Source organism: Elephas maximus, chromosome 9, assembly GCF_024166365.1.
Source record: "Elephas maximus indicus isolate mEleMax1 chromosome 9, mEleMax1 primary haplotype, whole genome shotgun sequence".
Lineage (NCBI taxonomy): Eukaryota > Metazoa > Chordata > Mammalia > Proboscidea > Elephantidae > Elephas > Elephas maximus.
The window spans coordinates 2,493,156-2,554,241 of record NC_064827.1 but is presented as its reverse complement, the minus strand read 5'-3'; the positions used below and the strand labels follow the sequence as shown (position 1 = coordinate 2,554,241).

At 54.4% G+C, this 61,086-nt stretch overlaps 1 protein-coding gene across 1 annotated transcript; it reads left to right on the top strand.

Annotated features, from left to right (window-relative positions):
- Positions 1 to 7,295: 7,295 nt before the first annotated feature.
- NACC2 (NACC family member 2) lies at positions 7,296 to 47,573 on the top strand. Its single transcript, XM_049895479.1, has 5 exons — positions 7,296 to 8,178; positions 37,969 to 38,133; positions 40,788 to 40,893; positions 41,426 to 41,523; positions 42,965 to 47,573. The coding sequence occupies exons 1-5, from the start codon at positions 7,296 to 7,298 to the stop codon at positions 43,477 to 43,479; spliced, it is 1,767 nt and encodes a 588-aa protein (XP_049751436.1). The 3' UTR covers positions 43,480 to 47,573.
- The last annotated feature ends 13,513 nt before the right edge of the window (positions 47,574 to 61,086 follow it).

Below are 61,086 nucleotides of genomic sequence, written 5' to 3'. Positions count from 1 at the left end.
TGACTGCACCCCGTGTGGCCCCTGAAGCTCGGAGCTCAGGTCCTCAGTGCTACAGGGACGCCATGCGCAGTCCCCTGCAAAGCTGAGGTGGCAGTCTCATTCCTGCAGCGGAGGTCCTGGGGGACCCCAGGCCAGTGCAGGCCTCAGTGGACCCCTCTGGGGGACAGTCCTTGCCTCTCTCTCCTGTCACTTGATGACCTAAAGACCACCCAACACAGTGGGTGTCAGCCGTGGGTGCCTGGCCCAGGAGTGAGCAGCCTGGTTTTGAGTCCCGGGGCCTTGGGGGCTGGAGATGCACCCTCTCTGGACCTTAATCTGTCATCTGCCCCTCCCTGGAGGGAGTGGGGTACCACGGTGGCTGTGGCCCTGACTTGGGACAAAGGGAATGGATTGTTGGGAGTGTCTAGGGGGGCTGCAGGAGGGGCTTCTGACAGCCGAGACCCTTCCCTGCAGCCCCATCCCCAGGAGGCTGGGGGGATACCCAGGGGGCAGCTTTGCTTCATGGTGAATTCAAAGTTTGCTGCTAGCCAGGGTGTGGGCAGGTCCAAGCACTGCCACCGTGGAAGAGGTCAACCAACCTCTGGGCCACGCTGCCCACTCTGAGGGGAAGTCTTGCAGCTGAAGCTGAAGCCGAAGCCATTAAGTGAGGATGTAAGCAGACGCCCCGCTCCTGGAAACCCGTAGCCAGTGCTGTAATTGAAAAGTACAGGCGACTGCCTAGCAGGCTGCTGGCCAGAGCCGCGCCCGCCTGCTTGTAACAGCCTCCCTGTATCGGAACAGGCGGCATCCCTGCACCCTGCAGCTCATGTGTGTGCTGCTGACTCACGGGTACCGTGCCCGTCGTGTGCTGCCCGTCCACTGTCAGGGTGAGGGGCCACCCGGAGCACCTCCCTTGACCTTCCTGGAGGCTGCCTGCTCTGTGCTGTGGCTGGGCGCGGCTGGGCAGCCCACGGGATGGCCCTGCAGTGGGGGCAGGGGCGCAGGGTGGGAGCGAGGGGTTCTCCTCTGCTCTTCTGGAAGGTTTCCTGAGCGCCTGCCTCCCCAGCCTCTGCCGTGTGTGTTTAATCACTATGCGTTTGCTGAGGTCCAGAACGTCTTATTAGATTGGTGAAATTAAATCCTGCAAAATAATTTAATTTAATTTAATTTCTCTGGCCTCCCGTTCCTTGCTGGTGGCGATACCGCAGAAATTAAGCACTGCATTCCTCTGGATGGCCACGCCCCCTGCAGGAAGCCTGGGGAAGGGGTAGTACAAGGAACTGGGAGGTATGTAATTAAGGAAAACTGGCATCTCTATCTGCCCTGGCTGCATATCTGGGGCGTCCTGGCAAGGACCCCTGAGCACCGGGGTCACACCTTTTGGACCTCCTGGCCCGTCCCTGTCCTCTGGACCCTGGGGCCCCCTTGGCCTCTCATGCTTGGTGCCTAGGAGCCCCTGGAGGTGAGAAAGGCCTGACCCTGGTCTGGCTCCAGCCTCTGTTTGGGCCCTGGGATGAACTTGTGCCCAGCCTTCTCCAAACTTGCATCTTGTTGGCTTCAGCACGCCTGCAGCTGTTGGGGGCCCCCCACCCTGTCCCCACTTCGTTAGGGGTGCTGTCGTTCTTGTCCAGCCCTGGGGCCCATAGGCACTGGGGCTTGATTCCAATGCCAGCCCTGCTCAGCCACTCTGTTACCCCAGGACAGATTGGGATGGGACCCCAGCTTTCCAGAGAGGGGGTCTGGAAAGAAGAGACGGCTTCACCGCCATTTTCTTGCCTGGGGTGGGGAGGTCTTGGGACCTGCGGGCCCAAAGGAGCCGGCTTCTCCTGTTTGTGTCTGTGGGGGTGGGTGGCATGTAAAGACTGGCCTCGACGTCACCAGAGGGTTGTCAGCAGGGGTTTCCCAAGTGGATTCCATCCTGAAGGGTGTTGGGAGGGCGAGGGTTCCACAATGCAGTGGCTTTGAGAAAGGCCAGGGTAAACAAAGTTATACCATATACCAGTTGCCGGTGAGTCAATTCCGACTTGTGGCGACCCCACGTGTGCAGAGTAGAACCATTCCATAGGGTCTTCAAGGCTGTGACCTTTCCAAAGCGGATTGCCAGGCCTATCTTCTGAGGCATCACTGGAGGCTTTGAACCGCTGACCTTTCAGCTGGTAGTTGAGTGCTTAACTGTTCTTACCACTTAGGTACTCCAGAACAAATTTGGAGGTTTCAGGTTTACTGCCTGACTGGAGGGAAACGGGATAGGGGTTTCGTTGCAGGGGAAGTAAGAGGCTAGGTCAGTCAGCCTTATGTTATAGCTGGAGAAACTGAGGCACGGATGGGGCAGGCGATCACAGAGCCACTGTATAGGGAGAAAGGAGGAGGCCCTGGCGTCCAGGGGTTGGGCTTGATCCCGCTGTCCCTGCGCCCTCGGCCCCACTGCCCTTGCTTCTCCGGCCCTTGCTCCCCAGCCTTGATGTGGCCTGCTTTCACAGGCGGGGCGCGGAAGACAAGCCCACATTTCTTTCTTTCTGCTAAAGGTCAGCTTTGTTTTTGTCCCTGTCAAGGCTTCTAAGAAAGCAACTTAAAACCAACTCCCGGCTTGCTCCCGCGGGTGTGGGCCGCCTTGCCCTCCCAAGGGGCCTGAGGACAGGCAGCAAGAGTAGCGGTTGTCCGTGTTTCCTGGAGACCCCAGTGGACTCGTCACCTTCCAGGGGAATAATGGCCCCTTCTGGGCCAGCTGGTCTGGCCCCTACCCTGGACACAAGCCTTGAGATGAGCACTGAGGGCTTTGCAGCTGGACCAGCTCAGGGCCGCCTCTCTGCCCAGGCCCCAGTGCAGCGACCACCAGGAGTGGAAGGGCCTGTGCCTGTGCCAGGCTGGGTGCAGGGCTTCCACGTGTCCCGCCAAGGGTGTGGGGGGCCTTCGAGGGATGCTGTGGTCCCCTCTTACAGACTAGGATCCAGTGTCACTTGCCCGAGGTCACAGGACGAGGACGGGAAGTGACTGGTCCCTGGCCTGCTGGGTGGCGCCGGGGGAGCCCCAGGCTAGAGCCTCCAGTGGACCCATGAACAACATTGTCCTCTGCTGAGACCTCACGTGGGTGGCTGAGGCCTGAGGGACCCTGCTGGCCTCTGCCCGCCTGGCCAGGCTGGGTCGGGGTGTTCCCCCGTTGAGGGCGTCTGCCCCACCCCCATTGCTGGTGCGAGAGCTCCCATTTGGACACCTGACTCTGGACTCTGTATCCCGCACCCACCACCAGGGGACTACTGTCTTCCGGCTGCTACGCCCAGCTCTGCCTGCGCCCCAACTATCCTGACTGCCATGCTGTGGCTGGGTGGGCCCGTGGACATTGTGGTGTGCCCCCACTCATGCTCCAGCCCCTTTGTTCTGGGGGCACTGGGGATCTGCTGGGACACCACGGTCTCCTACGGGGTCTGATGAGACTTCTGGCAGGGTCTCCGAGGGCTGGGTGAGGCTGTGCAGGGAGAGGGCTTGCAGGCACTGCATCAGCCTGCTACTGGGCCAGGGTGGCCGATGCGTGGTACATGCAGCAGGGACGGTGACATGGCTCCATGGCCCAGTGACACCAGGACTTCCTCAGGGAGGTGGTCCCTGTAGGAGTGGAGTAGATAAGACATCCCGTGCAGGCAGCCTGGCCTGAGGGTGCTACTGGGGAGGGGCAGACCTGGGGTGGGAGTGGGGCTGGGGTGTTGGGGCTCTCCGCTGACCTTGAGTGAGAGTGCCAGGCCCTTCCCAAGCTGCCCCTTCTTCCAGGCCCTTCCCAAGCTGCCACTTGTTCCAGGAAACCCTCTGGGCTGGGCTCTGTCAGCCAGGGCAACGCCCCTCCCCACTGCCTGTCTCATCCCCCAGCACTGGGCGGTGGTGCTGCGGCCACGGCTCACCCGCTCAAGTGGGGACCCGGAGGCCCGGGCCAGGTCTCGTGGCCAAGCCAGGTTTGAACCCTGGCCAGCAGGAAGGTAACCGCTGTGTGTACTGGGATCCCAGCATCTTTCTTCCCAGCCAGGGCGTGGGGGAGTCCCAAGTCTCCCTGCCTCAAGGGACTCCCCTCCCAGGGGCCCCAGCTCTTGGAGACAGGTTTTGTGGCCCTTCCGTCACCCAGCTCTCCTTTGGGCTCCAGGTTGGAGGCTCAGTGCCGCCACCTCCAGAGGTGCTGTGCCTGCCGCTCACCTGGCCAGTGGGTCGCCATACCTGGTCTCCTCCTGCGCTCCATGCAGTGGCTTTTTATCTGGGGTAGTGGAGCCCGCAGTGTGAATAGGAGACACCAGATGGCTCTTTCTTTCCTCTCTAGTTGCTGGGAGGGACGCTAGGAGTTTAGGGGGTTGCAGCCTCAGCTCCCTTCCCCCAGGCTTGTTGTCCCCAGGGGTTAATGCACAGGAGTTGGGGGCTACCTCCCTTCCTACGCATGTGGTGCTACACCTGCTTATCCAGGAGCTTCAGGAGGTGGTGACGGGGAAACCGAGGCAGGGCAGTCCAGCAGTTTTCCCCAGGGCCCTGGGCGTGTCCGCGGGAGGTGGTGGTTGAGCCCAGCCACGTGCTGCTCAGCCCGGTGGGTACGCACACACCACCGGTTCCCAGCAGGAGATCCGTAAGTGTCAGATGCTGCGGAACTTCACGGCCAGCAGGCGGGCGGTGGATTTCATTACTTAGCAAATGGCTCTGCCCGGAGACGGAATAGCCACAACTGAGAGTGGGGGGCTGTGGCGGTGGGTGGGGGGCACCTTTGCCTGGGCCGCTGCCAGGGTGGGGTGTTCAGGGCCTGGTCCTTTGGGCTCCCCATCATTTGGCTGCTCTTTTTCTAAGGAGTTGGGCTGGGGCGGTGAGGGACAGCATAAGAAGTGAGGGCGGCTGCCATGGGAGAGGGGACAGGGAGGGGCGTTGAGGCAGGACCAGCTAGGCCGCTGCTCTGGGACTAGTGTCCGGGGCAGGACATGTGGTTGTGGGTCCCCACGGGGAAGGGGAGACAGTTGGTGCTGAGGGGCCACTCCCCTTCCCTACCTCCTCTGTGTCTCTCTCTCCTCACAAACGCCTTATTCTTGTTCCTTCTTCTCTCCTTTTTCCCTCCCCCTCACCTTTTCCCCCTCCCTCCCGTCCCCCTCTTCTCCCCCCCCGCCTCTTCTCCTCCTCTCCACCCCCCTCTCCCCCGTCCCCCTCTCCGTCCCCCCTCCTCTGTCCCCTCTCCCTCTGTCCCCCCCTTTCCCCTCTCCCTCTGTCCTCCTTCCCCTGTCCCCTCTCCCTCATCCCCCTGTCCCTCCATCCCAGGCTGTGCCCCCCAGCTTCTCCCCATCTGACCCCCGCCTGGTCCCCGCAGGCTGCCAGCCCCAGAGGAGTTGCATGGGGCTGCCCGCCCTGTAGACTGTTTGGAATTGTTTAAATGCTTTGACACTCGCTGTGCTGGGTGGCAGGGGAGGCCGCTCTGGAGTAATTCATATGCAAAGCTGCACTATAAATCTCCAGGCTGGCTGGGCTGCCGGGCCCACGAAGCATTTCCCCGAGTACAGTACAGTATTTCTGCCATCTTTGTTTGCATTGCAGTGAGTCATCAAAAGTCTGTCTTGTACCAACACCCGAGCTGCGCGGGCCTCTGGCACCGCCACTCTGCTGTTTTGAAAGCCGGGCTGGGAGCTGGCATTTGCTCCGGCGCCCGAATCAAAGGCAGCTATTCATCCGCGAGCGCAGCCTGGATGTTCGTCCGCATCCGGCCTCTTCATTTGGATGCTGTGCGCTGCCCGGGCGAGCCGGGCTGGTGCAGCTGAGCGGCGCCCGCGCGGGACTGGCCTTCCTCCGCCCTCCCGCCCCGCGAGCCCTCTCGTTTGCTGCAGTCGGAGCAGCCCGTGGTGGCCGGCGGGCGGGCGGGCGGGCGGGCGGGCGGGCGGGTGGCCACGGTGCGGGACGGAGCGACCCCGCAGGCTGGCGGGCAGTGTCGTGCAGGCAGCAGTGGCCAAAGGTAGGTCCCTCGCCAGCTGCAGGCACCCACTGGGCCGGCAACTTCTCCGCAGGGCCCCAGTGGGCCCTCCCCGGGTGTGCGCCCACCTGCCCACCCCCTGTCCCGCACCAAGGACCCTGCCCTCTGTGCCTCCCCACCCGCTACTGCCCTCGGCCACTTGCTCCGCAGGACAGAGCGGCCCTTTGTGAGGGCCACCGGCTGGCCTGCCCAGAGTTGGGCAGGCGCCCTCTCCAGCCCGTCCCCTCCCCTCCCCCGCCCCTTCCTAGACTGGGATCAGATCAACAGCACCGGACCCCGGAGGACCAGGCAGGCCAGCCCACCCCCTCTGCACTGCCCTGTGTCCCCCCCCCCCCCGTGACCCCTTCAGTCACCTGGGCTTGCAGCGAGCCTGCCAGGATTGGATTGGCCGTTGTCGGGGGGCGGGGGGGTGGGGACGAGCGGGAGCAGCGAGCGTGCTTCTGCGACAGGCTTCCAACTCCTTGCTGTGGCTCAGGGACCTGGCTGAATCCGAGCTGCTGGGCCCCCAAGACGGTCCAGGCGCGGCTCAGAGCCCCCCTCAGGCTCCGGGACTTCTTGCGGGGTGGGGGACAGGGGTGGCAGAGCCCTTGGGGAGCCTGGTTGGGGTTTCCTGCTTCAGCCTACTTCCCTGGGTGCCCCCGTCCCACCCTACCTTCTCCTCAGCGGGGACGCAGCTGTCAGCTGGTGTCCCCGCGGGGCAGAATCCTGCCCCCCACCTCTGCCTAGAGAGAAAAAGGAAAAACAAACCGGAAACCCAACTCCATGGCTGCGCCCTGCCCACCAGCCCGCTGAGGGCAGCAGCAGTATGGGGTCCTTTGCAAGCCATAACTTTTTCCTGGGGAGCAGAGTGGCTCCCTGCTGCCCCTCCCCCGTCCATGTCCTCGTGCGGGTCACAGCTCTATCATTGGTCTTCTGTGCTGCAAGCAGGGCTTGTAGCCCCCCATAGACTCGGGGAAGGGCTTTTGCAGCATCCCAGGGGCAGGGGGAGTTTGGGGAGCCTCTGGGCGGCAGGCTGGGAGTGAGGCTCTTGTCTTCTGGTGTCTTCTGATGCAGATCTGCTTTGCTCTGTCTTGTCTCAGCCTCAAGACCTGGAGCGGGGGAGCCTTCTCTGGGGGCGGGTCCGGCCAGGGAGGGGCCAGGGGAACAGGCAGTAAAAGCGGGAAAGGGGCACTTGGGGGACAGAGCTTTTGAGGTTGGCACTTGAGGGTGGGCCAGTGGGGGGCACTTCCAGGAGCACCCAGCGGGACTCTGACCTTGTGTCCTACGCCTTCTCCGCAGATGAGCCCCGTCGGGCTGCTCCCGCGCTGAGAGTCTGAGGCGCGCCTGCCAGCGCCCGCCGCCCGCCATGTCCCAGATGCTGCATATCGAGATCCCCAACTTTGGGAACACTGTGCTGGGCTGCCTGAACGAGCAGCGCCTCCTGGGCCTCTACTGCGATGTGTCCATCGTGGTCAAGGGCCAGGCCTTCAAGGCCCACCGAGCCGTGCTGGCCGCCAGCAGCCTCTACTTCCGCGACCTGTTCAGTGGCAACAGCAAGAGCGCCTTCGAGCTGCCAGGCACAGTGCCACCAGCCTGTTTCCAGCAGATCCTGTCTTTCTGCTACACGGGCAAGCTGACCATGGCAGCCAGCGAGCAGCTCGTGGTCATGTACACGGCCGGCTTCCTGCAGATCCAGCACATTGTGGAGCGTGGCACTGACCTCATGTTCAAGGTCAGCTCACCCCACTGCGACTCACAGACCGCCATGATTGAGGACGCCAGCTCTGCACCCCAGAGCCCCTGCAACCAGCTGCAGCCTGCCGCTGCCACGCCCTATGTCGTGTCCCCCTCGGTGCCCATCCCGCTGCTGACCCGCGTGAAGCACGAAGCCATGGAGCTGCCGCCAGCTGCTGGCCCTAGCCTAGCCCACAAGCGCCCGCTGGAGACGGGGCCCCGGGACAGCGTGGCGGTGGCAGCAGGCGCCACGGTGGCAGCTGGTGCAGCCCCCCTCAAATTGCCCCGTGTTTCCTACTATGGGGTGCCCAGCCTGGCCACCCTCATCCCCAGCATCCAGCCGGTGCCCTACACCCAGGGCGAGAGGACCAGTCCGGGGGCCAGCAGCCTGCCTACCACTGACAGCCCCACCTCCTACCACAACGAGGAGGACGAGGAGGAGGATGAGGCCTACGACACAATGGTGGAGGAGCAGTACGGCCAGATGTACATCAAGTCAACTGGCAGCTATGCAGGTAAGGGCGGGCCACCCTGGGCCCAGCCATCCGGAGGTGGACACCAGGCCAGTGTGGGCTTTGGGGCACATAGCCCTGATGTCCAGCTCAGGGGCCAAGATAGCTGGGGAGGTTGCAGGGCTGGCGGAGGGTGCAGGGGAGAGCCTGCAACCCAGGCTCAAGGAAGTAGCAGGAGCCAAGACCTGGGGGCAAGCAGGGCCTAGAACGCCGAGTCGAGGTGTTCAGGCTCAGTCCTGGATGAGGTGAGGGGTGTGGGAAAGTGTAGAGGGGGCATCAAAACCCACTAGAAGGTGCTGAGAAGCACATGGGACACTGTCCTTGTTTCCACAGGACAGATGAAGAGACAGAGGGTCTCAGTGGTCCAGGGACCTGCCCGAGGGCTCTTAGGGCCCTGTGTGGCTCCAGGGGAGTCACTTGCCTGCTCTAGGCCTCAATCTCCCTGTCACCCAGCACCCTGTGCACCACCACAGCTCCTGGCTTCTTAGCCTCATCGCTCCTCTACTGGTGCCGGTTTGGCTTTCTGACTTGATGGCTGAGGTGCCATCTCAGGGAAGCCACAGTATCCCCTAGACCTGTCCCATTCACTGCCACATCCCTGGGCCCAGCACAGGGGACAGACTCAGAAAGTGCCCGTTGAGCTCAATGAAGCCCCCAGGAACATCTGCCCCGAGTTGTTCTTCATTTGGGGGATTCCCTCATTTGGGACCTATAAGTTCAGGATACCTTACTTGGGTCTCTCATCATTACAGACTGAGTTCATCCTGTAGTCAGCTCAGGATTTGTTGGCTAGAAGGTCCTGCAGTGGGGGCCTAGGCCTGGGTCCCCCCACAGTCCCTGTGAGCATGTGGGCCACAGCCCTCCCTTAGTTTGTATGTGGGGCCCACACTGCTGCCCAGGGATTGGTGTTTCCATGAGACAAGGGCAGAGAGTGGGGTGGGAGCAATGCCCAGAGCTGGGGGCTCTGCTCACCTGCGTCCCACATGCCCTGGGACTTGATGGGGCGGAAGCCTTGGTCTGGCATCCTCCTCCCCCCTGGTCTCCTCCATCTCTGGCAGGGGCAGCTGCCTCAGGACAGGGGAGCAGACTGATCGCTGGGGCTGGGCCCCACCTGACCCATCCTCCTGGCTCTGGGCGAGCACAGCTGCCCTCCAGTGCCCTGGCTCAATGGTTCTTTGCCTCTGGAGCTCAGAAACTTAGTTAACTGGTGGTGGTGGGGTGCTGGTGCTGGTGTGCCAGAGTCAATTCTGACTCAAAGCGACCCTATAGGACCCATAGGGTCTCGGAGGCTGTGATCTTGTAAGGAAGCTGATTGCTGTTGTCCCGTATGCATGAATTCCAGAGTGCTAGTGGCAGACGCCTCAGTCTGGGCTGGACTTCTTTGGGGGGTGGGAGGTGAGAAGGCTTGGTTTTCCTGACACCAAGAAAGCTGCAGCGATGCCGGGCCTCCCCAGCAGGCCCACAGGGCTCAGGCCGTGCCGCTGAGAGCTGCAGACGGCCCACCCCCGGCCTTGGAATTTGCTGGCGTGCAGTTTCCTCTGCCCCCTGCTGACCGCTGCCCCAGGGGGCCAGTGGGCCAGCCCAGGCCACAGGGGGCTAGTGGAGCTCCTCAGCCTCATACCAAGGGAGCCCCGGGACGGGGGCTCCTCTGGGTTCTAATCCCAGGGCAGAGCTGATGGGCCACTGGGCAGTCCCTGACGGTTCCACCCCACCCCAGTGCCAGGCTGAGCAGATGCCCAGGGCCTAGGGGTGAATGGGGAGCCAGGACTGGACCTCAAGTCCTCCCTGTGGAGCTGCCCTCTTGTTGGAGTGCTGATCACAGGCAGCATGTGGGCGGGCACCTGCCGCAGCGCTGGCTGAGCCAGGAGCGCTGTGTGTACCTGGACACCTGCCTCACCTGCCGCAATGATTGCTCTGAGCACTGACTGAGACAGTGGCCAGGAGGGGGCTTTGCAGAGCACAGGTTGCAGCGCAGGTGGGTCCAGGGGTGTGCTGCCCTGAGCCCCACCTCACGAAGGTCATTCTCAACAGCATTCCCCCGCTCATACCCAGACAAGGCACAGCCTCTTAGGAGGGGCATGGGGGAGCCGTGAGACCACCGGAGTCTTCTGCCTTGCCCGTTCTGGCCCAGGCCCTTCCCAGGGGTAAGAGGCCGTGGGTCTGGGGGTCATCAAGGAGGCGTGTGGTACATGGGCACTCTGCATTCAGTGGCCTGGTCTGCGGGTGAGCTCGGGGTGGCCTGTTGTCTTTCTTGCCAAGGTTCTTGTGTTTGGCTCCTAACTGGGGCAGAGAAGGGGGTGCTACTTCTTGGTTCAAATCTGGGTTACCAGCAGTGACGTCGCTGCCATCGCTGGTGCTGGGGAGAGGTTTGGGGGAGGGAGGCCGGCCACAGGGCGAGGAGGCAGGGGAGGGTGCATCACCCAATGCTGCCCCCACCCCCCAGTTCCTGAGGCCCCTTCTGCAGCCTAGCCTGGCCTAGCCTCTCTTTGGGGAACATGCTCACGCTCACCAGCCTGCCGGCTCCCCTCCGTGGCCCAGGGGCCTGTGTAAGCATTGGGCAGGGCAGCTCTGTGAACTGGTAGAATCCAGGTGTTCTAAGGTGCCCTGTGTGATGCTGAGCCATGTGGTAGCTTTGGCTGAGTCCTGTCTTTCTGCCTCAGTTTCCCTACCTTTCAAGTAAGAGGTTGGCCTGGGTGATCCCCAAGTGTCTTATTATCGGGGCTCACCGTGTGCAGAAAAGTTAACACAGTGGCAGTGATTGCACCCCACCCCCATCAAGAGCCGTGAGGGGCCTGTCCTGTGTGGTCAGCACTGGTTTTGTGACATAGAGGAATTGTTGGGTTGAGGCTTTTGACCACCACCCCACCCCGATCCTGGCCCTGGCCCACCCCCTCCCAGCACCATGGCTGTGGTTGCAGGCCGTTTTCTCCTGTTTATTTCTGTAGGCGCCCCTCACTCATTCTGTCCCAGCCCCCTATCATCGCCCCACCAGGAGATACCACCTTGCGATTTATTCAGCCCCCCATCGAAGGATGTTCTGGTTGTTTCCAGTTTGTTGTGTTATGGAATGATGCCATCGAGAAGGCAATGAATGAGGATGGTACGCCTGTGGGCCCGAGTCCAGAGCCTTCCCCACCCTGTGTCCTCCATGGGGCTTCTCCTGGGGTCCCAGGCAGGGTGTGGTGCCGCTGAGCTGGCACTGGGCTGTGGGCCCTCTGCTGCCACTGGCATCTGCCTCTCACCCACTTAGGCCTGACCCATCATCACTTCCTGTGGCCAGTGAGGCACCTTTCTCAGGTTCAGGGAGGAGCATTCAGGATGACATAAAATGACCTTCTCTGGCCCAGAAATGGAGGAGCTGGTGCAGTTACCTCGGGCTGATGCTGAAATCTTCCAGGAGCGAGGCACTGGTGTGCACGTCTTGGGGGGGCTCGGGGTGGGGGCCCTGGGTCCGACTGGAGGCTGTGGATACCTGCCTCTGACCCACATGGGGCACCTTCCATCCATCCTCCTGCACCACCTCTCCTGGCTGCTCCCCTCAGGTGCTTCAGGCGCCCACGCCCCAGCTCCTAAGGGCTTGGGGGCCGGGTGGGAGTCTGCCAGTAAAGGTGTCCTACCAGATTCGAGGGCCCCGCGTGGGCCAAGGCAGTGGGCTGAGTGGGCAGGGCACGTGCAGAGGGAGGTGCCCTGGCCACATTGAGGGTCTCTGCTCGCGGTCTCCATTTGTCTCCGTGTTCATTGGGCACCTCTGTACCAAGCTCGGTGGTCCTGGTCCTGATGGGTTAAGCCCTGCCACCCCTGCCGTCGCATCCATGAGTGACATTTTATCGTTGTTGAGAATGTACACAGCAGCACATACGCTGATTCAATAGTTTCTACATGTACAATTCAGTGACAAGTGATTACATTCTCTGCTAGTTAAGGTAAGCTGTTGTTTGGTCTTAAGAAGACTTCAGAGGATATTTTTGGTTTAAGGTTTAAAGATTATTTCAGGGCAGTAGTTTTGTGGGTTCCCTGAGGTATTTTAATCACGGTTGGGTCACCATCGTGACCCGTCAGGGAGAGCCTCGTGGTGGAAGCCCCTCAGAATGAGGCTTGCGAGATGAGAGAGGAGCTGCGCCCATAGGTGGCCCTCTTGTTCCCTAGATGGGGCTGGAGCGGCCTGGACACTTGCAGCACCGGCCCCTGGCCCCTGCAACCTGTGGACAGATGTTTGATCTAGGCCGGCAGATGTTGCTCCCTGGAGGACCGAGACACAGGCACTCCACCATCTTTATACTCTAGCTGTGCCTCCAAATTAACCCTTTCCCTGAAGGACAAATTGAATGGGGCAGGGGGCGGCGTGAGGCTGTCCTGACACACTAGGACCCCACTGCCCACCAGCCAGGGCCAGGTATCTGTGGTGGTCACCATCCCTGCTGGGCGTCACAGAGCATAGGGTGATAGGGGCGGGGTGGTGAGCCTGCGGGTGGCTGGCTGGTACTTGGGGGTCAGGTGCTTTGGGCGGGGTCAGGTGCTTGGCGGTCAGGTGCTTTGGCCACACAGGGCTGTACAGCCCCGATCCAGCCCGACCATCCAGACCCCCAGCACTAGATGCTATGATGCTCAGGACCTGCTCACAGTAGCACCCTTGTCACAGGTGTGGCCCACTCTGAGCACAGGCTGCAGACGGGCTCTGTGTTCCTGGAGACGGCTGTGGCACCAGAAGGAGAGGAGGTGGCCAGGGAGCTGCTGGGCCCCGTTCATCATGACATATGACCTGTGAGGTCCGCGCTGCATGGTTTGGCCTTACAGACGACGTCCGGGGCTCAGCAGCTGCTCCTGGCACAGGAGCAGAGTGTATCTGCAGCTCCCCCCATTACCACAGTGGGGCCCCCGCCTGTTGGGACTCCTGCCCAGGGAGCCAGCAAGATGCCTGACAGGCCTCTCCAGCCAGCACCTCAGCAGCTGGGTGAGGGTCTTCCTCCCTTGTGATAGCCAGGCAAGGAAGGGACCAGCCCTGGCTGTGTCTTGCTGGGTCCCCGGCTGCTCAAAGGTTCTGGTCCCTACCAGGGGTGGTCTTTGCGATTGCCCAGAGGTGAAGCCCACCCCTTTCTTTGTCCTGAGCTTCTGCTGGGCAAGTACAGGGCAGGATGTATCTTTGCAGCCTCACGGTTAACCACCCCATGTAGAGCACCCCAAGATTGCGTCATCTATGTTGAGGTGTCATTTATATGCAATACAGTGTCCTCACAAGTCTGTACAAATAGGGACACCCCTGGAGCCACCACCACAGCCGAGATGTAGGGCGTTTCCATCATCCAGAGAGGACTCTCCCTCTGCCTCTCTGCAGGCAGCCCCTCACTCACCCCCAACCTCCCCCCATCAACTCTCAGCCATGGGCTGGCTTGCTGCCACCCAGGGTATGTTTAGCTGTTCTAGAGCTTCACCTAAATGGAACCATACCTTACTAGTCTTCGGCTTCTTCCACTCAAGGTAGAATGCATTCGAGACTTTTCCATGTGGTTACATTGTTGTTACATGTATCAGTTCTATTCCTTCCTGCTGTGTTTATTAAAAGTGTTGATACATAAAGTACGTACTTCCCCAGGTTCCAGCGTGCACTCTGGGGATTCTGTACGATCAGTTACCCACCGTCGTGATCTGGGGCCGGTCACCCGCCCTCAGATGTTCCCCAGGGTCTTTGAACTGGATCCTCCCCTCCCCGCTCTGGGCCCAGACAGCCACAGACCTGCTTTCTATCACAATAGTTTTGCCTTTTCTAGAATGTCTATAAATGGGATCATACAGTATGTAGTTTTTTATATTTGACTTTTTCTCACGGAACACTTTTTGAGAGTCCCGCTGTGGTCGTGTGTGTAACTGCCTCACTCCTTTTCATTGCTAAGTGTTCTGTGTGGTGGGTGGACGTTGGGTGGCTTCCGGTTTGGGGCCGTTACGAGTTCTGTTGCTGTGAACATTTGTGTACAAGCATTCGTGCGGATTTGTTTTCACTTCTGTTGGGTAAGTAACTAGGAGAGGAATCGCTGGGTCACGTGGTAAGCACGCGGCAGTTAAACAGTTCTCAGGAGCCCTCGTGTGACTTTACGTTCCCGCCTGCAGTGCGTCAAAATTCCAATCGGTCCACATCTTCCAAGCTGTCACCAGCCCTTGGTATTGTCAGTCTTGTAAATTTTAGCCACTGTAGTGGGTGTACAAGGAGCCATGGTTGTGCAGTGGTTAAAGTGCCCGGCTGCTAATCAAAAGGTCAAAGGTTCGAACCCACCAGCTGCTCAATGGGAGAAGGATTTTGCAGTCTGCTTTTTTTTTTTCTGTAAAGATTTGTAGCCTTGGAAACCCTGTGGGGCAGTGCTACTCTGTTGTATAAGGTTGCTGAGTTGGGATCGGCTCCATGGCAATGGGTTTGGTTTGGGTTTTGGTTTGAAATGGCTGTACAGTGGGAATTCTATTGTAGTTTTAATTCGCATTTCCCTAATGGCCTGTGATGCTGAGTGCCTTTTCATGTGCTAAATAACCGTACTTTACCTCTTTTATTGTGACTTGCCTTTTCAAATCTTGTGCTCATTTTTTAAATGGGTTGTAGTCTGCATACAAGTTCTGTGTCAAATATAGGTATTGTGAATATTTTTCTCCTCTACTGACCTGCCTTTTTATTATCTTAATGGTGCCTTTCAAAGACCTTAACTTTTAAATTTTGATGAAGCCTAATTTACCGATGTTTAATTTTATGCCCAGTGCTTTTTGTGGCCTGTTTAAGAAATCTTTACCTACCCAAAGGCCACAAAGATGGGTGTTTTCTTGTAGAAGTTTTATAGTTTTTGACCTTAGGTTTTGAGTGAATTTTTGTGTGGGGCGTGAGGCTCGTTTTTCCCATGTGGATGTCCAGTTGTTTCAGCACACTTCCACACTGAATGTCCTTCGCGCCTTCAACGAGCATCAGGTGACTGTGTGTGTGCAGGCCCGTTTCTGGCCCTGTTCTCTGCCATCCACCTGTGGGTCCCTGCTTACGCCAACCCCTCCCCCACTGTCTGAATCACTTCAGCTTTAAAAAGTCTTGACATGGATTGGACTGGACAGTGGGTTGGAGAGGGATGCTGGTGAGGAGTGAGCTTCTTGGATCAGGTGGACACTTGAGACTATGTTGGCAACTCCTGTCTGGAGGGTAGATGAGAGGGTAGAGCGGGTTAGAAGCTGACGAAATGGACATGAATAGAGAGAGTGGAGGGAGGGAGTGGGCTGTCTCATTAGGGGGAGAGCAATTGGGAGCTGAAATGGACATGAAAAGAGAGAGTAGAAGGAGGGAGTGGGCTGTCTCATTGGGGGAGAGCAATTGGGAGCTGAAATGGCCATGAAAAGAGAGAGTGGAGGGAGGGAGTGGGCTGTCTCATTAGGGGGAGAGCAATTGGGAGTATGTAGCAAGGTGTATATAAGTTTTTGTGTGAGAGACTGACTTGATTTGTAAACTTTCACTTAAAGCACAATAAAAATTATATTAAAAAAAAGGCTTGAAATCAGGTAGTATAAATCTTCCAACTTTGTGTTTCTTACTCAGAGTTGTTTTGACTCTTCTGGTCATTTGCAGCTGGTTGACTTCCACCTAAAAGGTTGCTAAGGTGTTGATGGAGATTGCAGTCCCTCTGAGGAGCCTTCTCATCTGTGTAACTCTGTGTAGGTCTTCTTTAGTTTCTCTCAGATGATGTCTAGTTTCTGGTTTTTAGTACGGGACTGTCATACGGCACATATATGCCATACAGCTTACTCATTTCAAGTGTATAATTCCGTGATTTTTTAGTGTGTTCACAGAGCTGTGCAGCCACCATCACAACCAATTCTAGCCCATTTCCACCTCCCCAAAAGGCAGTCCGTGGCCAGTAGCTGTCACTCCCCATTTCTTCTCAGTGTTCTAGCCCCCCCCCCGCCCCCGCCAAAAAGGAAAAAAGCTAGCTGCCGTGGAGTCGAATCCGATTCATAGCAACCCTATAGGACAGAGTAGAACTGCCCCATAGGGGTTCCAAGGAGCCACTGATGGATTCCAACTGCCAGCCTTTTGGTGCAGCTGAGCTCTTAACCATTGCCACCAGGGCTGCTCCCCTAGCCCTAGGTAGCCACTGATCATTTGTCGCTGTAAAGTTGCCTCTTCTGGAATCCTACGCAGTGTGACCTTCTGCGCCTGGCTTCTTTCATTCAGCAGCATGTTAAGGTTCGTCTGTGTTGTACAAAGTATCAGTGCATCATTTCTTTTTATTGACAAGTAATCTTCCATTGTATTGGATTTACCACATCTTATTTATCCATTTATCGCTGATGGGCATTTGGGTTGTTTCTGCTTTCTGGCTTTTATGAGTCATGCTGCTGTGAACACTCGTGTGAGTTCCTTTGTGGGCCTGTGTTTGTATTAATCTTGGCTGTATAGCGAGGAGTGGAATTGCTGGTGTACATACTTTTTTAATGCACGTATTTCGTTTTCTGTAGCGATATTGTGAATTACTCTGTTTTGTAATTTCATTTTCCGGTTTTTGTTAGCATATAGAAATAAAATTGATTTTCATATATTGACCTTCTATAATCTTGCAAAACTTATGTAGTTCTAGTAGTTTTGTATAAATTCCTTACAATTTTCTACATACACAGTCTCATGTTTTTATGAATAAAGATCCTTCTCCTTCTTTCTCTTCTATCTGTGTTCTTTTACTTCTCTTTCTGGCTTCCTTGCACTGCTTAAGATCTTTAGTGCAACTTGGAACAGGGGTGCTGAGAGCAGACAGACCTTTCTGCTTTGTTCTCGGTCTTGGGAAGAAAGTATTCCTTTTTTGATCCTTAAGAATGGTGTTAGGTGTATTTTTGCATAGATGCCTTTTATCAGGTTGAGGAAGTTTTCTCCCATCACTAGTTTTCTGCGAGTTTTTATCATGAATGAGGTTTTTCTGCATCTATAGAGATGATAACGCCAGTCCTCTGTCAGCGTGTCATGGTATGGGGGCTTGTGTGTTGCGGTGAGGCTGGAAACTACGGCACCAGTATTTCAAATACTGGCAGGGTCATCCATGGAGGACAGGTTTCAGCGGAGCTTCTAGACTAAGACAGACTAAGAAGAAGGACCTGGTGATCTACTTCTTAAAAAAAAATGGTCCAGTGGAAACCTTATGAATAGCGGCGGAACTTTGTCTGATATAGTGCCAGAAGATAAGCCCCCCAGGTTGGAAGACACTCAAAATACAAATGGGGAAGAGCTGCCTCCTCAAAGTAGAGTCGACCTTAATGACATGGATGGAGTCAAGCTTTTGGGACCTTCCTTTGCTGATATGGCATGACTCAAAATGAGAAGAAACAGCTGCAAACATCCATTAATAATCGGAACATGGAATGTATGAAGTATGAATCTAGGAAAACTGGAATCATCAGAACTGAAATGGAACACATAAAGATCAACGTCCCAGGTGTTGGTGAGCTGAAATGGACTGGTATTGGCCATTTTGAATCAGACAATCATATGGTCTACTATGCCGGGAATGACTTGAAGAGGAATGGTGTTGCATTCATCATCAAAAAGAATGTTTCAAGATCTATCCTGAAGTACAGCACTGTCAGTGATAGGATAATATCCATATGCCTACAAGGAAGACCAGTTAATATGACTATTATTCAAATTTACGCACCAACCACTAAGGCCAAAGATGGGGAAATCGGAGATTTTTCCCAACTTCTGAAGTGTGAAATTGATCAAACATTGAGTCAAGATGCATTGATAATTATTGGTGATTGAAATGCAAAAGCTGGAAACAAAGAAGAAGAGTCGGTAGTTGGAAAATAGGGCTTTGGTGATAGAAACTGTGTCGGAGATTGAGTGATAGAGTTTTGCAAGACCAACCACTTATTCATTAGAAATACCTTTTTTTGACAACATAGATGGTGACTCTACACATGAACCTCACCAGAGTGAATGCGCAGGAATGAGATTGGCTACATCTGTGGAAAGAGACAATGAAAATGCTCAATATCATCAGTCAGAACAAGACCAGAGGCAACTAGAGATCAGACCATCAAGTGCTCATGTGGAAGCCCAAGTTGAAGCTGAAGAAAATTAAAGCAAGTCCCTGAGAGCCAAAGTAGAACCTCGAGTATATCCCACCTGACTTTGGAGACCATCTCAAGAATAGATTTGCCGTACTGAACACTAATGACCGAAGATCGGACGAGTTGTGGAATGACATCAGAGTCATCATACATGAAGGAATGACAGGAAAAAGAGAAAAGACCAAAATGGATGTCAGAAGACATTCTGAAACTTGCTCTCGAATGTAGAGTGGCTAAAGCAAATGGAAGAAATGATGACGTAAAAGAGCTGAACAGAAGATTTCAAAGGGCAACTCGAGAAAACAAAGTTAAGCATTATAATGAAATGTGCAAAGACCTGGAGTTAGAAAACCAAAAGGGAAGAATGCTTTCAGCATTTCTCAAGATAAAACTGAAGAAAAAGTTTAAGCCTCAAGTTGTAATATTGAAGGATTCCATGGGCAAAATATTGAACAACGCAGGAAACATCAAAAGAAGATGGAAGGAATACACAAAGTCACCGTACCAGAAAGAACTGGTTGACATTCAACCATTTCAGGAGGTGTATCGCATATGACCGAGCACCAGTGCTACTGAAGGAAGAAGTCCAGGTTGCACTGGAGGCATTGACAGAGAACAAGGCTCCAGGAATTGACAGAATACCAATGGAGATGTTTCAAGAAATGGGTGCAACACTGGAAGCATTTACTTGTTAATGCCAAGAAATTTGGAGGACAGCTACTTGGCCAGCCAACTGGAAGAGATCCATATTTGTGCTCATTCTAAAGAAAGGTGATCCAACAGGATGTGGAAATTATCAAATAATATGAATATCACATGCAAGTAAAATTTTGCTGAAGATGATTCTAAAACGGTTGCAGCAGTACTTCTACAGGGAACTGCCAGAAATTCAGGCCGAATTCAGAAGAAGATGGGGAATGAGTGATATTGCTGATGTCAGATGGATCTGGGCTGAAAGTAGAGAATACCAGAAAGGTGTTTACCTGAGTTTTATTGACTATGCAAAGGCATTCGACTGTGTGGATCATAACAGATTATGGATAACACTGAGAAGAGTGGGAATTCCAGAACACTTAATTATGTTGGTGTGGAGCCTATACATAGACCAAGAGTCAGTCGTCCAAGGAGGACGAGGGAATACTGTATGGTTTGAAATCAAGAAAGGCATGCGTACCGGTGTATCCTTTCACCGTACTTAATCTGTATGCTGAGCAAATAGTTTGAGAAGCTGGACTATATGAAGAACAGTGGAGCATAAGGGCTGGAGGAAGACTCATCAACAGCCTGCGTTGTGCAGATGACACAGCCTTGCTTGCTGAAAGTGAAGAGGACTTGAAGCACTTACTGATGAAGATCAAAGACCACAGCCTTCGGTATGGATTACTCCTCAACATAAAGAAACAAAAATCCTCACAGCTGGACCAATAAGCAACATCATGATAAATGGAAAAAATATTGAAGTTGTCAATGATTTCATTTTATTTGGATCTACATTCAATGCCCATGGAAGCAGCAGTCAAGAAATCAAAAGACCTCTTTAAAGTGTTCAAAAGCAAAGGTATCACTTCAAGGACTAAGGTACGCCTGACCCAATCATGGTATTTTCAGTTGCCTCATATGCATGTGAAAGCTGGACAATGAATAAGGAAGACTGAAAAATAATTGATGCATTTGAGTTATGGTGCTGATGAAGAATATTAAATATACCATGGACTGCCAGAAGGAAGGAAAAACACGTCTTGGGAGCAGTACAGCCAGAATGCGCTTTAGAAGCAAGGATGGCTAGACTTCATCTCCTATGCTTTGGACATGTTATCAGGAGGGACCAGTCCCTGGAGAAGGACATCATGCTTGGTAAAGGAGAGGGTCAGCGAAAAAGAGGCAGACCCTCAACGAAATAGATTGACACGGTGGCTGCAACAATGCACTCAAACATATCAACGACTGTGAGCATGGCGCAGGTCCTGGCAGTGTTGTATGTAGGGTCGATATGAGTCGGAACCGACTTGACGGGACCTAGCAGCAACAACAACAGAGATGGGAATGTGGGTTTTCTCCCTAATTTTATTAATGCGGAGTATTCCATTGATTAATTTTCAAATATTAAACCAACTTTGCAAACTGGGGATAAACCCCCAGAATGACGCGTCGTAGTTTTTATATGTTGTTAGACTCAATTTGCTGATATTTTCTTAAGGAATTTTGCATGTATGTTCATGAGGAATATTATAGTTTTGTTGTACTATTTTTGTTTGGTTTTGGTACTTGATGACAACTACCAACAACCTCAACAATGCCAACCTTATCCTCCCTCCTCTATTTTTTGGAAGAGTTTATATTATGTAAGTTTGATGTTATTTCTTCCCAAAGTGTTTCATGGAATTCCTTCACTGGGGCAGCCATTTGGGCCTGGTGTTGCCGTTAGTTTTTTTCTGGTCTGGTAATCCATCCAGAATTACATGTTGCATATTGTTGTTACTTTCTTTTGTTCCTTTAATCTAGAATAATTTCTCAGCCTTTATCTTTCATGACACTGGCTTTGAAGAGCATTGGTCTGTCATCTTGTGGGATGCTTCTCTGTGTGTGTTTGTCAGATGTCTTCTCGCAGTTGGTTCAGGCTGTGCATTTTGGTGCGAACACCACAGGAGCAACGTTGTGTCCTTTGCAGGCATCCTACTGGTGATGTTAACATTGATCGTTTGGTTACGGTGGCCTCTGCCAGTTGTGTTCTCCTTCGTAATTAATAATAGTGAGAAGGTACTTCAGGGCTATGTAAATATCCTGTGCACCGTCAACCTTTCACCTGTTAACTTCGGGTTTATTGGTTTTTCCTGTCTGAATTATGCCGATAATGATAAAAATGGCAGTTTCTAACTCCACAACTCCTGCGTTTATTAGTTGACATTCCATTGTAGAGAAGAGCTTCTCCATCTCCCCATGTCATGGACTGAGGTGTATGTTCTCCCTCCCCCCACCAGGTATGTCAACTTGGTGGGGCCGTGATTCCCAGTATTGTCTGATCGTCTACCATTTTGTCACGATGTGATTTTCCTATATGTTGTAATCCTGTCTCTATGATGTTGATGACATAGGATTACCGGTGGTTACGTTAATGAGGCAGGACTCAATCTAGAAGATTAGGTTGTGTCTTGAGCCAATCTCTTTTGAGATATAAAAGAGAGATGTGAGCAGAGAGTCAGGAGGACCTCATACCACTAAGAAGGCAGTCCCGGGAGCAGACCATGTCCTTTGGACTTGGGGTCCCTGCACTGAGAAGCTCCTGGACCAAGGGAAGATTGATGACAAGGACCTTCCTCCAGAGCCGACAGAGAGAGAAAGCCCTAAATTTAGACTTCTAGCCTACTAGACTGTGAGAGGACAAATTTCTCTTTATTAAGAAATACTTGTGGTATTTCTGTTACAGCAGCACTAGATGACTGAAACCCCATTTACTTATCTAACATTTGATTTATTCATTCTTTTATTTCTTTGGTATCAGAATGGTCTTTCCCTCTCTCTCATTTTTTTATTGTCTTGGATAGCAAAACATTCCAGGCTTATCTTGTACATTGTGTGATCCAGCTCTGGAATCTGCCATTTTTCCCGTGAGTGGGACATGGTACTTAGAATCCAAGCTCTGGGTGCTAGGGTGCTCATTGTTGCTGGAGTGTCATTGTTTTTACACCCTGTAAGCAACCAGAGCTAGAAATGTGTATATTTTGTAAAAAGTGTGGGTTCATACTAGTACCTCCAATACCAATTCAACACGCTGGGGTTCTTCCTAGCTCTCTTCTTTTTCTGTATATCTTTATCTTCTGAGTCTACTCTTTTTCTTACAGATTGCTTTATAAGATCTGTAGTCCATCTGGAATTGATTTTTGCATGTAGTGGGATATAGTGGCAATTTTTTTTCCCATGTGAGTTTCCTATTGACCTACCACTTTTTTTTTTAATTAGTTTATTGTGCTTTAAGTGAAAGTTTACAAATCAAGTCAGTCTCTCATACAAAAATTTATACAAATTTTCTAGGTACTCCCAGCTGCTCTTCATCTGATAAGACAGCACACTCTTCCTCTCCACCCTGTACTCCCCGTGTCCATTCAACCAGTTCCTGTCCCCCTCTTGCTGCTTATCTCACCTCCAGACAGGAGCTGCCCACATTGTCTCATGTGTCTACTTGAGCCAAGAAGCTCACTCCTCACCAGCATCATTATCTATCTTATTGTCCAGTCCAATCCCTGTCTAGAGAGTTGGCTTCGGGAATGGTTCCAATCCTGTGCTAACAAAGGGTCCAGGGACCATGACCTCCAGGGTCCCTCTAGTCTCGGTCAGACCATTCAGCCTGGTCTTTTTACGAGAATTTGAGATCTGCATCCCACTGTTCTCCTGCTCCATCGGGGATTCTCTGTTGTGTTCCCTGTCAGGGAAGTCATTGGTTGTAGTCAGGCACCATCTAGTTCTTCTGGTTTCAGGCTGATGGAGTCTCTAGTTTATGTGGGCCTTTCTGTCTCTTGGGCTCATAATTACCTTGTGTCTTTGGTGTTCTTCATTCTCCTTTGCTCCAGGTGGGTTGAAACCAATTGATACATCTTAGATGGCTGCTTGCTAGCGTTTAAGACCCTAGATGCCTTTCACCAAAGCTAACACCACTTTTTGTTAAGATTCTCTTCTCCCCATGCCCTGCAGTACCTCCTTTGTTATCTGTCAGGTGCCTGTAAAATATATGAATTTATTTCTGAACTCTATTCTATTCCATTGGTCTGTTTGTTTAGCCCTGTACTAGCACAGTTTTATACTTGGTTTTCATATCTGGAAATGTAAGTCCTTCAGGAGTTTTGTTCCTTACAATTGCTTTGGCCCTTTTTCACTCTGCATTTTCCTGTGTCTTTTAGAATCAGCTTGTGAAATTCCACATTGGCCACAATTTGTTTTCAGTTACACTGACTCTATGGATCAATATTGGAGAATGGACATCTTTACAATATTGGGTTTTCCAATCCACGAACATGGTACACCTTCCATTTAGCCACATCTTTTTTCCATTTTTCCTGGGAACGTTCTGTAGCTCTCCACACATCTTTTGTTAGATTTAGTCCTAGAAATTTATCTTTTCTCTTAATCTTCATAGTATTTATTGTGCGTTAGGTGAAAGTTTACAGAGCAAATTAGATTCCCATTTGATAGTTTGTACAAGAAGTATTTCATGGCTTCATTGCCCACAATGTGTCAGCACTCTGCCCATTTCACCCTGGCTTCCCTGGTTCCTTTTGTCCTGCTCTACAACTTCCTGCCTTCTTACCTTTGCTTTTTAGCAAATATTGCATTTTTGATCTCTTATAATTGATTATTCTAAGGAGCACATTCCTCTCAGGTGTTACTGTTTACTTTATGGGCTTGTCTGTTGTTTGGCTGGAAGCTGGTCTATGGGAACAGCTTCATTTCCAGGTCAGAAGGGTGTTTTAGGGCCATAGTCTCAGGGGTTCCTCCATTCTCTGTTAGACCAATGAGTCTCGTCTTTTTTTGTGAATTCCGTCTTTTGTTCTACATTTTTCTTCTGCTGTGTACCCTTTGTTTTAATCCCAGTCAAGTGCGTTTGTTAGTGGTAGCTGGGCACCATCTAGTTCTTCTGGTCTCAGGGTCTTGTAGGCTGTGGTTCCTGTGATCCATTAGTCCTTTGGACTAACTACTCCCTTGAGTCTTTGGGTTTTTTCACTCTCCTTTGCTCTGGACTGGAAGAGACCAATAATTGTTTCTTAGATGGCCACTCACAAGCTTTTAAGACCCTAGATGCTACTCACCAAAATAGAATGTAGAGCATTGTCTTTAGGAACTGTGTTGTACCACTTGACGTAGATGTCTCCCGAGCTCTACGGTCCTTTGCCTTCAAGCCTAGGAATTTCATCGTGTGAAGTGTTTAGTTATGTCTGAGAGGCTTCCCTGACTCTGCCGCTTGTGTGCTCTGTTGTCTATATTAATATATGAGGGGTACCTACAGTCATGTATTTAGAAATTTCCACCACCAAACCTGTATCTGCCAGTGGGTGTGTTCCCGTACACCCTCCCTCACCTCTCGGCGTTATCTATTTATCTGTGTGTCCATTCATAAATTATTGTTTGTTAATGGTATCGTTACAGGACTGTCTGTGTTATATGGCTACTGTAGTTCCTTTATTGCTGCATTCTTCTCAGTGTCCTCTTGCTTGGTCATGTTGTGCTGACTTCATCCATATTATGTGTTGCCTTTCCCTTCACCAGTGTTAACATGTGTTTACTATCTATTTGGTAAATTTTTCTTCTTTCCGCTCCCATCCCCGGTAACAAAGAATTTTTTTTTCCTATGTGTAAATCTTATGTTGTTACTTTATAATAGTGGTCTCATACAATATTTGTCCTTTTGCAATTGACTTATTTCACTCAGCGTAATGTCTTCCAAATTCACCCATGTTTTGAGATGTTTCACGAATTCGTCATTATTCTTTATCATTGTGTAGTATTCCATGATGTATATGAACCATAGATTGTTAATTCAGTCATCTGTTGATGGGCACTTAGGTTGCTGCCATCTTTTTGCTATTGTGAATAATGCTGCAATGAACATGGGTGTGCGTATGTCGATTCATGTCGTGGCTCTTCTTTCTTTTTTTTTTGTACCACAGAGGGGAATTTTTATGATCTAGTAGCAAGGTTTTTTTTTTTTTTTTTGGTTTAGTAGCAGGAAGCAAGGTGGAATTCACCTTAATGATACATTTTATTTAATCCAATAGATTCAAGGATTTTGAGAATGGTGGAGGACCAGGCAGTGTTTCCTTCTGTTGTACGTCGGGTCGCTATGAGTCAGAACCGACTTGATGGCACCTAACAACAATAGATCCAAAATATTATTTCAGCAGGTAATCAATGCAAAAGTTAGTAATGAGATATTTCTTACTTTTGGGCTAATCTTTGAGAGCCAGTGTAAAACCCAAAAAAACCCATTGCCATCGAATCGGTTCCGACTCATAGTGACCCTATAAGACAGAATAGAAATGCCCCCATAGAGTTTCCAAGGAGTGCCTGGTGGGTTTGAACTGCTGTCCTTTTGGTTAGCAGCCATAGAACTTAACCACTAGACCACCAGGGTTTCCAAGACGCAGTGTACAGCAGCTTCATTTCAATCTGGTATTGGGGGTCAGGCCACACACTCTGGTGGAACAAGGCTGTGGCCAGGGAAGACACCTGCACTCTCTCTGCCTTGGTAGGGAAGTCTTACTTTCTTTCCTTTTTTTTTTTTTTAATTTTTATTGTGCTTTTTTTTTTTTTATGTACTCCTAGTTGATCTCCCTCTAATGATACAGCACACTCCTTCTCTCCACTCTATTTTCATGTCCATTCATCCAGTTTCTGACCCTCTCTGCCCTCTCATTTCCCCTCCTCCAGACAGGAGCTGCTCACGTAGTCTCGTGTGTCTACTTGATCCAAGAAGCTCACTCTTGACCAGTATCGTTTTCTACCCCATAGTCCAGCCTGTCCCCTGTCTGAAGGTCTTATTTCTTTAACATACATACCTAGAAGTGAGATTACTGGATCATATAGTATTTTGATTTCTAGCTTTTTGAGAAATTAACTGTCCAGTGTAATACCTGGCATATAATAACCCATTGCTGTCAAGTCAGTTCCGACTCATAGCGACCCTATAGGACAGAATACAACTGCCCCACAGGGTTTTCAAGGAGCGGCTGGTGGATTTGAGCTGTCGATCTTTTGGTTAGCAGCCAAGCTCATAACCACTGTGCCACCAGGGCTCCTGGCATATAATAGAACAAAAAAAACAAACCTGTTGCCGCCGAGTCGATTCCAACTCATAGAGACCCTACAGGACAGAGTAGAACTGCCCCATTGAGTTCCCAGGGAGCACCTGGTGAATTTGAACTACCAAACCTTTTGATTAGCAGCCGTAGCACCTAACTGCTATGCCACCAGGGTTTCTTGGCATATAATAGGTACACTGATACTTTTTGGAGCTCTGGTGGTACAGTGGTTAAGAGCTTGGCTGCTAAGCAAAAGGTTGGCAGTTCAAATCCACCAGCCACTCGTTGGAAACCCTATGGAGTGAAACTATTCTGTTCTATGGGGTCGCTATGAGACGGAATCGACTCCATGGCAGTGGGTGTTTGATTCCTTTTTTTACTATATTAAACTAACCTTGTGTTTCTGGAATAAATCCAACCTGGTTGTGATGATAGCATCCTTTTTACATATCTCTGGATTCAGTTTGCTAGTATGTCTTTTCTGTGTGTGTCCTGAGGTGTGAACTCCTCCTCTGTGTTCATTTCTTAGAAGGGGCGCACTCAGGCAGGAAAGACAAGTGAAATGCTTCATTTGCTAAATCAAAGGGAACCAGCCCATTTGTCTGGCCCTTGTCCTTGCTAACAAGGAAAACCACCTCCCCGACCTGAGCACCACCAGAGGCACCGTCAAGGCTGATATTCCCCCACCACCCCGCACAATGCAGACAACTGTGGGTGCTGGTCTAGATTCTAGGAACCAGCATCAGAGGAGGTGGGAATGATTGAAGTCAGAACCAGGGCCTGCCGACAGCAGTAACAGCTGAGCGGGTGAAGGTGGCTCAGTGAGAGGCCGCTGGCTGCATGGAACAAGCTCCTGTGTTTGCTAATAACGTGCTTAGGACTTTTGCCGCTGTGTTCATGACGGTGATTGCTCTGTGAGTGTCTTTGAAGGTGATCTGCCATGTTTTTATGTCAAGGATATGTGGCCTCATAAAGTGAATTAAAAATTCTTTTTTTTTTTTTTTTTACTGTAGAAGTTTGTATAAAATTGTGCTATTTCTTTTAAATGTTTGAAGTATTCATAGGTAAAGCCATGTGGGTCTAGAGTTCTTTGTAGGAAGGTATTTAGCTGCATTTCCTTTAACTCTAGGACAGATTCATGTTTTCTGTTTCTTCTTGTGTCAGTTTTGGTAAGTTGTACTTTTCTAGAAGTTTGTCTGCCTCATCTAATTTTCAGATTTATTGGCATGAAATTGTTGGTAATAAATACCCTTTTATGATCGTCTTAATGTCTTTAGCAAGGGTTGGCAAACTATGACCAGTGGGCCAAATCTACCCCATGACTGCTTTTGTTCATACAGCCCACGAACTAAGAATGGTGTTTATTATATTTTTAAAGTGTTATTTTTTTAAAAACAAAAACAAAAAAAGGATGAGTGACAGAGACCATATGTGACCCACAAAATATTTACTATTTGGTACTTTACAGTAAAAGTTTGCCCATCTTTGCTCTGTAGAAGCTATTGTGTAGTGGTCTTTTTAATTCCTATATTGTTTATTTGTGTCTTTTCTCTTTCTTGATTCAAATTTGCTGGACATTTTTTACTATATTAGTCTTTTCAAAGAATCAACCTTTGAATTTTTTAAAATGTATGAATGTATGTATTTTATTTCAATTTGTTTCTACTTTCTTTGAGTGTAATTTGCTGCTCCTTTCCTAGTTTTTGAGATGGATCTTTAGATCATTGTTTTTGGGTTTTCCCCAGTCTGGTGAGTACTGCTTTAATTCTGTCTCACACATTTTATATGTCACAGTTTCATCATCATTCAGTTAAAAATATTTTCCAATTCATTGTGATTTTTCTTTTCCCCCCCTGGGCTTTTGGATTATCTTGAAGTGTGTTGTATAGCTTAGTTTCCAAACCATTTTGGATTTTCTGGTTATTTTTATGTTAGTTTTTTGTACCTTAAATTCCCTGTGGTCATGGGATATACTCAGACTACGTCATTGCTCTGAAATTTGTTGAGACTCGCCTTATGTCCCAGCATGTGTTCTGTAGGCACTGAGAAGTTCGTATGGTCTGGCCAGTTCAGTAGTGAACTCAAGTCTTGTATGTCCTTTCAGATTTGTGTTCTCTTCTTATGTTGTGTTTTTATCTATGTTGTCACTGTGCCCATTTCTCTTTTTAGTTCTGACAGCTAGTGTGAAACTTTGATAATTGGGTGCATATGAATTTTAGGTTTGTTTTGTCTTCTTGTTGAATTGATCCTTCTTATCATTATGAGATATCCTTTATCATTAGTAATATTTCTTGCTTTAAAGTGGTGTTGGTCTGATATTAGCCTACCTACTCTAGTTTTCTTTTGTTCAGTATTCACATGCTCTGTCTTTTCCCATTTTTTACTTTCAACCTGTCTTTGTCCTTTTGATTAAGGTTGTCTCTTGGGTTTTTTTTTTTTTTTTTTAATCCAGTCTTACAAACTTTAGTTTTTAATTGGAGTATTTAGTCCTTTTGTGTTTCATGTAATTACTGATTTCTTTGGGTTTAATTTACCATCTTACTAATTATTTTCCATTTGTCTCATCGGCTCGTGTTTTTTTTTTCCACCCCCCCTCTGCTTTTGGATTAATCAAGTATTTTATTCTGTTTTTTCCCTCCATATGCTTATGTAAGTTTTTATACCATTGTTTAGGGATTAGGAATTTCTTTGTTCATCTTGACTTAAATTTTTTTTTTTAATTGAGTGCTTTGCCACTCCCCTCAAAATAGAAAGGCCGCCTTCTGTCAGTCACTTCAGCTCCACTTACCTCCTCAACCTATTACACGATTGCTCTTGTGTATTTTAATTCTATCTACATTTTAAGTTCCACTAGACATTTTTTGTTGTTTTTACATAGTTGTATTTGTATTTTTCTGAATTACTGCGCTCCCTTCTAGCTGGAATGACTTTCTTCATGTGACTTTATGTCTTTTATCAGTTTGGAAAGGTTTAGCCATTATTTACTCATCCTCTTTCTTCTCTCCCTTTGGAGGTTCCAATTACACATATATTATCTTTTCACCAAGTCCCATATATTCTGTTTTCTATCTTTTCTATTTCTTTTTTCCGGATATTTTCTGTTGAATTGTCTTCTAGTTCATGAATCATTTTATCTGCCATGTTGAATTTGTTGTTGAACCAATCTACTGGGTTATTAATTTAAACTATTATATTTCTATTGTTTGAATTTTTTATTGATTCAGTTTTTGATGAAGTTCTCCATCTTGCTAACTATATTTCTTGACCATATTAAGAGTAGTGAAATTCCATATCTATTAATGTCTGATTCGGATTATCTATGAATCTGTATCTATTGTCATTTTAAAATTTGGTTTCGATCATTTAGTTCTGTTTTCTGGCATTCCTGGTTATTTTTTGTTGATTGCCAGACATTGCTTGAAAACATTTCAGAAATTCTAAGGACCGCTACTTGAAGGAGAGTCTATGAACTGATGTTAAAAGGTCTGCAATGAGCAGGAGTTCAGTTTTTCTTAGCTCTCAAGTAGAGTCCCATGAACTCCTCGGCTAAGTCCTGGCTGGGATGTTTCTGGTTAACCCGTAGTCACAGGCTTTCAGTTGAAAGCCTGGGTGTGCCCCAGAGCTGCTCCTCCTTGGCAGACCCTGAAATTAATTTTTGTCTTTCCAATATGTGAGACAACAAATTCTAGACTTAATTTTTTTCTTTTAGTCTTTTAACATTTGCTTTAGTCTCAAAATTGTACCCAAAATGTTAATTCACAGGATCTTGACCACTCAGGTCCTGGGCAACTTTTTATGTATAAATCTAAAACTTTCATAGTTACTCTTGATCAGAGGTTAGTCTAATGTTGGTTAGTCCCTCATAACCAAAAGTGGAAGTCTATGGGGGTGTTTTCCAAGTTAAAAGTATTTATTTTTATATAGCTAAAAAAAAAAAAAAAAAAGTTTTTTTTTAGTTCATTATTTTAAAGCATGTAAAAACACCATACAGTGAAGAATGAAATTCTCCCGTGCCAGTCCCTCTACCATCCACTGTCTCTCCCAAAGGTGATCACAGCTGGTATCATATCCTAGGGGCTTCATAGCATGTGTGTGTGCATGCGTGCATATGTACTACATAAAAGGCGGTATCGAGACAGTTTTGAACCTTGCGTTTTGTTTGCTTGAAAGTATCTTGGTGGTCATTCTCAGGCACGTACAGAGCTCTGCTTGCATCTTTTCCTAGGGGCTAACGTTATTTCATGGAGTAGAACTGTGATTTGTTTAACCTGTCCCCACGCATGGATGCACAGGCTGCTTCCAGCCTCAGGCGAATCCAGCATTACCCATGTGTCTTGTGGCTGTCACTGGACATGTGTGATAAGCTTGTGGAGGAAAATAGAGCAGTAAAGTGGTGTGGTCAGATTTTCGATGAGAAAAATTGCTAGGGTTGCCGAGGGAAGGTTGGGAGGACAGTTAGGGGAGTCTCCAGGGTCAGACATAGGTGGAGGCCAGGGTGGGGTGGAGACCTATGTGGAGGCAGGGGTAGAGACCAAGGTGGAGACTTAGGTGGAGGTATCCAGGAAATAAATCAACCAAGCCAGCTGGATCCAGAGGGTGCCTCAGATCTGAGGAAGGGGACTAGCCAGGAGTTTGGGTTGGCGGTAGTAGCAGCCAGGTTTGCTTTGGACAGGGTGGGTTTGAGATAGACATGCCCAGCAGGTGGGTGGCTCTGTAGGGCCAAGGCACAGCCAGAGCAGAGTCCTGGTGCCCTGGCCATTTGCCCTGTCAGACCTAGCACTTAGCCCTCCAGACCTCCATCCTGACACCCCAAATGGATGTCTCCAGGCCTATCTCTGTGACCCGACAGACCTCCTGGTGTGCTCTCCACGTTTCGAGAGCCGCCCTGGGCTCTTCCCCTTCCCCTCCTCATCACCAAGGCAGCTCCAAGCCTGTGAGCTCAAGAGAGGTTGAACCACGTCTTTTTCCACTAACTTTCTCTCCACTGTCTCTTGAACCTCTCATGGCGCCTTGCACATGAAGGTGCGCAGACAGTACTTGGACGACTTGAGGAATGGTCTTTGGTTTTGGTGGGAGAAGGTGGAGTCCTAGCTGTCCCAGGGCACATGGATGAAGCATACAGGAAGGACCCCCTGCTCACCCTGCTTCCCAGGGGTCCTCAGGGCAGGCCCACATGTGGGCTGCTTTGCCATCCATGATGCTCCCCTCACAGCCCCTCTCCTGTTGATGATGTCCCCTCCCTGCCCTGCCCCGTCCCTCCCATCCTTGGCCCACATGCACCTGGAAAATTCCCACCTGCTCTGTTCTCCTGAAACCCAACAAGCTTGTTTTTCACATGGAGTTCTTCAAGAGTGTGGCCCTTCAGAACTGCCATGGGCTGGTTTGAGCTGGGCTGGCAGCTGCAGAAATGGGCAAGGGTGTGTGCAGGACTGCAGACCAGGTGTGCACGGGGCTGCAGATTGGGTGTGCTTTTGTGTTCGAGGTAAGCCCCATCTGGAGCTAAGCAGAAGTGGGTTGGGCAGGACTGGGCATCATTCTGGACAGGTGTGTAGCGACACCTGTTTTTCCTACTTCTGTCTGACGGTGGAGGGCAGTGGAGTCACAGTGACGCTCGGGGGTAGCAGGAAGTGATGGGGGTACCCGCCAGCACTAGCAGGGAGAATGCACAGACATGGGTGCTAGGTGCTGGCTGCTGAGGAAAGCACCGTGGCCAGATGGCAGGATCCTGGGGGCTCAGAAAAACTGAACCGTGAGAGGAAGACTAGTTTCTGGAAAGCGTTTTAGCTGCCTGGGAAGGGAGCTGGTTGAAGAGCACCGGGCTTCCCGAGGCTGTGGCGTGGTGAGCAGCAGGGCTTGGTGGGGCCAGTGCTCGACTTCCCTGATGGCATTTTCTTTTATTATTTGTTCTAAGACTTTCAACACATGTATGGATTTAGGAAGCCGCCACCCCTGTCAGGATACAGAGCAGAATGGCTCCATCACCCCAAAACTCCCTTGTGCTGCCCCCTTAGAGTCACACCCTTGCTCCTTGCACCCCTGGCAGCCAGCGATGGGTTCTGTATCACTGTAGCTAAATCTTTTAGAGAATGTCACACAAATGGAGGCTTCTTGTATGGAACTCTTTGAGACTGCCTTCTTCCACCTGGGGCCGAATTTGAGATTCATCCAGGTTGTATCTCAATAGTTTGTTCTTTTTATTGCTGAGTAATAATCCATCAGATGGATGGAGCACGGTTTGTGGATCCGTTCACCTCTTACAGGACATTGGGGTTGTTAAGTTGAACATTTGTGAAATGGAGCTGCTGTGAACTTGACTGCTAACTGAAATGCTGGTGCTTCGCACCCTCCCAGCGGCTTGTGGGAGAAAGACCTGACAATCTGGTTCTGTGAAGGTTACAGCCAAGAAAACCCTATGGAGCAGTTCTGCTCTGTCCCATGGGATCACTCTGAGTGAGAATTGACTCGGGGGCACCCAACAACAACAGATCTTTCTTGTCCAGGTTTCTGTGTGAACATTTTGGGGGATAACACCGAGACGTGGAATTGTTGGGTCGTATTTTTTTTTTTTTATGCTATGTGTACGTTTAAATCGCTCAGGAGCTGCCAAGCCATATTCAAGAACGGTTGTACCATCTTTGGAGTCTTGTCAGCTGGGCAAGCGTTCCAGTCGCTTCTCATTCTGGTCAGCACTTAGTATTGTCAGTATTTTTAAGTTTGGCCATTCTGATAGGTGCGGAGTCGTATCTCCTCACTCTTTCGATTTGCATTTTCTAATGGCTAAGGATCTTGAGTATCTTTTCACGTGCTAATTTACCACCTGTATATTCTCTCTGGTGAAGTGTTTGTTCAAATCTTTCCCCATTTATTAAATTGGTTTGTTTTCTTACCATTGAGTTTTGAGAGTTCTTTTTATATTTTAGGTACAGGTATTTAGTCAGATATGTGGTTTGCAAATATTTCTCCCCCATCTGTAGCTTTTCTTTTCTTCCTCTAAACAGAGTCTTTCACATGACAGAAATTCTAAATTTTGATGAAATCCACTTTGTCAGTTATTTCTTTTATGGATCTTGCAGTTTGTGTCATGGCCAAGCTTTTAGCTTTAACCCAAGGTCACGAAGATTTTCTTCTGTTTTCTTCTAGGACTTTTGTAGTTTCGTGTTGACATTTATTGGGGTTGGTTTTGTTTGCATTTAGATGACCAATTTAATTGTTCAAGCACCATTTGTTAAAAAGATCATCCTTTTATGCACCTTTGTCAGAAGTTAGTTGGCCACATTTTTGAGGGTGCTTTTCTAGACCCTCTGTTCTGTTCCGTGAATCTACGCATCTATCCATCTACCAGTACCACACCCTCTGGATTACTGTACCTTTACATCCATTGCCACTGAGTCAATTCCAACTCATAGCGACCCTGTAGGGCAGAGTGGAACTGCCGCATAGGGTTTCCAAGGCTATAATCTTTACAGAAGTAGACTGTCACATCTTCTTCCCATGGAGCGACTGGTGAGTTCAAACCTCCAACCTTTCGCTTAGTAGCTGAGCGCTTAACCACCGCGCCACCAGGGCGCCTTCTGTGCCTTTCAAGCAAGTCTTAAAATCCAGTAGTATGGTTCAGCATTTTTCTTTAAATTTCGTTTTAAGTTGTATTTTCCTGTGTAATTAAGAACTTCTTGTTAGTGGTGGGTGAGTCGATTCCAACTTATGGCGACCTCGTGTGTGCACAGCTCCACAGGGTGTTCAAGGCTGTGACCTCAGGGTTCATACAGTTTTTCTGCCATTTTAACAAATGTTATGAGTTTTATAAGAGGGTGTCGCCTTCTCCCTCCCTGTCCTGCCCTCCCTGCTCAACCTCAGCAGGGGCCTTCCGCCACCATAACAGAGCGGCATGGTCACCTACCAGGAGCTGCTCACCTTGGAGGTGTGTTATGTGGGGGAAAACCTGGGCATGCCCTGGCCAGGGCTCCTGACCCACGGGTGGTTGGTCCAAGGGTAGTGGCACTGTCCCTGTGTCTCTGGTGGTGTCACTTGGGTAGGTCATCTCTCATGACCTCAGTGGTCCCCTAGGACCAGGCCCCAGGGGCTGTCCCAGGCTGGAAACATTTGATGCAACTGGGGACAGGAAGGAAACCCTGGCGGCCCAGTGGTTAAGAGCTACAGCTGGTAACCAAGAGGTCGGCGGTTCGAGTCCACCAGGCACTTCCTGGATACCCTACGGGGCAGTTCTGCTCCATCCTATAGGGTTGCTGTGAGTCAGAATTAACTTGATGGCAAAGGGTTGTTTCGGGGTTTTGGGGACAGGGACAGGCTTCATCATTTGGGAATTCCTGAAGTGACCATGGGTAGGGGTCTTGGTGTATTTTCCTCTGAGGAAGGGTCTGGAGCTTTGGTCAGATTCTGAGTCAGTGACCCAGAGGAGGTCAAGGTCAAGGCCAAGGCGACCCTCTCAGCCACCCACTCAGCTCATCGTTTGACTCATGAGCCACCGCAACCAGGAAGCAGCAGGGCCTCGGAGGCATAGCTGGGCTTCATTCTCAACCCCAAAGTGGTGAGCCGTGGTGGGGGGACACCAGGGTGCCCAAGATGACCTGCCGTGAGTCTGCTCTGACCCGTGTAACCTGAGGGAAACTCCTTGCCAGCCCTTGGTTTGCCCAGCTTAGCTCCTGTCCCAGGTCATTCCATCATGACCTCGGCAATCCCGACTCTCCTTTCCTGGGCTGAGAACGATGACTCACTGCAGAAAACACGATTCGCCTTTACGGAGCTTTTCTCCAAATCTCATGGCGCCAAAATATCTGGCAATCCTGGAAACCAAGGTTGTGTGGCTGGTTAAAAGCTTAGCCATCGATGTGATGGCAGCAGGCCCCCCACAGCAGCCAGTCCAGGTGTGCAGGAGGGCCCAGGCCCCTGGGTACCCGAGATGCAGATGCAGGAGGGCCTTGGTAACGAGGGGCCTTCCTGCTGCCTTGGAATCACGTCCTGGTCCTGACGCTTGTCCTGAGCGACCTGTCCAAAGACCACCAGGGACTAAGGAGGCCCCCGGCACTGTCTCACAGTGCAGCCCTCCCTGAGTCAGCTCTGGGGGTGATCTGAGCGTGTGCGGCATGTAGGGGGGTGATTTGGGGCCTATTTCTGTTTCTTGGGCTGAGGAAGGGGTGGGTGCGCAGAGACGCCTGGAGCACCTTCCCAGATGAGCTACAACTCAGTGGAGTATTTTTAGCCGCACATCCAGCACATGGCAGAGCAGAAATAGCAGATTTTTTCGGTTGTTCTGGATCCCATGTCTCTGGGTGCTGGGGAGGGGCGGGGCGGGGGATGGGGGGGCAATACAAACAACTTGTGCTGTTTAGAAGAACCTCCCCAGACGAGGTGGTTGTGGATGGGGGTGCTCCCTGTTGGTGACACTCTCTGTAAATGCCAGCCCCATAGAGGGCAGCTCCTCTGCGTGTGTAATCGCCGGCTGTGTGGGGAGGGGCGGTAATTATGTTTTAAAATATCATCCTGATTGTTTTTCCTGTGTTCCCTGAGCCCCTGGGTAATTCCAGGTTGTGGAGCTCCCCCACTGCTCGTCTGTCCCCTCCACACTTTCCAAACAGGCCTGATGGGAGTGCCAGCCCCCCACCCCACCCCCACCAGCACGGCCAGGGTGGGAGCACTGCACTCACCTGAGCGGTCTCTGGCCTTCAGCTTGGCTCCCTTCTGACCCATGCTGCAGCCTCTGCTCAGCCGCTAACCGAAAGTTCAGCAGCTGGAACCCACCCAGACCTGGTGATCTGCTCCCGTAAAGATCACAGCCTAATGAGCCCTTTGGGGCAGTTCTGCTCTGTCATGTGGGGTCACTGTGAGTTGAAATTGACTCGGACAAACAACTTTTGAAAGCTCCCCTCCTGCCCTTGAGCCCTGGACAGTCACCTGGGATGGCACAGGGGGGCGCCATGATCCTTGATGAGCTGCTTCACAAACTGGCGATGCGATCCCAGAACATCTTGGTGCAGGGTGGGAGGGCAGGCTGTCCCCCACTCAGGGCCCTTCCCTGGACCTGTAGGTCCTGAGCACAGGGAGTTGGGGCCAACTCTGGGGAGCTGGGGAGCTGGCTGGAGCTGCAGGTGGTCTCTGCTCCCCTGGTTCCCTGCCATGTGGTCTCTTGCTGTGGTTTATGGAATGCTGACCCCATAGGGTCTGACTGACCCCTCACCCCACGGGGGTTCAGTGCAGAGATAACTTGGAGTAATTCATGCTCTCCAGGTCTGAGAGGTAGGGAGAGCCCCTCCCCATGAGACCCCTCTGTAGCAGTCCCCATATGGCTTCTCCAAGTCCTTGTCCCTGCCCCAGCCATGCCCCCCCCCCACTCCCAGACTTTGGAGTGAACCTCAGACCCCCTTTGCTTAGGCATCTGCCTGTGAAACCCAAAAGGAGGGGTCACGGTGTGGGTGGCGACATGGGGATGGCCAGCCTGAGTAACCAGACGCACCTGCCTCTGGCCGTCTTGGGGCGGCGAGCCTCCCAGGCAGGACCTGCGCCTGAGCCACCTGCCCTGCACCTGTGGAACGAGCTCAGCTATCTCGGTGTTGGAAGGTTCTACAAGCTGTCCTCCATCCCAGGAACTTCTGGTCCCACTAAAATGCTGACAGTGCCACAGGCCAGGCCAGCCAGACCCACCCCAAGTGGCCTCAATAGCCCGGGGGCTTTTCCGGCACCTGGACCTCCAGACAGCACCCCGGCTGTGATCCATATGGGTCAGGGAGGACGGTTCTGCTGCTCAGCCTGGTGTGTGTCCGTGTGTGTCCTAGAGGTGACCACCGCAGAGCAGGTGCAGTTTCCTAGCGACCGCAGCGGGCTGGGGAGCGGCCCTGGTTCCAAAGACGGTGACTGGGCTCTCCCAAAGCTGGGGACCCGGGGTGGGGTGTCTCTGCCGTTGTGTGGGCCCGGAGGACTGTGCACGCGTCGCCAGGTATGTCTACAGGTATGCCATGCGGAGTGCTAGACTGGCGGTGGAGGTGTGTCCAAGAACCAGGGAGGCGGTGCCACAGGGGAGGGGCCTGAGGGGTCTGGGGTGAGGAATGGAGGGGCTGGTTCTCCCGCCCCTGAAAGCCTCCCCATGGAGGCTGGTACCCACTGGCCTGGTACCCGCCTGGGCTGGGAGCTCCCTGAGGCCAGGGTGCGTGGCCTGCTTAGCAAATGGACATTAGGCAAGCGGTTGCATCCCTTGCCCCCTGGCACTGGAGGAGCTGCAGGGACCCTGAGAGGGCCCGGGTGAGGCAGGGTCAGGGTCAGGAAGCTGGGGGGCACCTGGCCAGCAAGGTGGCCTAACCACAAGCGTGCCAGCAGGGAGCCCTGCTGTTGGGCACCCCTTCCTGTCCCACTGCAAGTTCTGAGCATGTTGTCTCCCCGATCCCTAGCAGTGGTCTGTCTGAATGTTCTAGATGGGAGACACCCACAGGAGACATCGTTTGCCTGTCTTATCTACCACTGACTGCTCTGTCCACTGACAGACACCTTCTGGGCTCTTCTGCTTGTGGCCACCATGGCAGAGGGGCTGTGTCCTCACTGGGTGGCCAGTCTTGTGTGTCCCCTCATCGTGAAATGGGCCTCTGAGGAGATAGGCTGGGGAGGGGCAGGCCTGAGGGGGTCACTGGTCTGGGTGGCTGCAGAGGCCCTGCCTGCCTGCCAAGTGGCTCCTGGAGCCGGCCCCCACCCCTGCCCTGGGCACATGCCGCACCCTCTGTCACTTCCTGAGCCCGAGCCTGCTGGTCTCTGCCTGATGGACACCACTCGGGAGCTGTCTGGGACAGGCACCACTCACCTCAGTCTCACCCCCGACCCCACTCTGCAGGGAGGGGTGTGGAACAGGCCTGACCCGGCTCTGGCGTACGGTACGGGGCTCCAGGCCGTGTGGTCTGCACCCCTTCACCCTGGACCGGCTCTGTACCCACAGTACAAGAGAAGCCGGAGCCGGTGCCGCTGGAGAGCCGCTCCTGCGTCCTCATCCGCCGCGACCTGGTGGCCCTGCCTGCCAGCCTCATCAGCCAGATCGGGTACCGCTGCCACCCCAAGCTCTACTCGGAGGGGGACCCTGGCGAGAAGCTGGAGCTGGTGGCAGGTAAACCCCCACCATCTACTGTATGCAAATGTCCTCCCTTCCTTCTTTCCTCGCTGAACAACGTGCTCATCACCAATCAGTCAAGAGAGAGACGTCTCAGGTCTCCTCTCATTTCCTCTTGGAAGAATGTGTCATTAAGGGCAGTTGTTCAATTGAATTAATTTTGCATTTTAATTGAATCCCCTGGGTGGGGCGCCCCGATTGGGACTCCAAAATCATGACGATGTTGTAATTTAGGTCACAGAGAAAAGCGGGCTGTGTGTGTTTCACTGGTGCCCCCTCTGAGCCCCCAAAATGCACCCTTTGTGCGTATGTTCGAGGTTCCTAGTAGTGGCTCACAGTCCTTCTGGAGGAGACACCTACAGTCTGGACCAAATGCCCATTAGGACCATGTGCCTTTGTCAGGACATTTGTCCTTCCAGCGCTGGGATTTGTTCTGTCCTCAGCTACTTGTAGGTTTTAAGGCTTTTCAATGAAGAGATGAAAACACATGGCCTTGTCACTTGTGTGTGGGTACGAGCCGTTGCCAGCAATCTCTTCCCTCCATGCCCCGTGTGAGTCTCAGACATGGGCTGGGCAGGCCCGTGGGCACTCTCTGCCCCACAGGGCACCCCCAAGCATCTAGACCTGTAGCTGGTCCCTCAGCCCGGTGTGGTCAGGCAGCATTTGACTTTCCCTGTAAGCTAGAATGTTCTAAAATGTTCTCTTCTGTAAATAACACTTGTGGCATGGATGTCCCAGTGAGATCCGTGCCAGCCAGCAGGGCATCTGGCGTTCTAAAGGGGAGCCGCTCCTTAGATTGCATGTGGGGATCTAGGGTTGTTTGGCCAGTGGGCTGTGATGAACGGGGTCCCAGGAGATCCTGGGGCTGGGGGCAGGGTTGCCCAGTGCCCGCTAGGTGGCCGTGGTCCCAGGCTAAGCCTTGGAGAAGTGGTGTGCCTACGGCCTGTAACCTCTCAGCAGTATCCTGTCTGGGGTTAGGGAGGAGGAGGAAGGCTAGAGTGCCTTCCACCCTACCCCAGAGCTGACTGTCAGTGGTCAAATGCCCGCCTTGGCCCCAGGCCCACGCTAAGCCTCATTTTACAGATCTCTCTACCAGGGGGTCTGCGTGGCTCCTGCAGTGCAGGGTGGCCTGCCCTCACTGTGGGCCTGTGGGGCTGGGTAGAGGCGGGGCCTCAGGGACCCTGGGCACAGCATGGCAGAGGCTGTACAGCTGCCGGCAGGGGAGGCTGAGAGGCCAGCTCTGGGAATGAGAGGGTGCAGCCGGTGGGTGGAGATAGGTCTGCTGCATGGAGTCTGCGCCTGCCCCTGGGAGGGGGTGGGGTGGGAACATTAGGATAGGGGTACTGAGGCAGGCGGCGGGGGGAAACGCTTTGGGGGTGTAGGGACTGGGCTGGGCTGGAGGGGTCCAGGCAGGTGGGAGGAGGAGTTGTGGTTGGGGGGTGGTAAGAGAGAGCTGACTGTCCCCAGGGAAGCTCTGCGGCCCGGCCAGGGGAGGAGGCGAGGGGTGCAGGAAGCTGAGCAGAAACGTGTGGACACGTGCCCCTTCAGGGTGTGGAGTCAACGGTCCTTGAGATGGGCCATACCCAGAACAGGTCCTGCGGGAGCTGAGAAGGTGCTCTGAGGCCCGGGTGACAGTCTTTATGGGGCAGGGGCAACGCCAGCCCTTCAGGCCACCAAGCCGAGGGTCCAGCAAGAGGGGTTCGTGTCTTCCTTCCACCCTGACCCCAAAGAAAGGAGCCCTAGTTGCTCTTTTCCTTGATATTAAGACACAATATGTGCTGTGTGAAACAGACTGCGAAGTGCGGTACCAGTAAGAGTGCGGAAACCCCTAGAGCCCCCTCAGCCTGGAGAGCATCTCCTGTGTTTCCACATTTTCCACGTTTTACAAAAGCGGGCTGCACCCTCCTGACTCCCACCCCGTGTGGCCCTGGGTCCAGTGCAGACAGGGCCCACCGCCATTGTTCCTGGCCGCAGAGCTCCCCCGTTGTTCCTGGAGGCAGAGCTCCCCCACCATTGTTCCTGGCAGCAGAGCCCCACCTGTTATTCCTGGGGGCAGACAGAGCTCCCCCACTGTTGTTCCTGGGAGTAGACAGAGCCCCCCCGCCGCCCCGCCACCACATTGTTCCTGGGGCCAGGGTGTGCAGTTGATTTGGTTACCTCGCCCTGGAATGGCCCCAGTATGGCTCTAGGATCCTGACCACACCCTCCGCCCTGTGCTGGGGATCCCAATGTAGCAAAGAGGGAGCTGGATCCGGTGACATCAGCCTGACCCTAACCCTGACCCTGACCCTTGGGGTGACCAGTCATTCGCCCCATCGCTGCTCCAGGCTCTGGCAGGTTGGAGGGGTGGCGAGGCAGACCCAGGCCCCCGGGAGAATTGCTGAGGCTTTGGATCTTGTTCCCATGGAAGGGGGTGAGGCAGGGTCGCCGGGTCCTCGTGGCAGGTCTTTGCAGTGTACGTGGCATTGAGGTGGGTGGCCACGGCCTCCCCACGCCCTGCTGAACCCCCACAGACCCTCAGGTGGAGTGGTCCGGGGCTTGGGGAGGGTGGCCTTGGCTGGGGCATGTCCTGGGGACCCAGCGAGGTGGGGGGTGAGGTTGCAGGGTCCGGGGGCGGGGCTGAGGGTGTCCCTTGTCCCTGCTGGCTGCAGGCTCCGGGGTGTACATCACGCGGGGCCAGCTGATGAATTGCCACCTGTGCGCGGGGGTGAAACACAAGGTCCTGCTGCGGAGGCTCCTGGCCACCTTCTTTGACAGGTGAGTCCGGGGAGCGTGGGAGGTGGCCGGCCCCAGAGGTACCACACTTCCCTGACTGTGTGGCAGTTTGCGGGGACTGAGCTGTATGTAGCCTGGGCTGCTCGCCCCTCCTCCCCCCGCCCCAGAGCAAGCCTCCGAGGTGCAGGTGGGGAGGGCTGACTTTGCTAACATTTTTCAAAGAGCTTGTGGTTGCCCCAGCCCATTTTCCTGCATGGCGTGTCCTACACAGGGGTCCACCGAGCCCCCCCAGGCTGGGGGTTCCTGGCAGGGTGGGGCTCCGGGCAAACCCTTGTGTTCAGCCCCCACGGCCTCGTGGCCTGCTCAGCCAGGGAGGGCCTTCGCTCTTCTGCCGCTCAGAGAGGGGCTTGCTCCTGCCCCTCGCCATGGGCCCCAGGACATCCAAACCAGAAGAAGGGCCTTCCTGCAGGGGGCGGGGGGCTTCAATGTGCAGGGCAAGAATGCCCCTTCCTGCCGGCCACCAGGGCCCAGCCTGCATGGCCACCGCCTCAGTCTCCCTCTCTGTCCCCACCAGGAACACGCTGGCCAACAGCTGCGGCACCGGCATCCGCTCCTCCACCAGCGACCCCAGCCGCAAGCCTCTCGACAGCCGTGTCCTGAATGCTGTGAAACGTAAGGGCCCAGTCCTGGGGCCGGGGTCTCAGGGGTCGGGGTCTCAGGCTCTCCACAGCCCCTCCCGTGTCACACCAGGGAGCACTCAAGCCGGGTTTGAGGGGACGAGAGAGAAAAGAGCAGCTCTCAAAATCCAGGTCTCGAGGTGTTAATGTTTTTGGTAGGTTTCCAAGCATGATGAATTCAGCTGTGAAACTATTTTAATATGTGAAATAGATCTAATTTTCCTTTTTGAACAAACCCCTTATTTACATTTTGAGGTTATTTTGAGCCTTTGCCATCTGCTCGGCCACTCTGCCTCCCGCTCCTGGGCGCGTGGGGGCGGAACGTCCATCTCCGTGGCAGACCGCTGCCTCGGGCCCCCAGATGTGGACGAAGCAGGACCGTGTCGTCGCAGGCCCAGCTGGCCAGTGCATGTCCCCTGTGGCCATTGGGACACGAGATGCTATCTTACTTTCTTGCTTGCTTAAGAACTTCACTTATAAGTTCTAACTCTGTGTTCTAGCAGTGAGGGGAGTTGTGTGGTTGTTAATTACAGGCCTGCATGCTGGGTGGCGGTGGTGGGAGGCTGAATGTGGCGGGGCTCACTGGGGCGCGGGGCTCACTGCAGGGCGTGTGTCCCAGGAATCCAGGAATTGACGGTGTCAAGACCGGGCTCTGGCCTGTGGCTCCTGGTGGAGAAAGATGGGGTTTGATTAATGGTGCTGGCCTCAGTGGCCTTCATTTGTGGCTCTTCCCCTGGGCTGGGGCCTGGGCCGAGTAGAGGCCTTGACCGTCCTCATCGCCCCCGTGAGGAAGCGCTTGTGATCACACCCAATTTGCAGATAGACATGGATGGCAGCCTGGCCCCCACAGCTGGCAGCAGGGCTCCACCTTGCCTCCCCACTCTGGGCCCCCAGATCCACCCAGGAGGTGGGCGGAACGGTAGGACAGAGTGATTAAGGGAGGCCCAGCGTGTCAAGGCCTGTTCAGCCAGTGGTCGGGGGCAGCCTGAAGCCCTGCCACATCAGAGCCTTGACCTGGAATGTCTGCCCTGACCTCAGAGCCCTCATGTAGAGACCTTCTCAAAGGAAAGTGGGGTCTCAGGGCCCCGGGCATCAGGGGGCTGGCAGAACCTCGAACCTCTGGCCAAGTGGCTACAGCCAGGCAAGTCCCATGCCTGTGAGGATTAGGATGGGGGGTGGTCCTAAGAGGTCCCTGGTCCCCACTAGCCCTGAGAGTGGACACTTCAGCTCATGAACCGTCCTACCCCAAGCTTGCCCGGGCATCATGGCTCTGTGGCCTCTGAACCCTGGCAGCCTTTGGGAGGTGGTGGGACCAGCAGTCATGGCATTCCTGTTGGGCAGGCTGGGCCTGGGGAGGCAAGTACCTTTGTTCAAGGTCACGGGTGGGCCCTGGGGTCGGGCTGGCACTCAGGCCTGTGGCCGCCCTCTTGTTGCAGTGTACTGCCAGAACTTCGCCCCAAGCTTCAAGGAGAGTGAGATGAACGTGATTGCTGCCGACATGTGCACCAACGCCCGCCGCGTCCGCAAGCGTTGGCTGCCCAAGATCAAGTCCATGCTGCCCGAGGGCGTGGAGATGTACCGCACGGTCATGGGCTCCTCGGCTGCCAGTGTGTCCCTCGACCCCGACTTCCAGCCCACCGCCGCTGCTGCCCAGGTGTTCGAGCAGCGCATCTTCGCAGAACGCCGGGGCGACGCAGCTGCCATCGTGGCTCTGAGAACGGACACCGTGAATGTAGACCTGGGTGCTGCCGCCACCGCCAACCCCGCCTTCGAGGCCGGCGAGGAGGCCGATGGGGCTGGCTCAGTCATCCAGGAGGTGGCTGCATCTGAGCCACTGCCCGCCGATGGCCAGAGCCCTCCCCAGCCCTTCGAGCAGGGCAGTGCCAGCTCCAGCCGGCCCGAGACGCCGGCTCGGAGACCGGAGGTGGGCAGCTACCCTGGGACTTTGTAAGAGCGAGCGAGCGAGTGAGCGAGTGGAGGAAGGTGTGGCCGCGGACCGTAGGGGTCTCAGCACTAGAGCTGCTTGCATGCATTACTAATACAGACCAGTGTGGCCAGCCACCCCCACTGAACTGCTACTGTTGCCTGAAAACAATGTGACTTTATTCTGCTTGTATCGAAAACTTATGAAGGAAACTATTGCATTCGTTATACTGTAAGCGATTAGGTCACTGGCGACCTAGTTGCAAGAAGGTCCCAGGGCTCCTTTTGATATTCCCCAGGTTAGTCTCCAAGTGGTAGCTTTTCCTCCCCTGGGGGTGGGGCCCTGGTACCCAGCCCTGCCCTCCTCCCCTCCCTCCCTTCTTGCCCTTCTGCCCAGGAAGACGAAGCCAGCTGCCACCAGCAGCCTGTGGTATGGGGGGACGTCCATCATGTGACCCTCCATTCCTTACCCATGGAGACCCCAGCTGCTCCTCTGGGGCCGTGGGGCTGGGCTGGGCCTTCAGGGGACAAACTCCTCTTGTTTTTCTTTTTTTTCTGAGATCCTGGGGGTCAGGCCCACCCAGGTCCACTGCACACGTGTGTATGTGTGAGCACGTGTGTGTGCACGCATGTTCGTGCAGGGAACGGTGTGGACGGACAGCAGCAGGGGTGTTGTGAGTCCCTGTGGTGAGGAAGGGTCCTTGGCTGCTCCTTGTCCCCCCTGCCCCATGCTGTGTCCCCGTTCAGCCTGGTCCCCCTGAGCCACCCAGGGACAAGCTGCCCACTGTCCTGGGCTGGGGGCATCTGTGCTCTTCAGGGGAGGGGTGCTCTAGCAGCAGCCCGCTGCCTCCTCTGCCACGTAGGGATTCTGCCTATTTGGTTTTTGTTTTTATTTTAATTGAGGTCTGTTTCATATGTTTTGGACCCAAAAGAGCAAAAATTGAGGAGGAATGGGTGTCCCTGCCCCCAGCCCCTTGTGCTTGGGGGCGGTCATCTGTGGTGGTCAGGGGACATTCCCCTGCCCTGTCACCCCAAGCTGGGTCCCACTCACCTCCCACCAGGGGCAGAGGGGACCTTGGGTGGGGGCAACTTCTGGGGCCAGGCCCTGCCAGGCGGGAAGCACAGCCTGGGCTTGGCCGGGGGCTGCCTTGGGGCCCCTCTTACACGTGCCTTGGGGCACCACCCTCCCTGATGGTGCTGAGGCTGTGATGGGAGGTGGTGGGCACGGGCACCCAGACAACTAGGAGGGGGGCCCGGAGCAGGGTAGGGGGCAGTGAGGAAGGGCCCCAGGAGGCTGACCTGCCCCTTTGAGAGTCAGTCTCTCTTTTGGGCTGGGCGTAGATGCACAGGGCTTGAAGGGCTGTGGCTGCCTGGCTGGGGACTCCCAGGCAGGGCCATCTGCTGCTTCCTCCCAGCCCTTGGCACCCTGTCCCTCCATTGCTGAGTGGACCACCCTCTGTCCTTCTGTCCGTCCGTTGCTCTGACCCCACGGGCTCCCATCCTTTCTGCCCACAGCCCTCTCCCTCCCCCTGCCCACCAAACGCTGAGGCCCTCCCTCAACTGGAGGGTCGGGGGCTTGGCCCTGCCACAGGGGCTTGGTGAGGGGACAGATAGAGGGCTTTTGGACCTTCTCTGGCTCTTCAGCCATGCTCCCCTCCCTCCGGGGAGAGGTGGTATGGAGGAAGGCTCCTTCCTGACTGAGCTCTCCGCTCTTGGACCTCCTCTAGCTGGGCCAAGCACATGCCTGCCTTCCAGAAAGATCTGGTAGTTCCAGAAAGAGGATTGGAATAGAGGCAGACAGTGTGGGTACTTATCTCGCCCTTCCACCCACTCCCCAGCCAAGCCCAGCAGGCCCAGGCCCTACGTCTCCCTAAGCGTGGCTGCAGGGAGCAAGCAGGCTTCCGCTGTGGCTGACACCCCTGGTCCCAGGGGCCCCTGCCTCCTCCTGCCAAGGAACCAACCAGGGGCCAGGATGGGTCTTCCTGGAGTTGGGAGGGGCCTTGGGTGCGTCTCCACTCTCCTGTGACCATGGGCAGTGGAGGTGACAGTGGCATGAAGCCACACCACCTCCCTCTGGAGGTTTCCTTCATCTGCTCCCCCCCCTCCCCAATTTGCACTTTAGTTTGACCATCACTGGGGACGTTTGGGAGATGGGCTGCCTGTCGTGGCTGTTGACTGAAGGGCTGTCTCTCCTCCACTCCAAAGTGGGTACACCTCTGGTCCCTGTGGCCTGGGCAGGAGGGCCCCGCGGCCGGGGCTGTGGCCGCACAGACAGGATGCCTGGCTCAGGCTAGCACAATGCCCCGAGACCTCTGTCCCTGAATCGTGTCTAGCCGCCATCTGTTTTGTTGTTCTGGGTAAGGAAGGCAAGAGCTGTGGGTAAAGCTGAAAAGATACTGCTACTCATTAATGTGAATGGTTTGTGCTCCCCGAGCCCTGGGCGGGCCGGGCTGAGCGTTTTGCACTAACGTGCCCCGCGGACGGACATGGGTCGTGAGCACCTGCAGACGCACGTGGCTGATGATTGTACCTGCGCTGGGCTCCCTCCACGTCCTGAATGTACCGCGCGCGGGCGGGCGGCGGTGGGCCGGCTCAGAAGGGCCTTCCAGAGTGCCTTAGCATATTTTGACCATTTTTCCCAAGGAAACCCAATTCCGGACCCGGACCCTCCCCTCCTTTGTTTACAAGATGACCAGTTCCAGAGCTGGGGCTGCCCTGTCCCGTGAGGTGACCCTGGCTCACCCAGACCCTGTAGCCCGAGAGACGAGCCACTCAGTATTTATGATGTGTCTGCACCTTATCCCTAAGCCTGACTTTAGCAATACGCATATCATATATAGAGTCTATTATAGAGCTAAGTTACAGCAGCGCCTTTTTGGGAGGAGAGAGGACAGGACTGCAGCGGAGCCGGCGCGGAGCCGGGGTGGCGGGTGGCTGCGAGGGAGCCAGCAGCCAGCCGCTCCTGCCCTCTCCTGCCCTCCCCGGAGGGGGGACGTGGCGGAGGAGGCAGCTGGGGCAGAGTGCAAAAAGTCCAGAGAAGGGACAGGAGATGTGGCAGATACTGTGAGCCTGGCGGCCCGCCTGGCCGGCGCCTGGTACTTGAATTCTGTCTTGTTCTGCACTGTGTCTGGTCTCACCCAGAGTTCTCTGTGGTTGCTCACCTTCACATTTGGTTGTTTGTCTCATTTTGCCCTGAATGTGGGTGAAGCCGTGGATGAGAGGCCGAGAAGGAGACGGGCCTGTGGAGGGCTGTGTGAGTGTCTAAGCAGACCCTCAGCACCGTCTCGGGGGGGTTCCCCATGTGGGACAGCTGCCTGGCTGGGGCTTGAGGAAGTAAGAGCTAGCTGTCTGGTTTTCTTTGTCCTCCGTGGAGGCTCATTCAGTGTTTGTGTTTAGAGCTGGGAGGAGGTGGCAGAAGTGGAATTGCGGGTCTTGCGATGGGCAGGGTGGCAACAGAACTTGTCCCCTCCATGGGGACCCCATGGCTACACCAAGATGGGGGCTGACCTAGCCCAGCCTCTCTGATGTGGCTGCCCGCGACCTCTCCCTGTTTAGCATGAGCCTAAATGGCTGGAACCTTATCTGTCTGGAGCAGACTGGCCCAGCACTACCCCTCAGCTGTTTTCTGCTTGGGTTCCCCGCAGACAGGTTATTTTTATGGAAATATCCTGCTGCAAGCGGAAAAAGGCCTATGGCCCATTAACCAACTGAGAACTCCGAGGGAACCTCTGCCTCTGCCAGCGGTAAATCCCGAACGCGAGATGGAGCATTCGCAGTTGTCTCGAGCTTTAACTACTCTTCCAGAGGGTCGCCGCTGCGTAAACTCTTCATGGAGTCGGCCCCTCGACGCTGCTCCTGAGCCCGAGGTGGCCAGAGCTTGGTACCAGATGTTTCAAAAACGGCGAGGTTGCTTATTTCTGTTTGTTTGTTTGTGTTTTTGAGGAAAAAAAAAAAAAAGAAAATTTTGCAGAATCTGAGGCATTCGAATTGGACAACCTGCTTGTATTCTGATCAATTGCTTCCATGGTTAGCATTTTGCACATGGCCGTGATTTCTATGTCAAAAGAAGCCAAAACTTGCAATACTATTTTTAGCAGACAAAAAAAAAAAAAAAAAAAAGAACTAAGTATAAATATTTTTGACTTGAACATTTGGGTGGCACTTGATACAAATAGAACATTAATCCTTAGGACGGAATGTTTGGAAAAAAGAGACTTTAAAAAAGGGGATGTTGTGAGGTGTTTTTTTTTTTTTTTTTTCTTTTGGAAGTGTCTGTTAGGGGTTAAAGTAGTACTGTAACTCATGACTGTTAGTAAATAAATAAAATGAGATAAACCGTTGTGTGCTGTCTGGGAGGCCCGCAGGTACCCCTGAGCTAGGCTTCAACCACAAAAGATGCTTCCAGCCTTTTTTTAGGAGGACCCTTTGTTTTATTCTTCTGTGTCCTCGGCTTCTGTTCTGTGCTGTTACTCAGTTTACTCAGTAGAGTGAAGACTGTTACTTTTTAGCCATGGCTGACATTGTGTCAATAACTAAAACAACAGAGACATCCAAAACCATCGCAAACCCGGGCTCCAGTGTGCACCGAGCCGTTCCCAAGGGGGGACGCCATCACCCACAAAAAAGGATGTGATCTTTCGTTGTAAAGCGCTTTGTAAAATTCACATTTACAAGATAATAAAGTCAGTTCAAACCCAAGTTGCTGGCCTTAGTTTGACCACTGGGGTTTGGGGGGCGCAGGGAGATGGGACCTGGAGAAGCTGGGATGGGTTGGGCTATCAGGAGCTGGGGGACCAGGTGTCCCAGAATTCCATTGATCTTGAGGACCCAGGGCTGCTGGAGCCCATCTGGCTGTAGGGTGGGATTTGGGGCCATGTGCCCCACAAACCACCCGCCCTCACAGTGTCAGTGAGGTATTCAGGTACCTGTCAGCCAGGCCCTGCCCCGATTCTCAGGGCTGTCTCTCCCTCTGGGCCTCAAGGTCTTTGTTGTATTTTTTAGTATTTGTGAGTCGGAATTGATGGCAACAGGTTTTAAGTATTGATAGCTCTCTGGGCCTCAGTTTTGTTGTCTGCAAAGTGGGCAGCTGGGGCAGTGGTGATTCAGTGGTAAATTTTCACCTTTCACACAGGAGGCCCGGGCAGGCCCACGTACGTCGTGCGCAGTCACCACCCTTCTGGCTGCGTGTTGCTGTGATGCTGGACAGGTTTCAGCGGTGCTTCCAGACTAATGTAGACTAGGAAGAAAGGCCTGGCAACCTACTTCCAAAAAGTCAGCCAGTGAAAACCCTGTGGGTCACAACAGCCTGATCAGCAACTGATGATGGGAATGGTGCAGGACAGGGTAGCATTTCATCCGCTGTGCACAGGGTGGTCGTGAGGTGGCCTGCTCATGGTGTGCTGGCCCCTGCCCCACCTCCTGGCCAGGCCTGCCCTCTGGTGGACAGAGGGGACCCTGGGGCTAGCCGGGTCCTGACCTGGCGGTGGACTCTGCCCTTTGCTGGTGCTGCCATGAGCCCAGAAGGACACCTGGGTGGTACATCTGTGGTTGGCTCTTCATCTCTCTTAGCCCTGCAAGGGGGTCCAGGGAGCCCTGCCCCAGCACTCTTCTTCCCTTCACCTGCCACACCCGAGGGACAGGATGGCTTTGCTGGACCACTTGTTTATGGCTCCCCTGGGGTGGGTGCCCCTGCTCTGCAGGTTGCCTTCACTCAGCTCGTGTCTAGACGGGCCCCCTGGGACAGTGGTCAGCACAGAGGTGGCACTGAAGCCTTAAACGGGTGAATGTGGCCTCCAGTGGGTCCTCTGGGCTGAGGAACCCCTACAGGGATGTGTGCATGAGTTTGGGGTCACCCCGAACCTCGCCAGCCACGGGGGCACAGCCTTCAGAAACGCTCAAGGGGCGTGGCCCCAGGCAGGGATGGGGAGGACGCTCATGCTCACACCCAGCCCAGCCCCAGCCACATGGGGTCTTCCCTCGGGAGCTGCTGCTGTGGCCACATTTCTGCGGCCATCTTTTTTTCCAGAACCCTCCCCCTGCCACCCCAGCCCTGCTCCACAGGGACAAGCAAGCCCCCACAGCTGTAAGGGCAAGGGCCACCCAGCTGTGGAGGGGCCTTCTGGCTGCCTGGCTCAAGTGCCTCAACGGAGGAGAGGAGGCTCCCAGATCCGATGTCTGCTGGCCCCCTTGTTGGGAAGGGTGGGATCCGGCAGCAGGGTTGTGTTTGGAAGAGTGCAGATGGGTTGGGGGTCCAGAGCCCCAAGTCTCCCCAGTGCGGCACAGGCTGCGCTGAACTGAGAGGAGGCTGCGGGGAGGTGGCCCAGCTTCTAGAACCTGACTGCCTGACAGGTCCAGACAGACGGCGGGCACGATGGGGCAGAGGACCCGATCCAGGACCAGCAGCTGGTCTCCAGGCCCCAGCCAGCCACACTGGGCCTCAGTATCCCCTGCTGCACAGGTTAGGGCCTGGCTCAGGCAACCCCGAAACATGTGGCTCTATCCGGGAAGCATGGTAACCCCGGGGAAGAGCCAGCAATGAAAGCCCACCGGACTGTTGCCCTCCCTGTGGTCAGGAAGGTTCCAGAATGGGACTTACCCAGTGGCTGCACTGGGCAGCTCACACAGGTCTGCTTGGGGATCAAAAGAAGCTCTCCCTGGCATGGGAAGTCCCAGGATTACCCAAACAACTGAACAACTTGCATGTAAGCCATCCCTCGCGGCACCCTGCTTCCTGGCCCTCAGGCCCCTGGCCTCTTGGCCAGCCCTACCCTACGAGTGGTGGCAGGGAGAGGCACCCTCTGGAGGCTGGTTGCGGAGGAGGGAGCAAAGGGAAGTCACACCCACCAACAAGATGTTTAAAACCAGGTTCCTGGTGGGGGGGGGGGCGGGCAGGGGGCAGGGGCGCGGCCTGCTCTGTCAGCAGCTGGGAGTTCCTGAAGACAGTCCCCAAAGCAGCGGATGGGAAGTTACCTCCAGAGGCCCCGCAGCCTGGTGGTCCAGCAGTCCGAGTCTCTACCCGGCCCCTTTTGGCCCTCCTGCTCACAGGGGCTGGGAAATAGTGCGGGCTGGGGAGCCTTTCTGGTCTGGAATCCCTCTACCTGCAGACCCAGTGGTGCCAGGCCCAGTGGTGAGCTCCTGTGTGGCTCTCTGCACCCGGGACTTGCTCCCTCAGCTCTCTCTCCCCTCCTTCCTCAAACCAACCAGCATTTCACCACCGGTGACTTAGCATCAAATGGTCCGGCTGTGCCCTGAGAGCTGGGTGGGGGGCACCCCATGCCCCTCTGGGCCTCGACTTCCCCCTCTGGCAGAAGTCTTTGGGGGTCTCGGGGTGCCCTTACCACCTGTTCGCCAGGTGAGGACTGCCATGCTTGGGCTTCCATGGTCAGAAACTGCTTTGGCTGAAGGGAAATTAGGCCATTAAGCTAGTAATGACCACGGTGGCACAAAGAGCTGGGTGACCAGGATCTGGCATCGGGGGTCTCGTGGGGTGCACTGGGGTGGACAGCAGGAAGGATCGCCATCTCTGACCCTTCTCCACATCCCCTGGTCTCCCCCTTCTCTTGCAGGCAAGGGACCCCCTCAGGTCTTACGAGGGGGGCTCTGACGATCGCTCCAATATTTCAGATGGGAAAACTGAGGCTCGGGTAAGTTTAAGAAGCTCTCAGGGATAGCTAGAAGTGACAGAGCCAGGATTTAGACCAGGTTCCTCTGTCAGCTTCTCTGCTCTTGGCACTGACTAACGTGAGGATAAAGACACCACCCACCCCCACCACCCACCCGCCGGGCTGCTGAGAGGGTTCGGTGGGACCAGGTGTTTAGGGCATGTGGTCCAGGACAAGGCTTGGTCCCCAGCCATTGGGGAGAGCTCGTTCTGGGGTGGACTGGGACCCCTGGGTGCAGGGGGCATCTCCCCAGGGTGTTTGATGTTTTCCAATAGTTGTCAACTCATTCAGGGTCCACGTGAACAAGGGGCTGCACTGGGGTGCTATGTTAGCCATCTAGTGCTGCTGTAAGAGAAATACAATGAGTGAATGACTTTAACAAAGAGAAATTTATTCTCTCACAGTCTAGAAGGCTAAACCCCAAAAAAACCCCATTGCCGTCAAGTCAATTCCAACTCATAGTGACCCTATAGGATAGAGAACTGCCCTGTAGAGTTTCCAAGGAGCACCTGGTGGATTTGAACTGCTGACCTTTTGGTTAGCAGCCGTAGCGCTTAACCACTACACCACCAGGGTTTCTAGAAGTCCTAATTTAGGGTGCCAAGGGAAGGCTTTCTCTGTCGGCTCTGGAGCAAGGTCCTTGTCATCAATCTTCCCCCGGACTAGGAGCTTCTCAGCGCAGTGACCCTGGGTCCAAAGGATGCGCTCTGCTCCCAGCACTGCTTTATTGGTGGTGTGAGGCCCCCCACTCTTTGCTTGCTTCCCTTTCCTTTTCTCTCTTGTAAGATAAAAGGCGGTGCAGGCCACACCCCAGGGAAACTCCCTTTACATTGGATCAGGGATGTGACCTTAGGAAGGGTGTTACAATCCCACCTTAACCCTCTTTAACATAAATTTACAATCACAAAATGGAGGACAACCACACAGTACTGGGAATCGTGGCCTAACCAAGTTGACACATACTTTTGGGGGACACAGTTCAACTCATGATAGGTGCCCTCGGCCATACCCAGCAGGTGGGGATGCCCGCCCAGACTGGCCTAAACCACCTGGCCTCTAGGGCCGGGCCGCTGTGGCAGCAGAAAGCAGAGGCTGTGTGCTGCTGTTCCTGGTCACCGTGGCTGTCTGCTTGGGTGGTGGTGACCTGTGGCAGCTTCACTTTCACCTTTGCTTATCCGGTGGTCATTCTCTGTCCAAGGCGGCAGATTCTCACTGGCATTTTCAGCTCTGGCCCTGACCGCCAGGCTCCGGCTCCCCCAGGGAGCAGGGATGAGGGGCTGTGTGCCCTGTGGCCTACCTGCTCCCATCAACGTGCTGCACACTGCCCCTCGGGGCCCGTGTTTGGGGGCCAAACTGGTAAGTGCTGACGTGGTTACCAAACTCTGGTGGGGCAGGGGGAGGAGAGGGGCCTGGGCAGTCGCAGGGAGGACCGCCAGTAGGGGCCAACATCCTGCAGGGCCCTCACACCACTGCCCTGGCCACAGGGCTCCACAGGATGGGACATCGGGCCTTTGGGGGGATCCTGTCTTACGCTGGATCCTCTGCTTGTCTACCTAGATGGACCAGAGATAAGTGCCCGGCGTTGGGGGGACAGCTGGATGGGAGGGAGGCAGGGCATGCAGGAGCAGAACCCCCATCCTGGGGACGCAGCAGGAGGCTGAGGGAGCCTGGGCAAAGGGGTCCTGGGAGCCATGAGGGGGATGGGGCAAATGTAGGGGGACGCTGGGGTCACTTAGCTTCAGCCCCCACTGCATCTGCCCCTTCTGTGAGCTCCCAGGCCAGGGTCCTGTCCAGACCAGGGCCAGCCTGGGTTCAGCCACATGGGGCTTCCAGGGATGGAGGCCCAAGTCCAGCCCCCGTCCCCGACATGCAGGGGGACATGGACAGCTCTGCGGTAAGCAGTGGTCCCACCAGACAGGGAGCAGCAGGGCCCTCCTGGGAGGAAGGCTGGGACTGGGGTGTGGGCCAGACGCCTTGGGCCGGCCTCAGGCTGGGAAAGGACTTTGGCCATCCGACCTGACACAGACTCTCCCACTACCTGCGGACAGCAGACAACCAGGCCTGGAGGTGCAGGCCACGTGGGGACCCACCTGAGGGGAGTAGATAGCGTAACTGATTGGGCCTAGACACTCAGGCCATCTAGCTTTGATTCAGCTGGTGGTGAGGCCTGGGCGACCCCCGTGTCGACGTTTGATTCTACATCTCACTGCCCCCGTCTGCTCAAAATTCCATTCCTGGAATAAAGATGGCGCAGAACTCATGGAATGGAAATCAATTTGATTAGAGAGCACTAAATTACCGAGAGTGCTTGGCCACTGTCTGGGTGGAAAATTGGCTCTGCAAAATATGCAAACCCTTCCGAGGGTGCACTTCCGGCAACAGGGGGCTGTGGCCGAGGGACAACGATGGCTGGCAGGGCCGCTTGTGGCCAGTGGGCACACTGACCCACGTCAAGAGGGCTGGGCCTCTCACAGGGTGTCCCCAGCGCCCGTCCATGACCCGGCACAGGCTGGGAGAAAAGAAGTCGGCCGACCACTTGCTGGGGCTCCACCCAGCCTGGCCTGGACTTAGTTCTCGGAAGCCTCAGTTCCTCCTCCGCACTGTGGGCTGTGCTGAGGCCGCCGCTCAGGCTTCAGCAGGGAGGACATCAGTGTCTGTGCAGGCAAACAGTCTCTAAGCTCTGGCTGCCTGCCGGCTGTGCTCAGGCGGGGTGAAAGCTCAGCCCCCCACTCCACACACATACACGGGCCCCTGATGGATCCTGGCCGGTACCAGGAATCAAAGGAAAGCTGCACCCAGCAACCTCAGCCTATTACCTGTGAGACAGAAGGAGGAGGAGCAGAGACAGCCCTATGCAGGGGGAGGGTTTGGCCTAGTCACTCTGAACCTCGGGCCCCTCTTCTGTAAATAGAGCCATAGCCCTCACCTTGCAGGTGGTCGAAGGAGGAATAGTAACATGTATCAGACGCTGCATGCGGCAGGACCACAAGCAGCCAGCCACCTCCCCTCTGCCCCACCCTGGATGAGGTCTGGCTCTCTCCCTTGCACTGACGTGGGAGCTGGGGCCATTTTGTGTGGTGCTGACCCACAAGCTGTTTCTCTCAGCGTCCTCTCCAGGGGAGGCAGGTCTGGACACCGTGATAGCCCTGGTCTGGAGGCCGGCTTCTGTCCTGCAGCAGGGGCAAGCGTGCCCATGGCCTCAGACCTCCCTGGGCCTGGCTCAGAGTGGGCCATGGTTGACCCTGTGCCTGTCTCCACCCGCCAGCTCTGCACCTCCGTGCAGGTTACAAGCCAACCTGGGGAAAGGCAGCTCCTGAGCACACGGCCAGGGGCAGGATGGGGGCTGGAATTTTAACCTTCTCACCATCATCTGGGCACTGTGGTACAGAGTACAATCTGCACACTCGTGCACGGTGGCCCCAAACCCAGGAGCCAGCCAGACCCAAGCCTGGTGGCTCTGAGTTGAGGAGTGGGGTGGTTGGGGGAGCCGGACCCACATGCATCGAGTTCACAGGGACAGAACTCCAGGGTTGCAGGGCAGAGCTGGCATATGCCAGATGACTGGACACTTACGATGGGCCCATGGTCAGGGTGGTCACGGTCAACTTCCTGGTGGAGGTGCCCATAGCAGGCCCTGATGTACAGGAAGAGGGAGCTACAGTAAGCCAGGGGGAGGGGGTGCCAGAGCACAGGGCCACCCTCAGCAGGTGGGCAGGCAGGGCTGGCTGGGCCTGGGGAGCTGCTGCAGGCCTTGAACACCCAGCCAAGAGGGCGGAAGTAGCATCAGGAGCTGCAACTGCCCCACGTGTGCCTCCTGGGGAGACGGCCGCGCCCAGCCTGGGCCAGAAGAGAGGACCAGATGGCAGCCTGTGAGCAAAGACAGTTGTGCCTTTGGATCCCAGTACCTTGGTTTTACGATGCCGCTGAGGGACGCGCTCACCGCTTTTGTATTTAGAGAGCGGAGCAGATGGCGCGTGCGGTAACACTTTAAATTAAGGATTCCAAATACACATTAAATTTAGATTTAATAAGACAGTTATTGTATGGAAATTAAAGACCCACTGATGATTGTTTTAATATCGAGGTCCAGCAGCGGCCCGTCCAATCACTTGCTACATTAATAACACAGAGTGTGCACGCATGTGCCTCGTGGAGCAGGTCTCTGCTGCTCCCCTTAAGCCCCCTCGGTCCACCTTGCTTGGCTTTTCAAGTTTCTAAAGTCCTGCACCTCTGCTTCAGCTCTGGGGGCGGGGCTGGGGAGATATCACAACCCTAGCAGCTCTGGAGGCTGAGTCCACACGGGCCAGGTGCTGTCCTGAGGCTGGCCTGGTTGATGCCGTGGGACCGTCTGGAAGCAGCTCTTATCTTCCCCATTTTGCAGAAAGGGAAATGGGGGGGGGGGGGACAAGGACATGGCCAAGGCTGGCCTCCTTGGGCTGGGCAGGGGACCCAGTGGTGCTGGGGAAGGCCAGTGGGAGGAAGGCGGCTGGGCCAGGGAAGGGAGCCTGTGGCGGGGGGCTCCCCCGGGCACCTGGGCTGCAGGGACCACCTCATGGCTGGAATTTCTACTGTACCTCTAGGAGAAAGGCTTTGCTCTTTGCTGAGCTGGGGGCAGTGATGGGGGTGGCAATTCCTGGCCACCATCCTACCCCCCATCACCAGCCTCCCCAATGTCCCCAAGCCCCCATGGTCTTGCTCATTCATTGGGTGATACCGGGAGCTGGTGCCCCCACTCTGTGGCCAGCCCACCCAGCGCCACCCGCACTTCCCCCTCAGGCCCAGGCTGGAAGCTGCTAAGTGCGTGGTGCATCTCTTATAGCTGCAATTAATCTGATCACTTTGTCCTTCCTGAAAAGAGGGGAGTTCCCTGGTGTCCAGGCTGGACCAGCCGAGAGGGTCAGTGCCCCCTGCAGTTCCTGTAACTGGCTGCTCATGATCGATCCGTGGGCCCCGAGAGTGGACGTTCGACACCCCTGGGAGGAGTGGGCGGCCTTGCGGGGCGGGGTCTGAGGCACACAGGAAGAGGCAGTGCTGGGTTTATCTGTGGCTGCAGAGTGCCGCTGGCCAGTGGGCTGGGGGGACAAAGGGGAGGCCATGCTTACTCTGTGAAAGGGGCTGATTGGCATGCTGCCAGGTCAGTGCTCTCCCTTGCTCCTCTTCGTCACCTTAGGGCCAAAGGGCTGGGAGAGTCAGCAGGGGGTGGCAGCCATTGGGGAGGGCAGTGGGACCCCCCGGGCAGGGGCAGATGTGAGCAGCCCAGGTGAATGTCCCCAAGCACCTGTCACCCCAGCCAAGGAGGCCAGATTTAACAAATAAAGACACAGAGCACCCAGTTAAGCTTGAATTTCGCACAAACGGTGGAAGAATGTTCAGAGTAAGTGTATCCTGTGCACCATCGGGGACAGACCTGGGTGTGTTTGGAATTCAGACGAGGCAGGTATTCTGTATGTGCTCTGGCAGCCCTCCCTGCCAGAGGCTGGCTCCTCAGCTGCCCAGGTCCCTGGCTGCCCCAGCCGGCCCTCGATCCCTCTCCTTGCCCTTCTGGCCTTCGCTGTTCCCTGCCCCAGGCCCTTTGCCTCAATGGTCTCTCTGTAAGAACAGCCTTCCCCTGTGCCCTGGCCGCCCCTCAGCCAGCAGGGCCAGGGCCCTATGTCGGTCCTCCCTGGCAAGGTGTGTAAGGCTGGGCGAACCGGCCACAGGTGATGATGTATTCACCTGCACACCTCTCTCGCAGCTCTCCCCACAGCTGTGCCCTGACAGGAACCGTATCTGCCAATCAGCGTCTTCCCCACTAGGCTTGAGCACATGAGCATGGGACGGCCTGCTCCTGTCCCACCCCAGGTGGGGACAGCCCTGCTCCTGAAAGCCCTCTGCCCATCGTGTCCGAGGACTAGATGCCACTCAGCCTCTCTGGGCCTCAGTTTCCTCATTTGTAAGTGGGGACAGTGCTCACCCAAGGAATCTGGCTCCTGGTGGCCATGCCTGTTTCCTCCGAGGATCGTGGGGGTCCACAGTCACGGGGGAGACGGGGAAGGGCCAAGCAGCTGCAGACACCGGCAGAGAGGGGGGCAGGCCCGGGAATACCTACGTGAAAGTACAGGGTGGAGTGGTCTGGCTGTCCAGGCTGCACTGAGCTGGCCTTGGGCTCAGAGTGGCTGCAGGCTCCGCCTCCAGCCAGATGCACGCAGTGGAGAGGTCCCCAACATAGAGAGGGCACCCCGAAACTGGGAGGCCTAGGAGTAGGGCAGGTGCCCAGCATGTGATGTCTCTGGTTCATTGAAGCAGGGGTGTGGTGTGATCACCTGAACTTGAGGGAGGCTGCTGGAAGCTGCAGGTAAGGCCTGAGCCTGGCCCCCAGCTCTCCGCAGATCAAAATATAATAAAATCGACAAATAATAACATTTCTTGGGCATTCTGTGTGCCTGGCACTGTGCCAAGTGTTCTGACCCTGGTCTTGTAAAGCCTCCTGGGAACCCCCCAGTGCTGCCTCTGTGGCAGGTGCTCCTCAGTCTCCCCCTGGCACCCCGCCCCCATGCCACCGCCCATCTCCCCACATTGCGCACCCTCCCACACCGCCCATCCCCCCACAGTCTCTAATTCCCCCTGAGATTTTCGGAGCCTTGGGGCGGGAATGTCCGGATTCCTCCTCCATCTACAGGGACTCAGACTTCGGAGGCGCCTAGTGGGGCAAGGCTCAGAGACGCAGCACTTTACAGAATTTTGACCCTGTAACTGTCCCTTTCTGAGAATGGTGACTTGAGTCACAGGTGAGGGTGCGGCCTGGGTAGGGGGCAGGGACCACTGTACTAGTTTGCAGTTCAGGAACCTGAGACCAGCTGAAGCCCAGGGTCCCCACACCCCACCCTTCCTCTCTCCCTCTTCTCTGCCCCATTGGTGCCCCCTTTCTGCACTCTCTACTCTCAAGGTTTGGGGGTGTCGTCCCTACTCCCAGCTCCTTCTGCCATACCCTGAGGAGGCCGCACCCCAGCATCCAGCCGCAGAGCTCCCCTGAGTGCTAAGCCTGTGCCCACCTCTCCTCCCGGGTCTGCCAGTCGGTCACGCAGAAGTGAACATACCTGTCGGCTTGGTGCCCACACCTGGGCTCCCCTTACCGAGCCTCTGTTGTGGCCTGGGGGGCTGGGGGAGGGTTCCTTAGAAAGTGCTGCCTGGGCAGAAGCTGGGAGGCCAAGAAGGAACAACACGATAGGGGGCGACGTGGCACACTGCCCTTCAGGCTCCTGCCCTCCCACCCAGCATGTCGGCAGACAGGGGACCCAGTAGAGGGGACCAAAGCCCCCTCCCCAATGTGGTCCTGAGGGTGGTGATGCTCACTCTCCAGAGCATGGAGACAGCTGGACACCAGCCTCGGACAGAGCAGAGTGGGGTGGGAGGACGATGGGGGGCCAGAGGGTGGAGGGCAGGCACCAGGGGGAGGCCCCTCTGTGCCCCCGCCTTCTGCCTTCCCGCCGTCTGCACACGCTGCTCACTTGGGGTGTTTAATCAGGGAGGCTTGGGGAAGCTGTCGGCGGCAGTCTGCAAACATCCCCCCTGCGGCGCCTGCCAGCACCGTGACAGCTTGCCTTGCAGTTGGTGCAGGCAAGCTGCCCGCCTGGCGCCGCTCTCTGGCCCTCCCAACAGTGGGCGGCTCATCCCCAGCCCCCCACATCCCCATTCTGTAAGGACCGCACCCCCTCCTCAGGGCCTTCAGCCACCTGACGGTGGACATCCATTGAATGGCCCCCAGATGGATGGTGGCCCTGGGTGTCGTCGGTGATCTCCAAGCACGCTGGAGTGGTCCACCCTGGGGCCCCCCGTGTCCCTAGTGCTGATGAGGGTGGTGCCTGCATGTGGACCTCTGGTACCCCTATCTGTGCAGGACAGATTCTGGCCTCACTCACCCATTCTGACCAGAGGGACGCTTGTGAGGTGAAGGACCCTGCCCCCCACGGGAAGTTGTTGGCACAGTCAGAATACCAAGTGTTGGCCTGGCCAACTCAAAGCAACCCCTCACCCTGCAGATGCCAGCTGGCTCCCCATCCAGGGAAGGCTGTCAGGGATCCTGCTGGGGAGACGGTGACCTGGGCCCACCTGGTGCCCCTCAGCTGCTGGGACCACTCAAGGTCTGCAGACCCTGTCTCCCTGGGCCCTCCACTGGCAGGGAAGGGGAGGTTTGGAACTCCCTGGTGCTACCCAGTCCCAGAGCCTAGAGTCCCCACAGACCTGGGAGCCCCCAACATCCAGGTGTCTGGAGCCCCTTGACCTGGGAACCCGTGCCACTCTTGTGTCCAGAGATCTCCCCAGTTTCTGCACCCAGACCCCCCAGACCCCACACCCAGACCCCTAGTTCCCACACGCAGGGCCCCCAGTCTCCATACCCAGGGCCCCCAGTCCTTGCACTCAGGGCTCCCAGCCTCCACACCCAGGTGGAACCTGAACTCTGCTGGCCCTGCATCTGGCCCACTGGTGGCCCTCCCCGCCCTCCCCCAGCCTCTTGCTGACTCTCCAGGCTCAGCCTTCAGCCCGGGCTGCGCAATTTAAAATTAATAATGGTGCTGCCTCGTGGCCTCCTAATTAAGTGTCTGCTCATCACCGTTATCGTCAGAGATGATTTGTTGTTCTCTGGGCAACAAAACCAACCTGCTTAAGGAGGGGCGCTGCTGGGGACTCCACCTGCCGCCCAGAGCCCCGGAAGGACCTCTCCCTCAGCATTTGGGGGCCCACAGGTGGGGTGGGCACTGCTGACTGGACCCAATGCTGCCCCCGTCCAGCTGGCTGGGCTGACCCTGGGCTCATGGGACTCAGAGAAGAGGATGACCTGGTGTGCAGTGTCCCCACCTGTACCTCTAACGCACACACACCTGTACCTCCAACACACACGCACCACACATACACACTCCTGTACCTTCAACACACACACACACACACCTGTACCTCAAACACACACATGCCACACATACACACTCCCGTACCTTCAACACACACACACACCTGTACCTCAAACACACACATGCCACACATACACACTCCTGTACCTTCAACACACACACACACCTGTACCTCAAACACACACACACACCTGTACCCCAACATACACATACAACCCACACTCCACATTACACACCACACACACTCCACACACACACCACACGTACTGCCACCCACACACACATCACACACACATGCATACACACACACACACACACACGCACAGCTGGAGCGGCAGCTCCTGCAGAACAGGAGATATTAGGACTGGAAGCTGCCTCTCCAGAGCTGGGGACAAACCTGTGGCAGAGCTGCCATAGGGGGTCTTCGAGCCCGGCTTAGTCTGGCTCTTCCATTCAGACCCCCATTCATCCCTGTGGCTCCTGCAGCACCCCCTTCCATGTCTGGACCCCACCTGCCCTGGAGGCAAACACCATCCGCAGGACAAAGCTGGGCCGGGCTGGCAGCCCAGTGGCCCAAGGGTCCCGGCGCTGTGAGCCCACCCTAGGGTCTCGGGGGGCGCTGTCTGCCACCTAGCAGCTCAGTGCTTTTCCATTTTGCAGCAAGGCCCTGGAAGCTGGGTACATGCTTGGCGACCCCAGCCTGCCCGGATACCAGAGCCCTGGCTCTACAGCCTGGCCTGGTGGCTGGAGAATGGGGCTGTGACCACAACCCAGGAGCAGTGAGCTGCCATCACAGGGTCACCAGGGGCCAGGCCTCACTGTCCCCGTGGACTCCAAGGGACCCCCACCTGGGGGATGATTGTTCTTGTGAGCCCCTGACTGCAGGGCCCCACCTGCCACCCTCATGCCCTCCCCTGTGGCCAAGCAGCCTGCAGAGGTCCAAGCTGTGGGGCTGGAGATCCCTGCGTACAGGCATCCCAAGCCCCGGGAGCAAGTGCCGGGCAAGGGATGGCCCTGCCTTCACGTGGGCGTTTCAAACACGAGACCAAAGTTTACCTGACGGAGACTTCCATGAGGGAGGAGCACCTG

Bases quoted from the DNA above. Each gene is read 5' to 3' on its own strand.
- NACC2 (XM_049895479.1), top strand. From the start codon at position 7,296: ATGTCCCAGATGCTGCATATCGAGATCCCCAACTTTGGGAACACTGTG. The intron at 8,179-37,968 runs GTAAGGGCGGGC...CTGTACCCACAG, and splicing joins GTCAACTGGCAGCTATGCAG to TACAAGAGAAGCCGGAGCCG. The intron at 40,894-41,425 runs GTGAGTCCGGGG...TGTCCCCACCAG, and splicing joins CTGGCCACCTTCTTTGACAG to GAACACGCTGGCCAACAGCT.